Source organism: Nuphar pumila, chromosome 6, assembly GCF_984573655.1.
Source record: "Nuphar pumila chromosome 6, dmNupPumi1.hap1.1, whole genome shotgun sequence".
NCBI lineage: Eukaryota > Viridiplantae > Streptophyta > Magnoliopsida > Nymphaeales > Nymphaeaceae > Nuphar > Nuphar pumila.
The window spans coordinates 109,383,832-109,448,137 of NC_143254.1; the positions used below are offsets into that span (position 1 = coordinate 109,383,832).

General features: G+C 36.4%; 4 protein-coding genes across 9 annotated transcripts in view; 2 read left to right on the forward strand and 2 right to left on the reverse strand.

Annotated features, from left to right (window-relative positions):
• The first annotated feature begins 673 nt into the window (after positions 1 to 673).
• On the forward strand, positions 674 to 1,879 carry LOC149835648 (ethylene-responsive transcription factor 1-like). Its single transcript, XM_090009630.1, has 3 exons — positions 674 to 774; positions 1,225 to 1,380; positions 1,645 to 1,879. The coding sequence occupies exons 1-3, from the start codon at positions 674 to 676 to the stop codon at positions 1,877 to 1,879; spliced, it is 492 nt and encodes a 163-aa protein (XP_089865756.1).
• A 1,705-nt stretch (positions 1,880 to 3,584) lies between these two features.
• LOC149835649 (glutamine synthetase nodule isozyme) lies at positions 3,585 to 9,128 on the reverse strand. Its single transcript, XM_090008666.1, has 13 exons — positions 8,994 to 9,128; positions 8,777 to 8,816; positions 8,529 to 8,632; positions 8,365 to 8,413; positions 8,143 to 8,249; positions 7,702 to 7,789; positions 6,524 to 6,652; positions 6,313 to 6,387; positions 6,135 to 6,188; positions 5,737 to 5,774; positions 5,211 to 5,370; positions 4,519 to 4,579; positions 3,585 to 3,956 (listed from the first exon to the last, which is right to left on the reverse strand). Exons 1-13 carry the CDS (start codon positions 9,065 to 9,067, stop codon positions 3,865 to 3,867), a joined length of 1,071 nt encoding a protein of 356 aa, XP_089864792.1. The 5' UTR covers positions 9,068 to 9,128; the 3' UTR covers positions 3,585 to 3,864.
• Positions 9,129 to 20,874: 11,746 nt separating this feature from the next.
• On the reverse strand, positions 20,875 to 42,607 carry LOC149835650 (uncharacterized). 5 transcript variants are annotated; one of them, XM_090010603.1, is made up of 7 exons: positions 42,367 to 42,607; positions 37,012 to 37,137; positions 36,885 to 36,928; positions 33,035 to 36,151; positions 22,779 to 22,883; positions 22,090 to 22,267; positions 20,875 to 21,378 (listed from the first exon to the last, which is right to left on the reverse strand). In XM_090010603.1, the coding sequence occupies exons 2-7, from the start codon at positions 37,126 to 37,128 to the stop codon at positions 21,166 to 21,168; spliced, it is 3,774 nt and encodes a 1,257-aa protein (XP_089866729.1). In that variant the 5' UTR covers positions 37,129 to 37,137; positions 42,367 to 42,607; the 3' UTR covers positions 20,875 to 21,165. The 5 variants fall into 5 exon arrangements, with proteins under 5 accessions (XP_089866729.1, XP_089866730.1, XP_089866732.1 ...); XM_090010604.1 differs by having other exon boundaries at positions 37,012 to 37,119; positions 42,367 to 42,578; XM_090010607.1 differs by lacking the exons at positions 20,875 to 21,378; positions 22,090 to 22,267 and adding an exon at positions 22,385 to 22,641.
• A 10,632-nt stretch (positions 42,608 to 53,239) lies between these two features.
• Positions 53,240 to 64,306, forward strand: part of LOC149835651 (uncharacterized) — a 15,545-nt gene continuing 4,478 nt past the window's right edge. The window contains exons 1-5 of one of the 2 annotated variants that reach the window (XM_090008669.1): positions 53,240 to 53,580; positions 55,438 to 55,807; positions 55,970 to 56,033; positions 56,795 to 56,902; positions 57,076 to 57,174. In XM_090008669.1, coding sequence (XP_089864795.1) covers positions 55,772 to 55,807; positions 55,970 to 56,033; positions 56,795 to 56,902; positions 57,076 to 57,174 — 307 coding nt within the window. In that variant the 5' untranslated portion in view covers positions 53,240 to 53,580; positions 55,438 to 55,771. Of the gene's footprint in view, positions 53,581 to 55,437; positions 55,808 to 55,966; positions 56,034 to 56,794; positions 56,903 to 57,075; positions 57,175 to 64,306 lie in introns of both variants that reach the window. The other variant, XM_090008667.1, reaches the window with a different exon arrangement.

Here is a 64,306-nt window from a genome sequence, read left to right on the forward strand (position 1 = left end):
CCTTCCCTTCTCCTTTTCATTTCCTCATTCGAGCGCCGACCGGAGGCCAGCCAGCCTTGACCTCCGACGCCACTGCCACATCGTCGACAGTCTCTCTTATCATTCTTCTCTCCCTTCACTTTTTTCTTCTTCCTTCCCCTGTTCGAGCGCCGACCGGAGGTCGACTGCCATTGTCTTCCTTCAGCGCCAATCGTTGGAGGCCTACGGCGAGATGCTGACACCTGTAGACCCAGTCGAGCCCCATCTTTCACCATAATCCCTGCCGTATTCTGGATTTCCGTCAAGGCATCTTAAGAGGTAAACTCCTCACAGTTTCGATTAGATTTGGCCCATTGGCTGGCTTCCTACCCCGCTTCCTCGGTCGCTTCTAGAGATCCACCCGACAGCTTTCTGCCTCCCGCACTGATGCCTCAAGGTCAGAGTGGTCTGAGTCTCTCCCCGACTTCACCCTGGATGGAAGGACGATCGCAGAGGAGAAAGACAACATTTTGTCTTTAACATTGTCGTTCCTTGACAGCCCAGAGGTCGGCCGCTTCTTCTTCTCATCCACTGCATCTGCTGGCACCACCAACTTCGGCTCCAACGAGCCGCCAAAAGCTGAGGTTTCGGCCACCGCGCATCGAAGATGGAAGAGCAACATGATGCGTACGCTTTTGAAGCGAAGCGCGCCTCGATGCGAGGCGTGCGCTTCACCCATGTGAAGTGTGCGCTTCAAGACTCAAACGCCTCACTAAAGTGCCTCGGTACCTTAAGCTTGCGCTTCGCCTCTGAGGCGTACACTTCAGGTACTCTCACAACACTGGTTGTCGCAGCCTGTGCCTTCAAATTGTTTCTTCTTTATTTTGTTTATATAAAAATTATATATGTCAAATTATTACTTTATGTTTGTGTGATTATTTGCAAATATGCATATGGCTGTGTATTTACATGTAAATAACTATTAAATCATGAAAATTAAAAATAATGTTTTGACAAGAGAAAAATAAGTTTAAGCTCTTTTGTTTGTGAGATTAAGTGTAGATATGGATTTTTATGTGTGATTTTAGTAGTTTAATAAAGTTAATTTTTCAAGCAAGTTTGCGTGAAAAAGTAGCTTGATGTTTGTTTAGAACTTTAGATGAATTTTGTGTGTAGGATTGAGAAATTGTTATAGAATTTACTCTTTACCTGTCCTAGTAAAAGCTGCAATTTGTTGTCTGTATATTCTGGCACCCATCCGTCTAGCGGGGGCAGGGATGCCCTTCCGGTGGAGGCGGCTCCACCACCTCAGAGCGACAACGATCACCCGATGAAAACCAGACACCGGCGGCCTGTCCAACTTAGGGGTCTCCTCTACCCCTTTGGCAACCTCTATGTCCCGACCTCCTACGATCATCACAGGTGAGCCAAACTAAAAACTTTGCTTGAATCCTTGCATTAAGGAGGAGATTAAAGGCTGGTGGCCGACTTCCAAGGTGAGGTCACCGGTTGGTGCCCCTTTCCATCCGATGATGAAAAAGCACCAGCGGGGGCCCTTTTTAGTTGCCGACAGAGAGCACCACGGTGACTGTCACGACCGTCAAACGCGAACTAGTGGATGAATTCCCCTCCCTGATCGGCGTCGCTGAGAAATCACAGTGTTCACCACCTATGTTCACCGAGAAGAGGAGGAAAACCCACAGTTGAGATCCGTGATCCGAAGAAGAACGGCGCGCGCGTCTGGTTCAGCACCTACGACACGACGGAGGCTGCCGAGCTTGCCTATGACTGGGCTGCCTACCGGATGAGGCTTCGCGCACTGTTGAATTTCCCGTTGGAGGTTGGGTCACTGGCAGAGGAGTTGAAGCCAATTTCGCTGGTGAAGAGGTCGGTTTCTTCATGGCGGACATCCTCATCATAGTCTTCACCTTGTTGAAGAGGTGCCAGAAGCAAGACCAGGCTTCATCTGTGTCCAGCACGGTTCAGACCATCGCCGGAGGTTAGGAAGCGTTTGCCCCTCTTTACCTTTATTTTTTCTTACCCACGTGTTGGACCTTTCCTTATCCACCCGAGCGACCCCCTTCTCCTCTGAATCGAACGTAGATCTCTCTCTCTCTCTCTCTCTCTCTCTCTCTCTCTCTCTCTCGATTTTTTTTTTATTCTGCCGCTTCACATCAGCAGCAAGGTTCGACAGTGTGGTCGACCCACTGTGACTGCTTCACTCCGGCGGCTGCCCGTGGGAGAGGTTCTCTCTGATTTTCTCATGCAGCTCGATCTTGCCATCAACTGTAAGTACTGGTGCATGAGCCGAACCATCTGAGCATGAGATGTTCAAGCTCTTCTCAACCTGCTCCCTGCTCATTGCAACTCTGGACTGAAGGAGCAGTGTTCAAGCTGGCTCGTTGATATATTGTTTTTTATTTTGTTTTTATGATCCAAGGAACCCCCTTCCCATCACCAATCACACATTGGCTGGGCTCCGGTTGGTAAAACACTTGAGGCCCCCCACCTCTAGGTCCACCGGGGAGTACACCCAGCTTTGATCTTGCAGCAACGGACACCACCCATAGGTTTTCCAACTTCTGACATCCCGTCAACTTGGTGACATTCACAAGTTGGCCCTACTGGATGATGGGCGGAGACTGCTAGTACGAATTTCATCGAAGCTCAAGCTAACTCATTAAAAAAAAGAAATAAAATACAATGTTTCAACGCTAGAAGCAATGATCTTTGAACTCTAAAACCCATTGCTTGCAAGCCAAACATTTCGACTATTTATTTTGCATTACACTATATGATATAAATATATTTATTATTACTTAATGAGTCTGTTCAAGCCAAGCTGAAATCCTGTCCGGCTTGCTAAACTTAATTTACAAGTTTGAACGAGCTCTTTACATGTGAAACAACCAGTAGCTCATCTTGTTTCCCAGCCCCAAGTGTATAAGCGTGTACAGGGATCAAACCATAGTGACAAATATAGCGAGATTTATGAAAATCTAGCAATAATATCAGGAGAAATTGCCTGGAAGTTTAAAACGGCAATTTCTCGCAAGATTTTCAAAATATCGTGATTTATGAAAAAACATAAATACTATTATTTAAACATGATATTTATGTTTTAAACGGCTATTTATTAGGGAAAAAATGTGTACTTTTATTTTTAAATAATGTTTATTAATATTTTCTTATAAAAAATAAATTATATATTTTTTAATTTATTTTTTTATTGCCAAGATTTTGCCAAAAATAATGTGAGATTTATGAAAAAATTTCAATTTCTCACGAGTTTTTGAAAAACGAGAAATTGCCGTTTAAAACGTCTGTCACTATGGATCAAACCTATAATGGTGAACCATCCTTGTTTTCAGAAAATTACAGTAAAAACAATCACCTGTTCTGCACTGACGAAGCAAAGACAACACCAGTATACATCATGTGGGGCCCATGTCCAAGATAACGGCCAATTCAGGCCCACCACCAACTAGAAACAACTGGCTCCCAACCCTGCAGCCCATGGTGCATCTATACATTGCTTTCATCCGTAATTCCCCACCAGAAAACAAGTTTTGGAAAAATCCAGCAGTGCAGTGGGAACACTCTTCTTCAGAATCAAGAAGCAGAACTAGAGAACATAATCCATTGATTATTTGCCATGTCATACAATTTTCCTTAAATGCACAAGGAGTGCATCCAAACATCACTGCCCGCTAAATGCCAACTTACATCCTATGGAAGGAGAAACATGACACACCAAATGTGGGTACCAAATAAAGCCAATGTGGCACATGAACAGACTAATAGTAGATAGTTAAAATAAGCAGCAGAAGAAACTAGCAGACCAGAAACAAAACAAGAATGCCCTAAAAAATGCATCTTAATCAACCACCAATCTTCATTTTTTCTTCATGGCTTCCAGAGGATGGTTGTTTCAGCAATCATGGAGGTGACCACATAAGGGTCCATGTTCGAGGCCGGCCTCCTGTCCTCGAAATAGCCTGCCGAAGCACAAAAACTAGTCAGTGTCACTCGTTTTTGCATAGGGCATCCTTATTCAGCACAAAATGCACTTAGAAAGGCGACACATCCAAAACAAACACAAAAGCTTTAACTACCAACAAGTTAATTCTTCACCAAATGCCACAATGAAATCCAAAAGGAAAAGAAGTGGATAGGAGTTTATCAAAAGCTGTTGAAAAGAACAGTTAAAAGCTATATAAAACAAATGCCCAAGAAAAACTTTATTGTTATCCTCTCAGGAATGCCATCCATGGCAGTGCCTCTGTTCGTATGTCATGCACCTCAATTCTCAGTAGTAACAATAGACGCACTAGCATCCACAGAATTACCAACACACTGACACTCCATGAACTGCAAGTAGTAACAAAGACCTCCCCTCCCTTAGGTTCACATGCTCACAATAAGGTTTGTCAGCCAAAGACATCACAAACCAACTTTCCAAGATACCTAACCTTAGTGCAGAAGTAGAAATCAGAAAAAACTAAAGGCATCTGTAACTCCACATTGTAAACTCCGTGCATGTGTGTGAAAACACCTCACCTTTTCCTGCCTTTTCAGTATCACGACCAACACGAATAGAGGCACCACGATTTGCAACACCCTACAGTTTATTTAAAAAAAAAAAGAAACAAAATGGAGGAAGATGTTCAATTAATGGATGGATCAGCATCCACAAAATAGATGAAAAATAAAATGCACTTAGTTGTTAAATCAACAGCCACCACTGGAATATATATATATATATATATATATATATATATATATATATATATATATATATATATATATATATATATAGGGTTAATCTAACATCAAACTAGTTGTGTTTAACATTAGATGGATTCAACCTCATTCAAACGAGTAAAATACCTTTAAAAGAATGGTATTTTTGAAAATGCATGGTTACTTGTAAATATTATAGGTCTTTTGAACTTGGAGGAAATTGAAAATTCAAACACCTTTTTCGAAAAAGTAACTTTATGAATCTATCAAAGTTACCTTTTTTTACCTCAAAAAGTAACCATACATTTTTAAAAAAATTAAAAAATGTCAATCTTTTAAAGGTATTTTAGACATTTTAATAAGGTTGAATCCATCTAATGCTAAATACAATTAGTTTAATGTTAGACCCATATATATATATATATATATATATATATATATATATATATATATATATATATATATATATATATATATATATATATATATATATAAGCTTAATCGCTCACCCATGAGAAAGTGTTGATATCTGCAGTTTCATGACGCCCTGTCAACCTTCTTTCATTACCCTCACCATAAGCAGCAATATGCTCCTTGTGTTTCTTGCCCAGCTTCTCAATGGCCTTCTTGATAACATCAATTCCCCCATCACTTCTCATCGACTTTGTACTATGGGGGGGGGAAAAGACATTTTAGTAATGATATTACGAAGAAAGAGGGCAAGATGGTTATCAATGAAAGAAATAAACTTGTTCTATTCTCTGGGGGCCAATTCAAGAGTTTCATGCCTACTTTATGGTAAATTTCTTAAGAAAATAAGAGAAAAACAAAGAGATTTTTTTGCACATGTAGAAAATACACTTCTAACAATTTCCTAATAACCATAAAAATGCTAACAAAGGCTGGAAGACATAAGAATCCTATAGTTAGGGAATGCTACTATCAAGCAACAAACACAGCATTGATAGCATAGGAAATCTTGACTAGGCAAAACATAAAATTTAATCTTTTGTATGATTAGTGAGAAAAACTAACCTGTAGTTGGTATGAGCACCAGCACCATTCCAGTCACCCTGATTTTTTCACCAAAGAAAAAAGTTGGTATGTAACTGACGCATGAAAACCAAAACAGCAAAAATTTATCCACAACACTATTTCGCTTTCAAGAAGGTCGACAAGAATGAAAAAACCCAAACCTCTATTTTCATGCCATGGAGAAAATACAAAAATGTAAGATATAAAAAGTCTACCATCATTTTAGAAAAAAGCATAATGCAAATATTTGTAAATCAATATCAGGTTGTGTTTTACCACTTCATTTCAAGATCATCGTATATAAGTTTTGGGGAATGAACATCAAACCAAAGAAGAAACAAGCCAATCAATGTGAACGGAAAAACAGGGGAGTCATGGTTAAGGGCTATCAGCATTACCTGGATGGGTTTTGGGTCGAAAGAGAGAACAACTCCAGCAATTTCTGTGATCCTCTATTTCGTCGAAGAAAAAGAGGGTGCATTAGCACATTGCAGAAAAAGACATGAACAGAAAAAGAAGCAAAACGTAGAAAGAAAGAGAAGAGTATAATTTAATACCAAAAGCAATTTTAGATACCTCGAGGATGTAGCGAGCAACCCATAACTCATCCCCAGCAGAAATACCAACAGCAGGACCAACTTGGAACTCCCACTATTAGTACAAAAAGCAAATTCCAAATTGAAAAAACAGGACCAGGCAAGCAGGCACTGATTAAGCGGATATTTAAGATTAAACTATTGAGGAAACAAACTCAAAAAGAAAACAAGATAAGCATGAACAGATTTACCTGTCCAGGCATAACTTCACCATTGATCCCACTTATGTTGATTCCAGCATATAGGCATGCTTTGTAATGAGAGTTGACAATGTCACGACCAAAAGCTTTGTCAGCTCCAACACCACAGTAATAGGGACCCTGTTACACAGAGTATATAGATCAGTTATATTCAATTCATTATAACTGGATAGCTTCATTGCTCTTTGAATTATTTGTATCTGACCCATACACAGAACAGAGCCTGCTTCTGAGTCTGACCATAAATAGGATTTAACACTCATGAAAGTATCAATCAACCTTTTATAGATTGCATAAAGAATTTGAGCAATCGAACTACAAAGGCAATTTGATTCTTCAGACATTAATCATCATCAAATTCAATGCAAATCTTCAACAGAAAAAAGTTTTAACAGCATTTGGAATTGATCATGAAAGCACCAACATGCGCAGGGGGTGATGGTGAAGGGGATGATAATTATGTCAGCAGTGGTGGTAGTGATATCACGATGATTAGAGTTGTTGACGAGTCATGAAAATGAACATGATCAATATGAAGGCAGTGTGGTGGTGATGGAGCTAGCATGTAACAGTTGTCGATGAAGGCAGTGGAGGCGACTTAGGAATGGTTTTGTTAAACGGGCAATGGTCATGATCAATGTTGTCAGCATCATTGTGAATCGGCTTGAATAGGCCAATTCATTCTGTAACGGCCAAAAATTGGCACAAAACAGGGATGATGCGGCTTATTTTTCAAAAATGCTTTGAAATCATCAAAAATAGTTTTAATGTTTTTTATATTTTACTGACACATGTCATCCCCTGGTTGAAAACTGGCCCATTCATTCAGGTCAGAATCAGAATCGACCAATTCCGTTTTTGAAAATCGATTCAGGCTGATACCGATACTGACAACATTGGTCATGATGATGATGTTGGCAGTGAAGATGTATGGTAGGGGTCATGAGGATGATGATGGTAGCGATGGTGGTAGTGGTGGTGAAGGTGGAATTTAAACTTGTTATGATGATGGTAGTGGTGATGGAGGTGGAATATAAACTTGTTATGATGATGGAGGTGGAGGTGGAGGTGGAGGTGGAATTGGTGAAGGTAAGATTTGATAATGGTGGTGATGGAGAAGGTGGAATCGGTGAAGGTAAGAACTGGAACGAAGTTCGAGAGACATATACCTGAGGACCAGGGAAACCACCAACGGGCCATCCGAGGGGCCAGTGAACATCCTTCTGAAGGAGGGTGTACTCCTGTTCAATACCATACCTGAGCCCCAAAGATGTGGAAAATAAGTAGAAAACCAAAAAAGCAAGAAACCACAAACATAGCAAATGAATCAATAAATTGGAAAATAAATTCAATCAAATATATCCCAGCCCATTAAGCAGTAATAAAACAAAAGATTTCCTCCATTTTTTCTGATCACTAAAATGGAAAAAAAAATCAATCAAATACATCCAGCCCATTAAACAGTAGCAAGTCAAAACTTTACCTAAATTTATTTTCCTAACAAAAGTTACCAAATAAAACGCCCAATTTCAGGAATAAAAAGGGAAACGCACAAGAAACACACCGGAGAGAGAGAGAGAGAGAGAGTTTCTGGTGAAAATAGATATTACCATGGCTCTTCGACTACAACATCAGGATGGCTGAAGATCTCGGCAGCCTTAGACCTCTTGTTTGTGGGAATTGGCTCCCCTGTTGGCGTGTATGCATCACACATAACCTTCAACATAAAACGGGAAGCTCACCATGGTCATGATCACCGTCTTCATCAATACCACCATAATCAGAGTCAATCATGATGGATCAGAGAGGAAGAACAAGAAGAAAAAGAATACCAGGATGTTGTTTTCTCTCCTGAATGGATCCTTGAAGATGGCTTGAGGACTAAATAGTACAACCCCAAAAACAAAACAAAAAAAGCAAAAGATCAATATGAGGAATAGGAAAAGGAGAAAACAGGGTATGCAAAGATACAACTTATGGGTATACAAATACTCACAAGAGAATGACCTCACTGTCATTACCAGGTGCTTGACCTGTGCTGGAACCATCATAGTTCCACTTTGGGAGCTTGCTTGCATCACTCACTGGCCCAAACAGAGTCTGTCAACACACACACACACACACACACACACACACACACAGAGATGAGGGAAAACACCAAAACAAACCAAAAATACAGAAACCCATCTGACAAAAAACAACAGATCATATCCATATATAACACTAAGCATGCAAACCACTCACCCTGGCCTTGCTTCTCATATCCATCCCAGATCCACCAATCCTGTTTCCCAAAACCCAAATAGAAAAAAAATCAGAAAAAAAAAAGAACAAGAAAGCAAAAAACAATCCATCATGCAACAGATTCCCAAGTTCCACCCCCCCCCCCCCCCCCACCCACCCACACACGCACACACACACAAAAAAAAAAAAAAACAAACAAATCCATGAAAGCAAGTACCATATGTATTCAGCAATGATCTTCTCAGTGGAATCTGTGAGGTTGAGGTTTATGAGATCAGAGAGGAGAGACATCCTGACAGATTTGAACCAAACCAAGAGCCAAGAACAGAGGGAAAAGGTGTACAGGAAGAGGTTTGGTGGGAGGGAAGTGAGTGAGTGAAAGGAAACTCCCCACTTATTTCTTATAGTGGCAGTGAAGAATAAAAAGAAAATTATTAATTATTATTTGCTCATAATCTTTAATATAAAAAAATGAAATTAGTTGACAAAGTGACACTGTATATTGTAGAGAAAGGCAGGGTGGAGGGGTGGTCAGCAACCAGCTTTAAAATTAAAATGAAATGAAAATAAAATAAATTAAGAAAATCAAAATATAATAAATTATCACTGTTTTGGGGAATTTTAGGAGAGAGGTCAGGTTGGGTGGAGTAAAGAGATCCTGGTTTTAACTTTTAACCGTGGTTAAAGAAAACACGGTAGAATCAGATGAAGGCTGAAGGGGTCGTAGTTAACCGGTTCAGCCGGTAACCTCCGTACAAATTTCCGAAGAAACCTTTCTGGAAGGAAGGGGTCAGAGAACTCGCAAGCCCGTGGAGAGCACCCTGTGATCTACCGACACGTGGAGGATGCAGCATCACGAAAAAAATTCTGTTTGACTGACACGTAAGCCCTGTTGCGGGGCCCACTCCAGGTGTATTTAATGAGCGAGCATTAGATTCCTCGTACGGTCTCCACGATTCTCAGAATCAGGATGGCGCGGTTGGTGACTGATGACGGGGATTGACGGAACGGTGGCGGACATTTACGGCGTTATGGCGGTTTGCCGTCATCGTGCCGTGCACGTTACGTCGCTTTCGGATCGGTTTGGTTTTGGCGTGGACTGAGACGAAATCGACGGCCTTGACTCGGTATCAAGAATCAGAACATGGGAATGTGAAAGCTGGAATATGGATCGGGTGTGACACAGACCTGGACCGGAATCCATGGATCTTGGGACTCACTTGGATACAGTGGCTCTATAACTATTAGGATGCCCTCCACTTGTCTGGTAAGAGTAACCTGTGAGTTGCACCAAGTTGACAGACAGGACCCCACGAGCTGGTAAACTACATGGAGTGTCCCTTGCATCAAAGTCCAAGTTGGGTGTACTCTCTCATAAATTAGAGAGATTGTGAACAATTCAGCTTGGAGGAGAAGGATTCATGTGAAAGACCCAAAATGATTTTCTTTGTTGGTTCATATGGCCGACCTCAATTGTTTTGGGATGAAGGTGTAGGTGTAGTTGTAGTTGTTGTTGCTGCTGTTTCTGTTGTTGTGAACAATTCAGCTTAATAAATGTAAAAACTATCAAAAAATATTTTTAAATAATACTTTAAATGATTTTAATGGTTTTAACACACAATTTTTTATTATTTTTGGACAGATTGAGAACAATTCAGTTGAGTATCGGTATCGGCCAATGCAGCCGAATCAGCAGACCAATGATTCAGGGCCGATACCAATACTGACAACATTGAATAAAACCCTTGAGGTCTCACTCACAAATACACCCCCGTCTCGTTCTTGCAGCAAGGGATGCTGCATTTCAAACATCTCGCCAACTTGGTGACATTCATAAGTTACCCTTTACCACATGAGTGGAGCCCTTGTGGGTTGAAGAGGATAAGTTATAAGTAAAAGCAACACATCCTTTCCTAGTTGCTGTTTGCTTAGTACTTAATTGAGACAAGTCTCTGCGAACCAATTAAAACCGGTTTGGAATGCTCCGATTCATCAGGTGATTGAGACTTAAACCGGTTCACCACAAAACCGAGTCATCATCAAGAATACGGGTCCAGGTACCCAGCTAACTTATTTTGTTCCCTTTGCTCTGATCATTTCCATCGGCGGGGCCCACAAGTTTAAAGAGCCATTTGACTGGGACATCACAATTGGATGTGGATTTGGTGTCATTATCGTATGATCTGAGCCAGGATTAGGTGCCATCAGGGGTGTCAACGGGTCAGGTTTGGTTCGGACCCAGGTGAAACCAGACTTAGACCAGATTTTTGGGTATGCTATCGGGTCCAGACTTGGGTCTATTTGGGTTCACTATAAGAAAAATTATACCTAGACCCGATAAAAACTACATGAACCAAACCCAGACCATACCCCATAAAACCATATTTTTTATCAATTTTACATTAAAAATTTGTGGGTCTTAATTGAAACTCAAGTCAGGTCTGAGTCTGGTATAAAATTTCACAAACTATACTCGGGTTATCTTTGGGTCCGGATCTGGGTCTTAATCTGATCTTCTTATTTATCACCAAACCTGAATCCTATAGGGTTTGGCTCGGATCGGGTCTGGGTAAACCAGGCCTGTTGACACCCCTAATCACATGGCACACTTTTAGTGTGCCTGCACCTAGGGGTGGCAATTTCTTACACGACCCGCCAACCCGACCCGCCAACCCCCTCTTAGGCGGGTTTGGGTTGGGCTTAAGTCAACCCGTTTAATAAACAGGTCGACCCGCGTAACCCGTTTATTAAACAGGTCGGGTTCAGGTTGGGGGTATGCCAACCCGTCTGCCCGACCCGCCAACCCGACTCGTCAACCCGACCCTCCAACCTGCCTACCTGCCAACCCGATCCGTCAACCCGCCAACCTGAAAACCCGTTTACCCGACCCAACCCATTTATTAAATGGGTTGGCGGGTCGTGTCGGGTTACCCGTTTATTAAACGGGTCGGGTTCGTGTTTGCCACAGCCAACCCGTTTAATAAACGGGTTGGGTTCGGGTTGAGGTATGCTGACCCGCCAACCCGACCCGATTGCCACCCCTACCTGCACCTGGCCGCCCTCCATCTGCTTTTGGGCCCCACAACTGGCAGACTTTCAGCCAAAGATAGAGGTCAGCCAGGTGCAAAGGCAAGCTCAAAGTGTTTGGCACCTGATCCTGGCGTGTACTTACGACAAACAATGCCCTCCACGGGTTTTGAACTCATGACGTTCCATCAATCAACTTGATGATTTTCGCAACCCATTTGGCTATTTTGTTGTATAGTTTGTGCACACTTGATGTTCTAGCTTTCTGGTAAGAATACAAACGGGTCAAAGCATCAACCCAAGTCCAAACTGGATCCAACCCACATTGTCATGACAATTGTGTCACGGTGAAAATGGAGACAATCTCAAGGGTTTTCTAGTAATTTAGCATTTCCTCGATTACATGCTGAATCCTTGCTTTGACAACTAATACAAATTTAGGGTTCGAACTTGCAACGTCCCATTACAAGGTGACCTGCACTAACTGCTCCTGCCAGACATGCGGAGCCCCCCTTGCTACTAGAGGTGCAACTGGATCAGCTTTGGTCGGATGCCTGATTCAGATCTGATACTTTATTTTGGATATGATCTCAAGGCCAAAATCCGAATGAATATCGGGATCAGATTAAGATTTATATGATCAGATTTTCTTTATTCGTCTGTATAATTTGGATCGATATTTGTGTTGGATATGGATATGGATATGGATATGGATATGGATGTGATTTGGCTCGGCTTGTCTGGTAGGAGCAACTAGTGCAGGTCACATTGTGTTGGGACGTTGAAGGTTCAAAACCCAATGGTATAGTTGTATAACTGGTAGGGGTCTGCCTAACCCCAGCTTGCCTCTCAAAAGAAAAAGAAATAATTGTACCAAATACATATCATTCATGTATTGCCAACCAAGGATTGCTGTCAATGGTTTGGGTCAGTAACAGGTACCGGCCCAACCTAGCCCTACTCGTGCATTTTATATGTATTTTAAGTAAAAATATGCGTTCTAAATTATCCTGCCAGGTTTGGGCTCCCATTTTATTCAACAGACATAACCCTATAATATCTGAACCAACCTGGATTGGATCCAAATCGAGTGAGACCCAGTTAGGGATGTGAAACGTACGTGATTTGGGTTTGATATTGAATCAACACATCTGTTTAATCGTGTTTGGCATATTTGTATAAGACTGACTTTGATGTTTCTTAGACCTGGATCCGGTGTGGATTTCCCTTGTCCAAGTCAGGATTTTAGGATTAGCCTAGACCATCAGATGGGATTTATGTCCGAATCCTCCCCGTTTGCATTGCCAATCCCATAATCAAATAGATGTTTTGGACTAATTGATTCAAGAATCCGATCCAGGCATGTACATGGATCCGACCTGACAGGGTGAATCTAAAATGCTATTAATGTTAAATCATCTTCAAGTCATGAGGCTGGTTTCTTCATCCACAAACAACGAAAACATCTCATTCACAACCTTTGATCCATCAATCTGGTTACTTTGGTAACTTCAAACCCATCGATCGCCTCTGGTACGAGTGGATATCTAACTTGTTTTGCAACCTAATGGAAGAAACTTGTGTTGGGCATAACCATAGTGGTGATTTCTCCACTGCTAATCCAATTAAAACTTCTAAGTTCACTACATGTTTATTGCTAGTAATTGATACCGAAAATGATCTTGTATAGCGAAAATTATGCATTTTCTAAAATGCCCACAATTTATCAAATTCATTGAATGGACAATATCGCAGATTCTTAATATTTTCTTGTCGCTTTTTAGCCATTGCAGGTGCGAATTTTTTATTTTCGCATCATGACGCTAAAATAATACACCAACGAAACTCATCAACAAAATCACATCTGAGGTTGCAAAATTCTAAAAAGAAATGTAAAAATCCAAAAAATTTATGAAACTCATCACTCACAAGTTTCGCACAAAAATCATACAATTTGCAGAAGTCCGAAAATTGCAAAATTGTTGACGAGTATCGCATGAAGTATTGTGCAATTAAGAAATATTTGTGAAAGTCTGATATTGTGAAATCTCTTATTTGAATCACACTCGTATTGCGAAATTACTTTTTCTTGTGAAATTTTGTCTCATATAAATGACGCTTTATTTCGCAACCTCTTTTTTCATCTAGATACCCTATTTTCGCAACACCTAGTATTCTTGTGGTCCCCAATCCTTCTGACAATTTTTCGACGATATTTTGATGACATTTAGGCAAATTCAACGGATGACGACTTTGCAAAAATCCTTCATCGATGGTTTACCGGTGGTGGAAAACATTGAATTTTGGCTTTCCTCCGGTGAGTTTTCTGACGAATCTCCTTTGAATATTCTGGTAAAACCATCGGCATCGGCATCGGCATCGGCATCCCTCAATCGAGTTTTTTTTTTATAGTTACTAACGGATAGGTTTTCTGGTGAACAGTTTTTCACTTGTTTTTTCAATTAAAACATATTTTTTTAAATTGGTTGTATCTATCAACTATGTTTCTCGGTTTATTTTTGCATGTATATTATCCAGTTTAATCAGTTGTTTTTCAGTTTTTTTGTGTGCAAAACATTGCATGTTAGTTTTCTTGATTTTGTTCGTGATTTTTTGGTTTTTGCATGTATATTATCAATTTTACTACTGTTATCGCAGAAATTAATTTTTTTTATAATGAGATGGAATTAAAGAAGATAAAAAATACACAAATTACACCTGTCAGTATAAAGAAGAAAAATAGCAGGCAGAATCAACCTAACAGGAAGAATAAGCCTGAAGGACTTATAGCATTTGATGGTTAATGGTGTTTCAAAAGACATATCTTAACACATACAATAAGCTTGTAACTACGATAGAGAGGGATCCTGCTCTAACACCAAAAATTTGGTTGTCAAATCTTGTCCACAAAAAATACAGCCTCAACAATCTGCATCATATAAAATTGTGCTCATCTAATTCGTTATATGCAGTTCCAACAAATGAGCTGCTAAAATTTTTATATTGGCCTAAAAGTGCTGCTAAATCTAGAAAAAAATTTAATGATATTGTGGCCAAATATTTGTCTCTCATTCTGGAAGCTTCGAAGGAGGAGGAGGGGAAGGGAGACTCATTGGTAAAGCAGTTTAAGTCATTGGCTCAAGGTGAGGTTGTTGTCAACCTCGATACCCGACTTGAACAAGATGGAGATATGGCCACTTTTAGTGGTAGTGGAGAGATGGAGTTGGAGACAGTTCTTCAGGATATCTCTGAATTAAAGGAGAGTAGTCATCGAGATGTGGAGAAGAATGAGGCTGGGGTTGGGGCAATTATAGAGGGTTCTTAGGAAGAAGATATGATTATGGGCTCGGAGGTAGAGCTGAGTGAGGATTTTCAGGTAGAGAAGAGTCCTCAGGTAGAGGAGAGTAATGTGATATTACATAGTGCACATAAGGTTCCTTCTCCCCCTCTTTCGGTGAGGATGCATCCTACGAATAGGAGGTCACAGCAGCAAACAATGTCTGATGCCAAGGGATAGGTATTTTTTTATATTTATTTTGTATATAATTGTCACTTGATGTTTGTAAGTATTGATGAACCACTTGATGTTTTTTTATGTATGTGTGTAAGCTTAATTCATGAACATAAGGTTTAAAATAGAATCTTTAAGTCATAAACAAAAACAAAAAAGTATTTGTATACTTGAAAATGTTATAACTACTAAATGTGTGCATATATACTTGTAGCCACATCAGCGCCTCCACCAACCTACGTACATCGATTCTTATGGCACAAAGCACACTCATGGTTTCTAGCACTGATAGAATCCCATAAGAATTTCTTGGATCAGATGCATTTTTTGAAAATTCTTGAAGATCATCTCATGAAACATTGACCACAGTCTCATAGATTCTATTGTAAAGTTTTAGAGTTAGTCTTCAAAAACATTCATCTTCGAAGACATTAAGTTGATAATTACATTGGAGAACATGGCATGAATCATCAGATTGAAGTGGCATGGGAAGTCAATGCTTAGATGTCCCTGGGGTCATTCAAAGATTTGAGTTGTGTCCTCATAGATGCGGATAATGAAGCATGGGATGGTGCTAGGGTCAAGTTATCATGGTTGAGGAACCGATGGTGCCGACTTTTGGAGGAAAGGGTGAAAGAAATCTACAGAACGACATCAAAGCATTTTTGTTCTACTTTTTTGTGTATGCTTATTCATCAACTCGGGTGGGAAGATGAATCATGGATCGTACTTAGAATTATTACAACCATTGACTTCCATCGATGAATAAGCATGTGAAGTTGTCGTTCATGCACACATGTATGTAGGTTTGTTTAAGTGCAAGACTAGTAGAAAAAATATCATATGTGTTTTAGTTTTGTTAGAGGTGTATATTTATACTTTCATGTTTTTTATTTTATATTTTTTTGCATTCATTATTTATAAATTGTTGATGTGGTACTAATCTTTATATTGATCTTTACAAGTTTGGATATAGGAGCACATATCCATTGGAAGACCCTTGAGACGTAACTCTTTTTTTTAATTTTCGCATGCTGCAATATGGAGATAGGCACATGATAAAGATGATAGAAATGATCAAAGAATGTTGGGTCTTAATATCAATATGGTGTCTTGCATAACAAAATTACAGAACATCACTGAATCACATGTAAGTTTTCTTTAAATAATCTGTTGAAAGTGTTCATTCTTTTATTCGAGGTGTTCATTCTTTTGTTGGAGTCATTCATGATGTTTGTTATGTTTTAGATAATGTGGTGCCTTTACGTAGATGTGGTAGATGAAGACCGTGAGGATGTGGTTGTACACGTGAGAGACCTTGCAAGGAGTGACATTTAGTTGCACAACATGAACGAAATTGAGCGGCAACTAACCAGCCAAGTAACCTGGCAGTTTGGCTTTTTTCAGCAAACACCCTGTTGCCCTTGAATAGTTAGTAAAATAATCCATGGCACAATGAAGTGTAAGAAGAAGGATTACCCCACTCTGTTTGAATATGAACTGAAAGACTGGTATGACAATGGGGAAGATATTAACAGAGAATTTATAGCTGATGTACAAAGCGATAAAAAGAGAGATAAGGTATACATCCAGGAGGAAATTAACGCTATAACAAGTACTACCAAGGCGGATATAGAAAATGTTCGTTTAAGGGAGATGTTTATCTCTCAATGTGCTCTTATCGCTAATTTACAAAATTACATCAACGAGCTACTAAACCGATAAATTTTGTGTACATTAATTGAACTTTGTATATTATTAAAATTTGTTATGTACATTAATTGATTAATTAAATTTGTTTATGAATGAAGTTATTTGAATTTTGTTATATATATTAATTAATTGAAGTTGTTTATGAATAAAGTTGTTTGAGTCTTATTTTTAGAGGAGGATAAATTATGTATATAACAGGAAATAAAGTTGTTTCAATCTTATAAGTTGTTGGATATGCGTTGTTTTTATAACAGAGGATTGATTTGTTTATGAGAATATAAAAAAACATAGAACGAACATGTGTTTATAACTGATGAATTTTCGTACCATAAAGGAATTTTGCAAGCTATGTGTAAATTTGCAAGCTATGTGCAAATTTTTGTTCATTCTTGATTAAATAAAAATCATAAACTGAAGAATGAACAAAAATTTGCACGTACCTTATGAATTTACTCTCATTTAAAAAAAATGAACAAAAATTTACACATACCTTGCAAAATTATTTTCTGGTGTAAAAATTCACCAATTACAAACACATGTTCATTTCATATTTTTTACACATTATACAAAAACAACATGAATCTAACTTATAAGATTCAAAAAACTGCATTCTCTATTATATATACAATTCATCCTCCTCCAAAAATGAGACTTAAACAACTTCATTCCCTATTATATACACAACTCATTTTTCTCAAAAAACAATACTCAAACAAGTTCATTCTCTTTTATATACACAATCCATCCACCTTTAAAAACAAGACTCAAATAACTTCATCATAAACAACTTCAATTAATTAATTAATATAACACACATTTATTAATTAATATACATAACAAAATTCAAACTTCAATAATATATAGATTTTTAATTAATTAATGTACATAATAAAAACACAAAAGAGAGGGTCATTGACTCATTGATTTGTTATGTCACCCATGACTGCCCAAAGCTCCTGTAAACTCTCATCGCCATCTAACACCTCATTATCTTATGCCATCTCTATATCCTTAAAGGCAAGGGCATCCTCTATTTTTTATTCTTCATCAACTTTTATTGTCGCAAGCTCAACACATTTTTTCTTCGACTCCTCATGAATGATCTTCCTTTCACTTTATCAATCAACGTCTCAATGCAGTTACATTAGCCTAAAAAAAGATCACCCAGTAAACATGAGACAAATATCACAGAAAAAAGAAACAAAACATTAATACATAGCATCCTGTTTGAAATTTAATGGTTCGCCTAATTGTAAGTATCGCATATACAAAATGATATATATTCATCATTCATACATGTAACATTCATATACCAAGTGAACAAACATATACAAAATTAGTTATCAAACATGTACAAAAATAATTATCAGTTTGATTGCTTAGGAATGTCTTGCACAACAGCAGTCGACCATTCTGAATAAATATTGTAACTAATCAATCCATGAAAAAAATAAACCTATAACACAACATTAAATCGATTGAGTACTTGAACCAAAGAAGCATAATATAGAATAGATAATAACATTACGCACCATCTCTATGGTGTTACTATCAACAAGTTCGTTACTCTCCATCAAATTGTACAACATTAACTCATTCAGTTTTATATTCATCTCTCAACGAACCTAGTGATAATTGTCTCAGTTGATAGGAATCATGATCTGCAATATAAATTAATTTTAAGATAGTTGCACAGTTCAAATTTTATGTTATGTAAGCATATACCTTGTCACATTCATAGAATGGATATGGCAAATGGTCGGGCTCCAAGCATGCTCTATCTTGATGTAGGAGAGTTTTGAGTATTTTCTGTGAATTTCGATGTTTTCCAATTAGTTTCTATTAGAAGGAAGAAAAGAAAAAAAAACATTGCTTTATAGACTCACAAAGAAGTACATTCATGTAAATGGTCTTCGGCAGAACGTGTCCTATCATTTTTTTGTTGTTAAAACTATTAAGTTTTAAGTATGAATCTTTTAGGTGATACATTAAATAGGTAAATGAACTCATGTTATTTTAAAAAAAAAATCCATGTACGATCAAAACAAACAACCATACCTAAAAAAAACTTGTAACATACTTCATTGACCAAAAAGTTTATTTGAAAACAAGTAGCACTTCACTATATTTTGGTTAGTTCTCTAAAGTCTCAGCCATTATAATTATGTCGAGTGACTGGTTATTGACTATTTTGCTTGCACTAGGTTTAGACATCACGACCTACCAATGATTTAAAAATAAAAAAATAACATAATTGTTTTCAACCTTTTCATGTAGATTTGTAAATTGAAGACTTTCATGTTCTTTACAAATGATTCATCGGTTGAAGAAAATATCACAAAATCATTCAATATTTGGCACCAAGTGTTTTTAACTCATAATCATAACCTAAATTATGGGCAGGCAAATTTTCTTAGGAATAGCCGAGTTTGATGCATTTAAGAAACTATGAACTAGAAAGCAAAATAGACAAGTAGCAAGAATTATTAACAAAACTCCATGATGACGACATGCTACTTAAAGGCAAACTTCATGATGCATATTGATGCCGACTTTTGTAGGTAATTATATGTAAAAAATCCCTAAAGATCATAAACCCTAAACAGTGAAACATGCATACCAAAAAGAAAAAAAAACATGAACATTGCAAAGAAAACCAAAAAAAAAAAATAGATATTACATGCAAAAAAATCCCTAAAAATCATAAATCCTAAACGATAAATCCGATGACAAATATTACATAGGATAACATCCACAACAATGAAACATACATAATAAATTCATAGAAACAACCAAATAAAAAAAAACATGTAAAAAAAATAACAACAAAACAATAGATACATTGTATGAAATTCATCACCTTAATAACTAACCAAGTAGAGGAGGATACTGCTACCTTAGAGGAAGAGGAGCGAACTTTCACAAAAATGGCAAGGGTTGGGGGTTCTAGAGGGAGAAGGATTGGGGTTATCATACTTTTCATATACAAACGAGAAAAAAAAATTTAAACATGCATTTATATGAAACAAAATTTTGCAAACAAAAATAATTTCACAATATGGATGTGATTCGAATAAGAGATTTCGCAATATTGAACTTTCACAAATATTTTAAAATTTCGCAATACTTCATCTGATACTAGTCAACAATTTCACAATTATCGAACTTCCACAAATTCTATGACTTTAACAGAGTTTCGCAATTTGTTTGAATTTTTGCATTCTTTCCTAGAATTTTGCAACCTCAAATGTAATTTTGTTGACAAATTTCGTGAGTATATTATTTTAGCGTCATAACATGCGTGAGAGGTAAAAGCAACAAGAAAATATTGAGAACCTTTGATATTGTCCATTCGGCAGATTTGGTGAACAGTGAGGCATTTTAAGAAATGCATAATCTTCATCGACGGTCATTTTCCGTAATTAATACAAAGTCCATGTAAGCTTCAGCACAGTTGGTTAGGGAGAGCATCAGGTTGTGCTAAAGCCCTGGACATCATGAGTTTGATTCTTTCTAGATCAAACCAGCAACAAGTAAATGAGGCACGTAGATGTTACACAGATAACAGCCCAGATCCGGCTGGTTTTCTTTGAAATGTTGTGCCCAGGTAACTGAACATCTAGGGAACAACCACTGATCAGTGCATGCACCAAGAGCAGAATCAAATTAAGGCACACTCTGAGAAATAGATGACCCCGAAACAAATAGCGCTTAAAAACAGCCAATGAGACATGGATAGAAGTTACAAGACAGACAGACACTCATTACTCAAATACAATTAGCCGTTCAAATAGTTTGTCGGGGATAGAGATCAAAAAAGAAATAGAACTCAAACAAAAGTAGTTATTCAAGTACTGCTAAAGCTACATATATTTCAAAATTACAGAACAGCTTAAATTGATTCAGTACAAAAAAGCAAGATGAATCAAAGTTAACCGCTTCAGGAGGGTTGCGACTAATTACATATACCCTCCGATGCTTTAAAAAAAATCCAGAAATTAATCCATATACAGACAATATACAGGAGATGCAACAACAGAAATAACAGATCTTAACCCCGGCCTAATTGTTGACTTCTGTCAGAGATGATCTACAAATATTACCAAAAAGATGATGGTCCAAACCTAAAGACAATGTGTCACCACCTACGCGAGAGAAAAAATTCATAATCCGGGTGCCTGTTCATGGTTACATGTTCGCCTTTACGTACAGAGGCCCTCGACATCACAGAAGCAGTATTCTCCAAAGTCCTCAACCTCTTCTCCAAAACTATAGATGGGTCCGTGTCGGAAGGCTGGTTCCGTCCAGGAGAGATCACGACTGAATTCTTTAATGAGAACCAGCATTCACCCTAGACAAGCAACATCAGCAACGTTTTAGTAGAAAGTCGAATTTAGCAATAACAGGAAAGAGTTCAATTCAAAGAAAGTCCTCTTTATATGGCTAGTTTTTGTGAGGTATCAAAGCTGTAAAGAGTTCAAGGGAAGAAAAGTGGGAGATATAAATGCTTTATAGCCAAATCGTAAAAGAAAAAATTGCTGGTAAGCTATCAGTGCCATGAAAAATGACACGAAAAGGTACTTTTAAGGACAGCTCGATCATCTTTTTTTATAGGGCATCTAGATCATTTGAGTATGAACAAAATTGACTGGTCTACCCTATTCCTATCTGGGCCAGAAAAAATTTTAGCGTTCACAAAAGGAGCTTATGTAGGCTATCCTTGGAGAATGGAACTAAGCATGTGAAGATCGAAATGGAATATAAAGAATTCCAGAAACCATGAAAAAAGAAACCAAAACAGCTATGAACCTCAAATCGACAACTAAAAAAAATGTAAAGGTAAATTATAACTTGCAGGTAAAATCAGGCAAATGATACAAAAACTCTAATCTTTGCAACAAAGAGCACACAGTGGTGTTCTCATACTGCTTCCGATCAAGTCCTCCATAAAAGTCCCAGATCTCTAAACGCCAGCTAAAAGACCAACAAAATTTCAAAGGAAGAATTTCACAACTATCAAATTTCACCAAGAAAAGCAATATATATGTATATAAACAAATACCTGGTCATTGTAACGCTGTAATCCAACAACAGGGGAAACAACAAGAGACTTCATTTCAGTTGGAGAATTCAATGAGGAACTTCTATTGTTAAAATGGCCAAGTGAATGGTAAGTCAAAAATGTTGTACGGAAACTATCCTCTGGTATCCTGTAAATAGGATACCATGCTACAGAAAACCTGAAAATACAGTACATAAAGAATTTGTATGTCAGCGACTGCAAATCAGATCAGCAGATATGACTGAACATTCAAACAATTCTCTGATGCTTCAAAAGAGAGTTTTCATGTGATGCCTTAACAGGTCTAATATCTTAACCAATGGCATCTTTAGTTCAAGTCTCGTGCTGTGAGAGAGAGAGAGAGAGAGAGAGAGAGAGGCATGACGTAAGGTAGAGCAGAAACATTCAATAGACAACACCATATATACTCTTGAGATGAATCTGCTCAAATGGAGTTTGCATATCCACCATCATTAGCAAAATGTCCATACTTGTGGTGGATATTATTTGTAGAACAAAGAATCTCACATTACCAAGACATATCTTTTTTTCCTGAAAAGGAGTCCCCAATAAGAGGCAGCTTATCGATAAGAACATAACATAAAGAATATTGGAGAAGAGTGAACCTAGACGTATTCAGCTAATAATATCCGAAAAAAGGAAGTTTCAAAAAGATATCAGCAACTAACCAGGACGCAGGATGGAGATCACACAGAGACAAGTTCACCAGATGGGATGGGTCTCCATGAATTTGAGAACTTGATGATGCATCCCCGTTTACTAGTTCCTTTATTCTGAAATGTGTTAAAAAAAACCATGGTAAGCCAGTAAGAAGAATATGCAATACATTAATGATGAACCACATGCAAAATTTCACACATCATACCAACTAAATAGACCAGGGGCATTGTTAAAGCTGTTATGTGTGTCAAACACTCAAAGACTGATAAAAAATCATTTTTTTTAGAATGAACTTTTAATGTTTTCAGTGTGTTGATTGTAACCTGTTAATAACCACCCCAGCCATCATCAACATCTTAAAACACATTTGAAGAGCATGCACTCAATGAATTAAAACTCCATTACAATGAAAACCCAGAGAGAAAGTTTGCCTATACTTTTCTGTTTCATCCACCATTTTTCATGCCAATGGTGAATAAGAAAATAAACTAATTTTCAGGTATAAATTTCCAAACCACTAACGTGTTAATATATATATATAGGGAAATGAAAACCTCCCAAACCTCTCCAATGGACATTTTGTAATTGTAAAGGGGCTCTATGACCATTTAGACCATAGAGTAGTTGGGAGCTCCAATGGTCATAAATATGATCATCTATTGGGAGCTCGGGAGCTCCCTTCTCTCATGTGTAGCTTATTTAAGGGACTTCATGTCCCTATTCATGAATGCTTCTCTTAAGCATTACTCAATAAAGCTTAGATTTTTTATGATCTTGTGTTCTTCTTTTGACTCTTTTGAAGTCTTGTATATGCACTTTGTGCTTGTGTAGTGCCTTGGTGCTTTTGTATTGTCCGTTATCGGACTTGTAATAGTGCTTGTAAACTTTGTATTTATTTTTCTGCATACTTCATTACATGGTTTCAGAACCATAGTGCTCTTTCTCGCTCTCTTTCTACTCTCTTTCAAAATGAAGCATGATCACAAGATAGATCTCTCATTCAAACTTAATAGTACAAACTACATGATGTGGGCCTCCGCCTTAATTGTCAAAGGCGATGCCTAGGTGCTGCCTAGGCACATCCCCACCGCATGGCGACTAGGTCTGGGCGGTGGGGCCCTATATTGCTTCCTACATCGCCTAGGCGCCACCTAGGCTGTCACCGCCTAGGCTTTTCTTTTCTTTTTTAAGTTTTTTTTTTTTGAAATATCATTTGTTTTACTCTTCGAGGAGGAGGAGGAGGAGAAGAAGAAAGATAAGACAATATCCATGTTTCTTATTATATTTTTTATGTTTTTTTATTTGTTATTTTGGGTACTGCCTAGGCCTTTTAGAGGCTCCGCCTAGTGCCTATGACAACTAAGGCCACCATCATGGAAAACAGTCTTAAAGGCAAGAAGTTTTGAGGATACGTATGGGCACTATTCTCAAGCCTCAATTGGTACTCACCAAGAATGAAGGAGAACAAGTTAAAGCTCTTGAAGAAGATGATCGTGTCAAAGTTATTTGTAACTATCAATCCAAAGTAGAAGATTGGGAGAGTAATCATGCAAAAATTCTTGCATGGTTTATAAACAATGTTGACATTGAAGATGTTGTTGCCGAGGTTTGCCAATAAGAGACTCAACTTGGAATGACAAAAAGAGGAGTCGAAGTGTTGACAGTGTCTAAGTCTAGCAATAAAATGAAAACTTACAAGACTCCACACTTTGTGAGGCAAAATAACTATAATGATCATAATAACTATAGTGGTTACAATAACTAAAGTGGTAGTCGGAAAAATATGTTTGTCCAAAGCTCAAGAACAAGGTGGCTTCCATTGAAGAATCTACACCCAAGAGGGAAGAATAAAAAAAAAAGAGGAGACTCTAAAGATACTCTTTCTCAACTTTCGAAGGCACTTCAAATATTTAAAATCAGATGTCTTTTCTTTCTTTGAAGAATTTCACATGATGGTCAAAAATCAATTTCAAAGTTATATTTTGTATTCTTAGATCTGACTAGGGTGGAGAGTATATGCCAAAAGAATTTTAAAATTATTTAAAAAAAATGGTATTTGTCGTCAAAGATCTTGCCCTAAACTCCTCAACAAAATGGTTGGCGTAAAAAAAACATAGATATATCATAAAAACCACTAGAACCTTACTTTTTTTTAAAATACTCCTAAGAAATTTTGGGCCGGAGCCGTTTTGACTTCAATATATTTAATAAATAAAATATTTTCTTCCTCTTTGCAAAATATTTCTTCATTTGAAAAATTATTCAAAATATCACCCGATTTTAAAAGATTACAAATTTTTTGTTATAAAAGCTTTGTAATTTCTCACAAAAATGATAAACTATCTCCAAAAGCAATTGAGTGTGTCCTTCCAGGGTATCGTGATAAACAAAAAGGTTATCATTGTTTTTATTCTAAAAACAACAAACTTTATATGTCCAAGGATGTAACTTTCTTGGAAAAAGAAAGTGATTTTGATAAAGAAAAAAACAAAGAAGTAGATTATGCATTGTCGTTTGATCTCTTACCAAGGCAAGATGTTGATTCTCATGAATCAAGTGATTGTAACCTATGTCACAGGGATTCGGCCAACAGAGTGTCGCACCTGCGTCGACGCGACGCAACTCGAGTGCGGGTGCGTCACTCGGTGCGGTCAAGCCTACCCTAGGTGTGGTCAACGCACCTAGAATCATAAATGTCCAAACCTGAACCCAAAAAAAAAACGATGAAAGGGGTTGGGCGGGGGATTAGGGCAAAAAATTTAACTCCCCCTAATGCCTCCCATTTTCCTCTCCGACTCTAACGCTCCTTCAACCCAAGCTCTCCTCTCTTTCGACGACTGCACATGCAAGGTATGTTTCTCTCTCTCTCTCTCTAGGTTCTGCGCAAGTCAACAACCTAGCCCTCTGCAGGGTTCTGCATCGAGCAATCCAGCCCTACTACGATGTCGAACCCGGCCCTGTAGGGCTGGGTTGCTCGCTGTCAAATCCATCCCTGTAGGGCTAGGTTCTGCGTTGTCGAACCCAGTCTTGCTGGGCTGGGTTCGGCTCTCATCCCTGGGTTGTCGCACCCAGCCTTTCTGATATAAATTTTATTTTAATATAATATTTTTTTTGTTTTAAGAATGAAAATAACAGATAAAAGGAAAGAACTTGTGTCATCCTCATCACCATATATAAGTTTTGCTGCTAGTGTTGCTGGTAGTGGTAGTGTGAGGGAGTGTTGATTCGAGTTTGTCGGTTGCATCATGTGATGATGGGTCATTATTAGCACATGTAGATAAGCTTAAAAAAGCTGAAGGAGGTGGTAGAAATAAGAGATTTTGATAAAAGCTTTGTGAGAGAGATTATGTTCGGTCATATACAAGAGTTAAGGCTCATTTGTTGAAGATATCAGGACATTGAAGATGCAAATGAGTTGATGAGGCAATGCGAAGACAATACAAAAAAATACAAGAAAATTCAGAAAAAGAAGACAATTAGTTATTCTTATGCAATTAATGTACTTTTTTAAGCCATCAAGAAAATTCAAAAAAGAAAGAAAGGTGGATGTAAGAGGAACGATATAAGCATCATTCAATACATATGAAAGGGAGGAGATGGACAGAAAAGTAGGAAGGTATTTATATTTTAGTTCATTTTCATTTAATGCAGCTAAAAATCCTTATTAAAAGGATTTAATTACTTTTGGCAAATTGTAACTTGAGTGGTTATGTACCTCCAAGATCAGAAAAATTACGAACGACAATTCTTGCAGAAGAGAGGGCAAATGTTGAGAGATTGCTAAATATTAAAAAAAAATCATGAGAACAAAATGAAGTTTCTATTGTTTTTTATGGGTGGACAGATATTCAAAGGCATCCACTGATTAATTTCATTGCTTCTTACCTTAGTGACCTAGTATTATTGAAAGCAATTGATGCATCTGGGCAATATAAAAATGTTGAGTATTTGAAGAGGTTGTTTATAAAAGTAATAAAAGAAGTGGGTGATTAGAAAGTAGTGCAAATCATCACAGACAACGCTCCAGTTTGTAAAAGTACAACATTGAGTTTAGAAAGTGAGTATCCTCATATTTTTTTGATTCTCTGTGCAGCACAGGGCTTGAATCTAGCCCTCAAGAGCATCTGCAACCCCAAAGAAGAAGAAAATTCACTAGCATATGCTTTATGTTCATGGATTGAAGAATTAGAAAAAAAATGTCAAAAGCATTATACATTTTGTTGTCAACCACCATCATTCTAATACCATATTTAATAGGCATTATGATCTAAAATTGTTGAAGATTGCGAAAACACGTTTTGCATCCATCATTGTGATGGTGAAAAGAATTAAGAAAGTCAAGAATGCTTTGGTTAATATAGTAACTGATGAGAATCGGACATTCTATAATGTTGATGATGTTTTCAAGGCTCAAGAAATTAAAAAATTCATTATTGATGATGAGTTTTAGGATAAAGTCGTATACTACATTGAGTTTACGCAACCTATTTGGGAAATATTGTGAGAAGTTGACAAGGATGAGCCCCATGCTTCACAAAGTTTATGAAATATAGGATAATATGATTGAAAAAATACAAGTTATAGTTTTCAAGCATGACGAAAAAAATCTTACATTAGATGATTTTAAAATTTTTAATCATATACAATCAATTTTAGTCAGAAGATAAGATAAGAGCAACACTCATTTGCATTGCATGGCATATTCTATCAATCCCAAATATTATGCAAAGAAGTGGCAGGAAGGTGGTATTGGTCGTGTACCTCTAAATTTAGACTCAGAGCTATCAAGGCATAAAAATATGTCTATGACAAGACTTTACCGAGAATCACGTATTCTAAATCAAGTCTCACAAGAGCTTGAAAAAATTCATCTTCGAGGTTATATGAACAGGCATTAATAGTGAGAGAGGAGGAGGATATAGATCCTATCACATTACGGTCAACATATGGATCAAAAACATCTTCTCTTCAACGTTTTGCATTGAGATTGCTATCTCAGTCTGCTAGTTCATCTTGTTGTGAAAGAAATTGGAGCACATATGCTCAAATCCACAACATGAAGAGAAACAAACTCACCAGCAAGCGTGCAAAGGATTTAGTCTATGTTTATTCTAATCTTCGATTACTTTCCCAAACCAACGAGGAATACATGTACTAATTGCTCTCTTAGTTATTTGACTATTTCTTAGTTTCTTCATTTAAATATGCAAGTATTTAACATTTTTAAATTGAGTATATAATGCAGATAAAAATCATCCAAACTTTGGAATGTAAACCCAAAAGAGTGACTCAGAGGGAGAGCATAATGTTGAGCATAATTTCAACATTATAAACATGAACTTATTTGAGTCTACTCTTCCTTCTCATGATAAATTTGATGATGAATCAGAAAATTATTAGGATCATTATTTCATCGTTATATATATTGTGTAGGATATACTTTTGGTATGTAATTATGCATTGTTTGCTTCTTTTATTAATATATATGATGAAGAATAGAATTGTAGATTGTTAATTTGATTCATTACATGCATGATGAATTTATGATATGATAATTGTTTTTTTATTTCATTAGCGTAATTGTTAACTGTTAAAAATTATATATATATATACCCTCCCGCACCCAAGTTTTTTTAGACTGCCGCATCGCCGCACCTGCACCTATGTGACAGATTTTTGGAAAATAATCATGATAGTGATGTTTTGGAATTATTTCACAATATGACAATTTAGTTGAAAACTCCTCTCAAAATATTCAAGTTTATACTCCGGCGTAGTCAAGAAAACCAAACAAGTGCTTATAAAAAATATTCTCAAGATATTCCTATAGAAGAAACACCTAGTCATAATTTGTCTCTAGAAAATACCACACTTCAGAAATCAAATAAAGCCTCCATTACATCAAATAGGTTTGTGTCCTAGAAATTTTTCTCACCAAACTATAGGACATGTCTTCTAACTATTTACTCCTATCATTAACCCTTTTATTATAATAAAGTCAAAGATTGTTCATATTGGATTGACGCTATGAACTTCGTAAGGCTCATACTTGGGAGATAGTGAATTTACCTTTAGGAAAGAAATCTATAAGATGCAGTTAGGTGTTTAAGGTTAAAACCAAAAGTAATGGAACCCTAGAGAGATACAAAGCTAGGCTAGTTTCCAAAGGTTACTCCTAAGAGTACGGAATCCATTATGAAAATACCTTTGCACCTGTAGTTAGGATGACTAGTGTTAGAACCTAAGTACATGGGTACAAGTACGGGTATGGGTGTGGCTATGAAGGGTATGACACGGCAATTCCAAAAAATGTGGATACAGAGACACAACGATATATAATATATATATATATACATATATATATATATATATATATATTATGAAATAAATTCCAAAAATCAAAATTTATTATTCCAACAAGACAACATAAATTAAGTTAACATTTACAAACAATTAACATTTAACAACCAACTAAACTGGTAACAGAACAGGCTAACAACTTGTATTCAAAGAATCAAAATTTAATAACAAGTAAAGATACAACTACAACAGATGATTATCGTCTAAAACATTATCAACAATAACCCCTCTCTATATGAGGGGCAATCCGTTGATAGGAATATGGTCTTTGTCGAGAGGGAGACAGGGATGAGAGGAGTAACTAAGTTGTGCAGAGAGGCAACACTACGAGGGCGGAGGCGACGAAGGGCTAAGAGAGGTTGAGCGACATTGCGAGGGGTTGAGAAAGGCAGTGTTATGAGGGGTGGAGAAAGAGAGAGAGTCGTGGGGGTTAGGGTAGAGAGAGAAAGAGGGAGTCGGGGGTGGAGTCAGGTTTTTTTGGACCCAACCAAACACAGTGCTGGACCCAATCCGCAGCATACCCACACTGTGACCCGTGGCGGTACCCGTGTCAACACGAGTAAGGCAACCCAAATGAAGTGTTCGTGTTACATAGGTTAGAACCCTAGTAGTTGTTATATCCACCCAAGAATGGCCTATTTACCCACTAGATGTGAAAAATGTTTTTTTCAATGGTCATCTTAGTGAGGAAGTATACATGGATCCTTCGTCGGGACTTAATATTGGAAAAAGAAAAACTCTAAAAGTAAGAAAGGTTTTATATAGTCTTAAACAAACTCCTAAGGCTAGGTATAACAGATTTAGTGTTATGATAAGTTTGGCTTTCAATCTTGTTATACTGACATTGCTCTCTTTGTTAAGAATACAGGTACAGATATTATGATATTGTTGTTGTATGTAGATGATATGATAATTATAGAGAGATAAAACAGCAGTTAGTGAAATTAAAATTGTTTTAAAAGAAAATTTTGATATGTCTGATCTAGGTTTCTTGATATATTTTTTAGGTATTGAGGTAGCTTATATATCACTGATGAAGCCGATAGTTGACATTTGTGCTAAGTCCAAAATTTCTGACGATAAGAAAGTAGAGACTCTTGAGGTTGTCAATGCAAAATTGAGACTTAAAGATAGGATACTACTTGAAGATCCTACACATTATAGACAGTTTGTTTGATCCCTCACCTACCTATCTATTACCAGATCCGACATAGCCCATGTGGTTCATGCAGTCAGCCAATTTTAACATGCCCCAACAACTGTGCACATGCGTGCAGTGTTAAGGATTATTAGATACATTAAGAACTCCATAAGCAAAAAGGTTTTTCTTATCTTCATTCTCTTCTTTAGATTTGCTTGCTTATATTGATGTTGACCGAAGGAGAAACTCTAATGATATAATCTCAACTATGAATTTTTGTGTTTTCTTAGGAGATTCTCTAATTTCAGAAGTAGCAAAAACTTGTCCTCCACTAAAACTGAATATCGGGCGATGGCTACGACAACAATAGAACTTATGTGGCTAAGAAGTCTTCTCAGAGACATGGGAGTAATCGTCTCAAAACCTTCGAAAAGTGTTACGATAATAAGAGTGTGAACTATATTGCGAGCAATCACACCTACGTGCGAACCAAACACATGAAGATGGATTGTCATGAAGATATGAGAGGAACTATTGAGTTGTCCTATGTTACATTAGAGTACCAGCTTACAGATTTCTTCACTAAAGCTCTTCATGCACCTCAGTTTATTTTTCTCCTTAACAAACTTTTGATGATCTCACTATAAGTTTGAAGATAAGTTTGAAGGAGTGTTTATATATATATATATATATATATATATATATATATATATATATATATATATATATATATATATAATCACTAGAATATGAGAACCAAAATATGAGAACTGAAAATATGGGCATTTCCAACACTTTTTTTTGCAAATCCAACCATGTGGAGATGTGCTTGGCATGATGAATTTGCTAGGAATCAACCATTGGATCGCGTATTTTTTATGAAAAAATATGATTTTTGAATGCTTGAATATTTATGAAGAATAAGAGCTAATTTTAAATCCTTAAAAACATCTCATTTATGCATCAAAATCAAGAGTGTGTTCTTATAAAACCAAGCATGTAGATCACATCCATATGGTTTGATTCAAGAGAAAAGAATAAAAATTTCATGAAAATTGGGGTTCACACATTAGTTCTCATATTCTAGTGACTATATATATATATATATATATATATATATATATATATATATATATATATATATATATATATATTGTCATGTATTGTAATAGGTAATATACTTCAGGGGTATTTTTCATCTTTTTCCTGTTATTGTAATAGGTGTGCTCCACTAGAGACAGTTTTGTAACTTTTTTTCTTATTTTTGCCCTTTTTGTAATTGTGGAGGGGCTCTATGGTCATTTGGACCATAGAGTCATTGGGAGCTCCAAGAGTCATAAATATGACCGTTGGGAACTCCCAACAACTCTATTGGGAGCTCCCTTCTCTCATGAGAAGCTTATTTAAAGGGACCTCATGTCACTATTGATTAATGCTTCCCTTAAGCATTTTATACTCAATAAAGCTTATATTTTTTATGCTCTTGTGTTTTTCTTTTGACTCTTTGAAGTCTTGTATATGCACTTTGTGCATGTGTAGTGCCTTAGTGCTTTTGTATTGTCCAATGTTGTGAAAAGCATTGAGGAGTAGCGAAGTGCTCCACCAAAAACTGAGGCAAGGCGTAAGCCTCGAGGCGTAAAGCGTAAGCCTCAAATTTTTTTTATGAAAACTTAAAAAGTACTTTAAAAAATATCTAGAAATACAAATAAATAAATAAAATGCTTTATTGATAAAGCAACAACCAATAAGATAAAAAATCTCAAATACATACCGAAAAACTTATTATACATAATTACTTTTTCCTAACACATAATTATACAAAAAATTATTGGTTTTTATTTTCTAAATGAGTTCCACAAGAAAAACTACACAGGATATTCATTACCCTAACTATCTTCTCGACCATCAATGCTCAATTTCGTTTTAGACTTACCAACCTAACATCCTATGGACTAGGGGGTGCAAATGGATCTGATATCGTCAAATATCCAATCCAAGTCTGGCATATTATTTTCATATTTGAATCAATCAAGTAAGATCCAAACATGCATTCAGATTGGACTCCGATTCGCTTAGCATACAGCTCCGCTGCTGATGACCATCAATCTCAACGTATGTCAGAAAGAAACGTCATCAACACGAGGACGCATGAGCAGGTTCGACTCGTAAGTTTGAAAATGTTTTGAAAAATAAGATATGAGGACACAATTTTTTGAAGTTTTTAATTAATAAAAAACTAATTTTTTTTTTTAATGTTAAAAAATGCATTTTATTAAAATAAACCTTTAAAATAATAAATAATAATGCATTTAATGTTTTGAAAATGCATTTTTTATTACTTTTTGTCGTTTACACCTCAGACATGCGCCTCAAGGCGAGGCGTGCTTTTTGCGCCTTGATGCACAATTTTAACAACACTGGTATTGTGCTTTATTGGACTTGTAATAGTGCTTGTGTACTTTGTATTTTTTTTCCGCATACTTCGTTACATAATGCCCATTGAAAGACATCAACCACTATGACCAAATGTTTAAGTCTCATGTTTGGATAGAATCATCAATGTATCCAATCATCCCTCAAACAAAGAAAATAGCAATCATGATCATAATGTCATAAATGCTGAATAATTTAATGCTTGTTACCAAATCTCCTGTAGTATTTCTCACGGTCCCAAAAAAGCCTCTTCTTTCACATTTTCAAAGGAAACCTGAAATTCCATTGCAAGCAATAAATTGCAAAGAGCAGAAAACACTAAAAACTTACTTTTCAAACAATGGCTTCCGCTGTTGAGGTCTCTCAGATTCAAAATACTCAAACAGAAGCTCTGAACCATCAGAACAGGTTGTACAGGATGACATATTTCCAGATGAAATGATATGCCCTTCATAACAGTTAGATGCAGATGATTCAGTTGTGCATGGAAATCTTGTAGGCACCAATGCATCATCATCAGTGGCAGCCTTGAGCGGCTTAGGTAGAAGTATTGACAGGATAGGCAAGTGCCAAAATTGAGTTAAACTAGTTGATGTCTCAGCCTTGTGCATATCTGATACTTCAGTACTGAAAGTGTGGCTGCTAGAAGACAAGGAACCCCTAGAATGTCCAAATAACTGAACTGCTGAAAGAAGAGGAAGAAAATATGCAGAGGACTCATGAAGATTAGCTCCCAATCTCCTGGAGCTCTGGAAATCCTCTACCTTCACTTTCAACCCATAGCACCCAGGTTCCTCATACCACTGCCAAATTGTTTTCAAAGAATGACCAGGAATCTGGTGTTTACACAGGACATCCCCAACCAGCTCATTGCATAGGCAACCCCCATGATCACAGGGACTAGAAGTTGATGAAAATGAGGGAGAGGCAGAATGAAAAACTCTCTCAAACGCAGCAAGATGGCTGCCTGTTGCCAATTGAATGTCTTCAGACTCAACTTGGATCCTATGAGCATCACGTACAGCTTCCACTATCTCATCAAGAGCATCTTCTGATAGAGATCTCTCTTGATCATTTGGACGATTGACTATGCATGTATTAGTGGTAGCCATAGTGATTGCATCATCTATTCTATACATGCTTGTCACACAGTTACTTTGCTTCTGAGGCTGCTCCAAATCATTGTGACATTGAAGGCCTGACTTGCCAGCGGCAAAGCTTTCCAAGCCAACATGTGCTGAAGAAACATGATCAGATGAACAGGAGAATGCTTCCCGTTCTTTACAAATATTTGCATCTTCCAGTTCAAGATTTGAACCATCATCACGATGAATCTGCAAACTGTTGTTTCCAGCCGATGATTGCCTGTGGACAGCACTGACAGAAGTCGGTTGAACAGATTCTATAAGTCGCTTAGAGATTATTGTCCCACTGTCTGATTGTACTTCATAGGCTTGTTCCATCAAATGGGAAGTCTCTACTGGAGGGCATGCTACACCCAAGTGTGTTTGAGAGTCCTGTATGCTGAATGAATTGTAGGAATCAATTATGTCAGCTTTGGTAGCATCTACCCTTGAACAAGGAACATAATGAGAATATCCAGAAGCAGAAGTAAAGCTTTTGTGGTGAATTGCTTGCCTTGAAACTTCTGTTGCTCCATTATGAAAAGTTTTTTTATTAGAAGACCTAACTAAGCCATTTCTATTAGGAAGATTTTTCCTCAGATGGCAGTTGTGTTCTAGTTTTGATCCTAAATTTGATTTTGTGTTCAGTTTTTCAGAATTCTTATTCTTTGATACCTCATCTTCCTTCAAAAACAATGCATTTGAACCAACATCAGAAACAGCCTTGTGAGAATCTTCTTGGACAGACATCTCATATAGAGATGTACATCTGCCGGATCTTTCTTGTTTACTTTTCCTGTGGCCCAAATCATGTCTAATGCATGATGACAAACTTTTGCAAGCAGCAGCTTGTGGAAGTCGACCATAATTTTTATTTTTTGGATCACTAACGCCTTCATTATTAGCGCCTTTTAAGACCTTCTGCCAGACAGAGTGATTGTTCTCCTTCCAAGCTCGAACATGTGTATTCACAGAACCGCTAAACCTGTGAGTTATTCCACTTGAACTCTCGGCTGATTTATTAGCTCGCCTAACCTTCCTGCTTGGAATAAACTCATGCTGATTGGTGCTGCTACAGGTGCCACTGCTGCACTTGATTCTGTCAGCATTGTCCATGGAAGACTTTGAGCAATCTCCAGGGGCAGTATGCAAATTCTCAGGCACACCTTGACTCAAGTAACACGTGCCAAAAGGTATAATATGAGAAGTGGTGCTACAGTTACTGCCATCTGAAACCATTCCACTGTCTGAGGGACTTATCCCATGTTCCTCCTTACAGGCTAGCCTTGTGTTGATTTCACCACTACAATTAAGGCTCTCTTCACTGTTCCATCCATCCAAAAAAGGGTCTACAGCAAAAGCATCATGCCCTTCAGAGATATTTCCAACAGATACATCACCAGAACTGATTCTCCTATCAGCAGCTTTTGAACTGAAGGCAGCTTCATGAGTGGATTGAACTGATCTTGAAGTACTTGTAGAATCATCATGAAAACTCCCTTTCAATCTTATCATGTTCCTACTTAAAGCTTCAACAGAAAAATCTTGAGCTACAGAGGTACAAGATTCTTCAGCTATACTACATTCATTTGGCGAACATACTTTTGATGTTGTGGAACAAACTTCAGAATACAAAAGTTCAACATTCTCTGCATCATCTTTATCCACTACAGTATCCTTTAGTGTACACTCTTTTCTGTTTGGTGGGTTAACTACCAAACCATCTGCACTAGCACAAATCACATTGACCTCATCACCAGCATCACAAAAGGAAGTTGTTTTCTGAACACCTTCCGCTTCAATGGATGCGGATAAAATATTCTCCGAAGTTTTTTTGTTATGTTTCCCTTTTTTCTTTGGCTTCTTTCTAGAACTCCTTCCATGTTTATCGACCTTATTAATACCCTTAACCTGATTGCTTGAATCAGATGTACTAGAGCTGTATGGATCAGACGAGCCAGAAGAAACATTTGATGAAACAGAAATCGTCTGCCAAGAATCAGAAGAACGCTTGGTAACCCTGCTTTGAATTTTTGCTGCGATCCGGTTTCGTGTATGTCCCATACCATTTGACCTAGAGAAACGGTTGGGCGTACAGGACTTTGCAGAGAATGGATGATGAAGAAGATGACCTCTCTGGACCCTTTGCAGGTCAACCTGGAATAAGATAGTTGATGGTGCTTGCTCCAAACCATCCATCTTCCCATGCACTTCAGAAGCCAAATGGTTTATCCGATCAGACCCTTGCAGTGGAAGAAGAAACGGTGCTACGATTTTGCAATGCTCATCAAGTGGGAGGGTAACCAATGTGAGAATAATGTACCTGAACATCCAAAATAAATCTGTTGTGAGAATAATGCACCTGAACACCTAAAAGAAATTTGTAATAATGACTTGTCTGAAGAAATGAGAATGACAAAAATTTCTTCTAGGAAAAACTAAGCAAGGGCTTCCAGAGTTACATATTATGTGATGGCTAAGTTCTAAATCCTCACTACATTAAAAAAGAAATCACGAAACAAAGTACAACATCATAATGTGTATTTGCATTGTTAATTCATTTCTCACAAATACACAACATAAAACTCAACATTAACAACCAACGGAAAATGACTGGAATCACACAACCATCTTCCTCAGTTTAAAAGTCAAAGATGATGAGTCAAAAGTACTTAAACATGTTTTACAGTGGGTAATAAGCGCAGCATTATGAAATCAAAAGTTGGAAAGAGAAAATCTTATGCCAAAAATAGATATGTCTCAATTCTGAAATTGATATGCCACAAAAATAAACAATACACACAAAGAAGGAAAGTGATGTTTACAAACCTAGTGTAATACCCTGCAGATCAAGGACATATAAGTATACTCCTTTACAGAGAGGATAATCAGAAAAGGAACAACAAGCAAATAAACAGCTAAAATAACTTTTCATGTCACTCAAAACTCAAAAAACAGAACATAAGCTCATCAGCTAGATACAGGAAATCCAAGTAATGAAGAATGGATGTAGAATACTAAGCTTTATCTATAAGAAACGAATTTAGCAGCCTCACCCTTGATCAGGACCGTTCAAGGTGATGGCTTCCACCTCGTGATCCTGGAAGAAATTGTTAACACCACAAAGACTGAATTTACAGGCTGTGTTAGTTCAGAAAAAAAATTAATGAATAAGTGTATGACCTTTGAACTGATATTGCAACTATTCTGTGCTACAGATTTGCTAGATGTCATACAGACTCCTCCATCAGCAATTTTCATACTATTTCTGTTTGTTCTTGCAAGGGCCCACTGCATCATTAAGTGTTACTGTCCAAATTATCAATGCAAATAAGTAGCTGACTTTATAAACTGTAACTATATTGAAAAATAATGCACATGGAAAGATGACAAAATAGTTACAGGAACTAAGTGAACAGAACAAAAAAACTAAACATGAAAAGATTGAAAATAGCTCAACAATGCCAAAGGCATCCCTATAAAACATCAAACAGGAAGGCCAACACAATTTAGGATTCCTTCATAGTTCATGGTCATAAGACTATGCAAATTAGCTATACGCTTATTCAGAACAAAATCAAACTCCACAATCTCCGAAATGGTAAACATGTTGGCAATACAAAAATGTGTCCAGTGTCCACTAATAAGCTACTATATCATAAAACATGTAACTATGTCAGTTGCCAAAGAAGATATGAAATTGCAGTAAGCAAACAATAGCAAGATCAAACACCTCCAAAGAAGTCAAGAAACATGGCACAGAGTGGTACCAAGATAGGATACGACAAATTGGCTAATGCAACTTGGCCAATTTCCCTCAATGAACAGATGAAGCAACTGGGTCAAGTTCAAAGCCTCAAAGTGTATCAGAGGCTCTCGATATCTTCTAAAGACGAGCCAATTATGAATGCTTGCCCATCATCTCTCTAATGAATTACACAATTCAGCACACCACCATCCACTCTGTTCAATTTAACAAAAGGATCTGAGCCTCTGTCTTCACAGAGATCAGCAACAACTCCATTAAGAGTACCTCACTCTCATTCTCAACATCAAGTCAATCACATTGAAAGTTTGTTTAAGTGTCTGTGATAGTTAAAAACGTGCACCAGATGTCTGGATGCATTGTTTTGGTTTGTGGATACGAGTTTGGTCAACTTCTGGAACAAAGAGGTTTTCTTGGCAATTACAATTGGATTTCTAACTCCGCCTGTGTATAACTGTTTAGTTATACATTGCCGGTCTCAAGCCCGGATAAAGGAGGAGGGTTGCGGTAGGCCTGTGACAGCCAGCATAAAAACTTAGTCATACCCTATGAAAATGAACCAATATGAGAATTTCGTTGGGGCGTTCCCTACTGAGCGACGCGCTGTACTCTCTAGGCCCGGAGGCAGTGATAAATGGGCAAGGGTTGCTAGGTCGTCGCCCAGAAGCGACGCGTCACACCGGCGCCCGGGTGTGGTGTCAAATAGGCAAGGGTTCCCTCACTTTGTTGGACGGGTGGGGGTAAAGAAGTTAGTCCAAGACCATAAAATTAGGTTAGCCACTTGGAACATAGGGTCTTTAACTGGTAAGTTGGTAGAGTTAGTAGATGTTATGTGTAGGAGAAAGATTGATATTTTATGTCTACAAGAGACCAAATGGGTAGGTGAGAAAGCAAAAGTGATAGAACATTGGGGATATAAGATTTGGTATACAGGAATAAATAGGAATAGGAATGGAGTAGGGATTGTTATGAGTCGTCAGTTTATAGATAATGTAGTTGAGGTCCGTAGGAAGAGTGATAGAATTTTACTTATTAAATTAGTATTAGGTACGGATATTATTAATATTATTAGTGTTTATGCACCTCAAGTAGGTTTAGATGATTCCATTAAGCATCAATTTTGGGAAGATTTAGATGGAGTAGTACAAGGGATATCTTATGGAGAAAAGTTTTTTATCGGCGGTGACCTTAATGGACATGTAGGCATTAGTAGGGATGGATTTGAGAGTATCCATGGAGGCTATGGTATAGGAGAAAGAAATGAAAGTGGCGAAAGGATTTTAGATTTTTGTTTGTCCTATGATATGATCTTAGCAAACACTTGGTTTAGGAAGAGGGAGTCTCACCTAGTAACATTTAAAAGTGGGGTTAATACGAGTCAGATAGATTTTTTCCTACTTAGAAAGAGAGATAGGGGTTGTTGCATCGATTGTAAGGTTATACCGGGAGAAAGTGTAGCTACACAACATAGAGTCTTAATTTTAGATCTTAGAATTAGACAATGTCGCACAAGGGATAGACATAGGATAGATCCTAGAATTAAATGGTGGGCACTGAAATGAGCTAAACAAGGAATGTTTGTAGAGCAGGTAGTTAAGGAAGTTGATTGGTGTCTCGAGGAGGATTCAGAATCAATGTGGAATAAGATAGCGGGTGGCATGAGAAAAGTGGCTAAGGAGGTATTGGGTGAGTCTAAAGGCGGTGCACCACTAGGTAAGGATACATCATGGTGGAACGAGGATGTCAAATTAGCTATTAAGGTTAAAAGAGAGTGTTATAGAAATCTAAGTAAGAGTCGTGATAATGAGAATTTGGAGAAGTATATGATAGCAAAGAAGGAAGCTAAAAAAGTAGTTCGAAACGCGAGGGCTAAGGTATATAAAGAGGTTTATGACAAGTTGGATATCAAAGAAGGCGAGAAGGATATTTATAGGCTTGCAAAGATGAGAGATAGGAAATCGAGGGATTTGGGTACGGTTAGATGTATCAAAGATGAAACGCAAAGGGTTTTAGTCAAAGATGAGGAGATTAAGGAGAGATGGAAAGATTATTTTGATAAGCTATTTAATGATAGTCATGCTCAAGATCGTGGAGACTTCTCTATTCCTTTTCATGAGATAAATCGTGACTTCATGCGCAAGATTTAAAAGAAAGAAATTGCAGAGGCTTTGAAGAAAATGAAATCAAGAAGGGCAGTTGGCCCAGATAGTATACCTATCGAGGCTTGGAAATGCTTGGGAGAGAAAGGTTTAGAATGGTTGACAAATCTTTTTAACTTGATTTGGCGAACAAATAAGATGCCTAATGAGTGGAGGAAGAGTACTTTGGTGCCTTTATATAAGAATAAGGGTGATATACAAGATTGCACAAACTATCGTGGTATAAAACTCATGAGTCATACTATGAAACTTTGGGAGAGGGTGATTGAGTCTAGGTTGAGGAAGGTTGTCATGATATCGGAGAATCAATTTGGTTTTATGCCTGGAAGATCAACTATGGAAGCTATACATCTTCTTAGACAACTTATTGAAAGATATAGAGAGAGGAACAAAGATTTGCATATGGTTTTTATTGATTTAGAGAAGGCATACGATAGAGTACCTAGGGACGTTCTCTGGTGGACAATGATGAAGAAAGGTGTTTCTCTCAAGTACATTAGTATAATTAAAGATATGTATGAAGGAGTAGTAACCAATGTCCGCACTTGTGGAGGGGTGACAACCAATTTTCCGATAACGGTTGGGTTACATCAAGGATCTGCTTTAAGACCTTTTCTATTTGCGATAGTGATGGATGAGCTTACGAGATCAATTCAAGAAAAGGTACCGTGGTGTATGTTGTTTGATGATGATATTGTTTTGATTGATCAGTCTAGAGCTGGGGTTAATGCTAAGTTAGAATTATGGAGACAGACATTGGAAGCTAGAGGTTTTAAGTTGAGTAAGAGTAAGACTGAATATATGGAATGTCGGTTTAGTAAGCAACGAAGTAGTGATGGGAGTGTAGTGAAGCTTGGTGAGCAAGAAATACCGGTGAATGATTATTTCAAATATTTGGGATCCATCATTCAAAAGTATGGAGAAATTGATGGAGATGTAAATCATAGGATAAAGGTTGGGTGGATGAAATGGAAAAGTGCAACTGGAGTGTTGTGCGATCGTAGAATGCCATTGCGGTTGAAGGGAAAATTTTATAGGACGACTATTAGACCCGCTTTACTATATGGTACGGAATGTTGGGCTGCCAAGAGACATCATATTCAAAAAATGAGTGTAGCTGAGATGCGGATGCTTAGATGGATGTGTGGAAATACAATAAAAGATAAGATTCGGAACGAGGAGATACGTAAGAAGGTAGGTGTTGCACCCATTGAAAATAAGATGCGAGAGAATCGTTTACGGTGGTTTGGACATATTCGGCGAAGGCCTAATGGTGCTCCAGTTAGAAGGTTGGAGAAATGGGAAAATATATTAGTTAAAAGAGGTCGGGGTAGGCCTAGGAAGACTTGGATGGAGATGATAAGAAAGGATATGAATGATTTGAACCTCACCGAGGACATGGCATTGGATAGAAATGATTGGAGGAAAAGGATTCATGTGGAAGACCCAAAATGAATTTCTTTTTTGGTTCATATCGCTGACCCCAATTGTTTTGGGATGAAGGCGTAGTTGTTGTTGTTGTTGTTGTTGTTGTTGTTGTATCGCTGACCCCAATTGTTTTGGGATGAAGGCGTAGTTGTTGTTGTTGTTGTTGTACAATTGGATTTCAAGTGTCAATAAGCCAGCGTTCATGAAAATAGCCATGAGAGCGACTAACGCGCATTACATGATAAACTTGCCGTAAGGACAATATAGCATGTTACAAGTTACAACCATTGTTACCAAATGGTTAAGAGGTAAAATAGTCCACCAAAATCATTTAAACAATAAACAGGTGCATTGGTGATGGTCAAAAAGATAACGAAGGCAATTGCATGAAAATGAAGGTGGCGCCCTCATTATCTAAAATGATGGACCCTCCATCCAAGATTCTAGAGACCCTTTACAATGCCAGAAACTAGCTCGTCAGAACATATGCATCAGCCAAATTTTAAATCGATTTTCGTCATGGTTTCAGAGAGATCATCCAATCACCAAATTCCACTGCTCGCGTGAAATAAATCAAATAAATAAACAAGGATTCATTTGTTTCTTTTTGGATATGCCACCAACCATAAGCAAGTCGCCCTCTTAACCCTTAAACCTAATGGATAGTTCTAAACCTATTCCCCAAGAAGAAAACCCCAAAAATCAAGCATTTAGGATTCAAGATTCACATGCATTGACATGCTAGCATGAAGCGTTAAACAATGAAAGAAACAAAGATTATTTCCTCGTCAACAATCCCCAACCACACCAACAAACAAAATCCCAAAAATGCATCATCCAAAGAACCAAACAAGGTTCGATTACAGGAATTCTGACACTAATTCTCAATAGCTAATATAAAACTCACATAGACAAAAAAAATGCAGAAAGAACCCGAATTTCAATCCGAAAAAACACCAAAACCACACAGAAAAGCAAGACCCCAACTTCCGATTCCAACTCAAAAACACAAAGAAACGCCTAACGGAGACAAAAAAAAACAAATATCGAAACCATGCACCCCGATCATTGACCAAAACCCTAAATTCCCAAACGAAGCCCCATCATTTCTGCTCCAAAAGCAAAAAAGAAAGAAAAGCACAGACTAGTAAGAGAAAAAAGAGACCCAGAAAGAGGGAAGCCTACCGATACAAAGATGCAGACCCAACTCGAACGATCTCACCGATGACGAAGACCACCAAGGAAAGCCGATCCGATGAGAGACCCCTCCGTTTGGGCTAAATTCAGAGGGGGGTGGGTCTAAAGATAGCGACGACAGCCAATCGAAAAATGAGAGAGAGAGAGATTGTGGCTCTCCGCTAAATCTAGGGGACTTTGCCAAAATGAGAAATTCCCCTCTGCTAAATGAAATCCCTCAGTCAATTTTAGTAAAGGAAAATGTTGGACTCCTTTTTCTCTCGTAAGAGAGAGAGAGAGAGAGGGGAAAGATTGAATGCTGGTATGTATGTGGTTCAGAGCTCTCCTGCACTTTTGTTTTGACTCGGAAGGACTTAGGTCGAGCCTAGTAGGTGTGTGCTCGGGTGGTTGGGTCTGGCAAAAAATGGGTTTGGTGGGCTTATAAGGGACTCCGTACAGCTGACAAGGTGAGCCACCTTAAAAATTTCATGCCAAAGGGCATCAAGCGCTTGATATTTGTACAGTCATTCAAGTTGAAAAATATGAAGGGCATGTTTGGAAGCAAGAAAAAATCTCATAATAAAAGAAAATTTTAATTCTTATAAGTTTTGATATGCTGAAAAATTTTCACTTTGTTTGTATAACATGAAAAAACTGAAAAAAAATGTGAAAAGAAATGAGAGAGTGAGTGATTGAGTCGATCTGCCTCTTCTCATAGAGAAAGAGAGAGTGTGTGTGATCAGACCAGAGCGAGTGGTTCGATCAGACCAAAAAGAGAGACGTGGGTCGACCACACTAGATAGAGAGAGAGAGAGAGGCAATTCAACCATATGAGAGAGAAAGAGGTGTGTCGAGATGGATGGTGAGATGGTGGTGGTGGTAGAGAATTTAAAAATAAATTTGTTTGGTAGAAAATATTCTTTCACCTCATTAGGAATGTTTTCTATCAAAAAAGTATACTTTTTAGAAAAATTCTCTCGGTGAAAGTCTTTCATTTAAAAGAGTAGAAAAATCCTAAAGGATTTTCTATTGTGCATCACTTTTCCTACATCCTTCTCGTTTTTAAATATGCTCCAAAATAGGACGATAGGGCTTAGTTATGGCTGATCATTGTAATTCATGAACTTGGTCATATTTTAGTTGTTGAACATATTCCAAGCTTAGTCATAATGGTTTATATATAGGGTTTATCTAACATTAAACCTTTTTTATATTTTTTATATATAGGGTTTACCTAATATTGAACATTTTATATTAATATTAACCCGCTCAATTAAGGCAATCAATCACAAATAGAAAAAACCATGTGTCTCCTAGATAAACCCTCGCAACAGCATACAACTAACCTCTTCTTATTATATACTAATGTCATATTAACACGTCACTTATGGTCAGCGTCTAAGGGGGACATGAATTGGATACTCAGACACAACCTTGACATGTAAAACATTATTTTAATATGTATTTTTATAATTTCAATTATATTTCAATCAAAAATAAATTTTTCATTTTTATATATTAAAATTATAAAAATGTAATTTTTATTGAATAAAAAAATTGTACCCATGTGTCCTGTTTTGTAAAAAAAAATTAAAAACCCACATCACAAAATTGTATCACACATCAAGTAATAGCTATGTTTTTCTGAACCTCTTTTAAGTAAATACTTATGTCCGCAAATATCTACGAACCTCTTTTAAGTAAATACTTATGTCCCCAAATATGGTATGACCTTGGCAAATAATTTGTGTGCATGTCTCCAAAATTTGCAAAATTTCTTTAACTAAATACTTGTGTTCACAAATATAGTACGTCCTTCACAAAATAATTTGTGTGAATGTCCCCAAAATGTGTAAACCTCCTTTAACTAAAAAGATGAAGAAAAATCCTTGTTTGTTGGTCAACCAAAAAGATGAAGAAAAAACCTTGATATAATCGGCAAAGGAAAAATTCAATGATGTTGAAAAGCCATAAGTGAATTGATATTGATCATAACTATGGCACATTCTTAAAGACTATTCTTCTGGTAATAAGGCAGTGAAAATACCCTGAGTGTTATAAATGAATTCACTCAATCTCGATTTCAATATTTCTTCAATCAATCAAGCTACAATCAACTATCTGCAAAAGGGATCTCTCAGCCATTGTCAAGTTGAAGATTAATGGGTGAGCTGGACCCCCGGGGCCAAAGAAGACTCGTATCATCTCCAAGTTGAAGGAGCATGTGACGTGTCCTTTCAGGGAAAGTTTAAATCATCGCCAAGTTGAAGGCTGATGTGATGAACCTCCCGCCAATCCCTAAAAGATATTTAATCATTGTTATCATAAAGAGATTTTCAACCAAAGAGACCATTTTATTAATTCACTTCTCGGGAATAAAAAGATGTGAAACATCTCCAAGATAAAGGAGCTTGTGATGTGTCCTTTCAGAGAAAATCAAAACATCACCAAGTTGAAAGTTGATGCAATGAAATTCTCGCTCAATCCCAAGAAACCTTACTTTCCATGTCTCAAATGAGTTTAAAAGATTACCAAGAGATTTCAATTAAAGGGACAACATCCTTAGTATAATTCATGAAACCAAAGAAGACTCGAAACATATCCAAGTTAAAGGAGTTTGTGATGTGTCATTCTAGGGAAAATCAAAACATAGCTGAGTTGAAGGCTGACGTGATGAAATTCTTGCCAAATTTCAAGAAAGTTATTTCATTGTCTCAAATAGTGTAAAAAGATCATCATGGGTAAACCCCATATATCAAACTACCAAGAATTATCTTTACTCATGTGAAATTCTTTTATCAATATCCTTTCATTAATTGCTTTTATGAAACTGAGAGCAAATTTCTTTTTTTTTCATATCAAGGAAATGGATAGCTTCCTTGTAGAAACTCAACAACAATAAATTTGATTTTTATTATGGATTTTACTGAGTTAGCCGAGTTGGAGGTAATACTCTAGGTAGAAGAGGGAATATGTTTTTATATAAATGTGCTTACATTTCAATCATTTTTGTATCAACTATAATTTTTTTCTCGTTGACAATATTTTAAGTTATCTCGACATGAAGTGAGAGTTTGATGTCTATTTTGATGTATCTTGGAGTTGTTTTTATCCCTCTTTAGGACTTGATAACGGGAGTTTTCAAGATCCTTCCCTTCTTATTTTAATCTGAGCGCCTGGGCTCTTAGATTCGCACACTTCCCTATGTTCCTCATTGTCTCACCATAGACAGTTCCTGTTCAGGGTAAGGGTTAAACCTGCATTGTTTCTGCAAAAGGTCATCTGTTTTAAAAGTCATTTAGTCTCAGCAATGAGACGCCTATGATCAATCTCTTTTCAAGCTTTAGTGGCCCCCATTTTCTTTCTTTTGTAAACCCCTCTCGGATTTATTGTGCAAAATTCGAAGGTTCCATCATGGTTTCAAACTTGAACATTGTTCTTTCATGAGGTATCTTTTTCCTATCAGGTTAAGGGTCAAGCCTGAGTCTCGTTCTTCCATGAGATATTTTTCATCCCCTTCAGGTTAAGGGTCAAGCCTGAGCCTCGTTCTTCCACGAGGTATTTTTCATCCCCTTCAGGATAAGGGCTAAGCCTGAGCCTCATTCCAATGAGGTAAATTTTATTCTCCATTCTTTTTTCCCCCGTTTAGGTCAAGGGTCAAGCCTGAGCCTCGTTCTTCTACAAGGTACTTTTCATCCTATCCAGGTTAAGGGCTAAGCCTGAGCCTCATCTCGATGAGGTGAATTTCCATTTTCATTCTCCATTTCATATCTACCATTATTATCAGGGCAAATTCTTTCATACCTAGTCATATCTTCTAACTGAGGTATTTTTATAGCCTAAATTTGGTGTATTTTTCTTTATCACTAAGCTCGGCTTTCAACCGGCTTAGTAGCAAAGAGGGGCATCTATAAATACCCTAAATTTTTCACCTTCATTCACAAACCCTTTCCTCCTGCCACTGGGACCCACTCTCTGCAGCCTTCAGGGAACCACTCGGTCGACATCTAAGCGAGGGTTGTTCATAGCCCAAAATTTATGATAAATTTTAATATTTCATCCTACAATCAAGATTCAATCCTCATTTTGGCTTAATCTCAATTATTAGTTCTCATCCTCAAATAAAAATTTTCTATCATTTGTATCTGGCAGGGGTTCAGGATTCCAAGTCCCTCATCCATGGTTTACATTTCATGTGTCATTGCATATCACTGCATGCATTTGGCATATCATCTTATATCATTTCATGGTGTTGCATGTCATTGTATATCATTTTCGAGATCAAGCACTCTTGTTTTTCAAAATCTTCAATCCAGATTCGATTTCAAAATATTTTCTTTACAAAATGATCTGGATTTATTTTAAAATCAATTTATAACTAATTTCAGTTCTTAGATGAGACCCATCTAGGTAGTGTCGCTTTTAGATTCCTTCATTCTTTAAATTTCTCAAATTTTTAGAGTCCTAGTCGGATCAGGACTCTCTCTTTTTACCTTTTAAACCTTTTTCGAAATTTCATTTTAGTTTTAAACCAGAGGTAGTCTTATTCCTTGTCCATTCTTGTCATTTTAGCCAAAATCTCAGAGTTTCAATCGGATTAGGACTCTTTTCTAGAGTTTCAGTCAGATCAGGACTCTACTTTTCACTTCTATTTTTATCCTTTTTCTAGAAAATCTTTCATTCTGACCAAATTTCTAGAGTTCCAATCGAATTAAGACTCTACCCCCATTGTCCTAATCGAATCAGAACTCTATCCTGATATCATTTTTATTTCATTTCTAAATGTTTTTAAAAAGTCCTTTTTTAAAATCTCATCATTTGCTTCTCAAAAAACCAAAAATTCTCAGAGTTCTAGTCGAATTAGGACTCTTCCTCAGAGTCCTAGTCGAATCAGGACTCTGAACCTGACTTCAATTTCTATCATATTTTTACCTGTTTTCTAAAATCCTCTCATTTATTTTCTAGAAAACCCTAAATTTTAAGAGTTTTAGTCGAATTGGGACTCTGTCCCAAAGTCTCAGTTGGATCAGGACTCTAATTATGATTTCATTTTTTATCTTGTTTTCACCTGTTTTCGCGAAAAGCTCTCAAAATCTTCTTCTCTATTTTCAGAAAAAACAAAATTTCAAGAGTTTCAGTTAAACTAGGACTCTGACTCTAACCTCGTTTTTCAGTTCATTTTATCAAATTCTGATAAAACCTTTTAAAATTTCTTTAATTATCTTTTAAAAATGCCAAAAATCTAGAGTTTTAGTTTGATAAGGACTCTATCCCAGAGTCCTAATCCAGTTAGGGGTCTATTCTGAATTTTTGTTTCTACTTCCATTTTCATTCTCTCCACTTGTTTTTTAAAAATTAGTCTATTTTACTAAGTTCCAGTTGATTTAAAACCCTATTTCAGAGTTTCGGTTGAGTTAGGACTCTATTTTCAAAACTTTTGATTTTCATCTGGTGATTTTAACTCTATTTTAAAAACCATTTCCAATCTTTATTTCACTCAAAACGATTATATTGAATTCAAGAGAAAATAATAAGACATAATTAAAATACTTTCATTTTAAAGAAAATATATTATTTAAAATATTACAAAATAAATACAATATCATGTGTCTGAATTCATTGCCTAGAAAAGGGTAATGATTGACTTATCGGCAGTGCCACGACATCCCGCATCCACTCCGCAACTTATATCGTATCTCTTCACCTACAATTTTACAATAACAAGGTTAGACTTGTGACAGTTTGGTAGTTATCTTATCAATTTCAAGTAAAAGGCATAACATCTAATATTTTCAATTTCATGTTCATAAATCTAGAGAGTTTGACATGTTATAACAGGTGTGCGGTAGTGTGATTCTGTTAATCTTAAGTTTTGATATTTAACTCCCATTGTGGGTACTCACATAGAAAACTTTGAGTCAACTAAGTCTATACGGGGGTTTGTTATGCTATGTGTTTTAATACCCCATACGACTAACTGGCTTTGTGACTCCGCAGGGGGAGGTTCAATAATCGGTAGAGAAGTCTACCTTGAGCCAGAAATATTAATGCACCCTACCTGGTAGATTCTATCTTGTATCTTCGATGGCCAAGGACGATGAGTCATTACCACTCGAGGGGCATATTAACAACAATATCCATCGGAGTTTGTACCTTTTACTTTCTTCAAGGCAAGCCTAGATCTGAAATGAAAAAAAAAGTTTCTCTTTCTTAGTAAGTATTTTATTACTGTGTTCGCCTCTTTTGGGCATTCTAGGGCCGATGGCCCGTATACCCCATTTGGGTAGCCAATGTTTTATGACAGAGTTATATGTTCTCTCCCATTCAGTGAAAGCTCTATATACATTCGAGCATACACATGTAAAGGTAGATGCCACTTTAGATGTGTGCATATAGATTATCTTATTTTTCAAGTGTTGCTCTGACACTCTTGGCCTTTCTGAGCACTCTGCCGATCTTGACGGATTCATACAAGTCTGTGCCTGTGAAGGCAGATGTCACTTTAGGTGATTATCTTATCTTTCAGTGTTGATCTGGTACTCTTGACCCTTTTGAGCACTTTGCCTATTTAGGCAAATATTGACTATCATATTTTTCTTACTCTTTAAGTATTTTAGGCTGAATCTCAGAGGTTCCGCTAAACATTGGCTCTATTCTTGGAGCCGACTGTATGTGTCACTATGACTCTTACTTTTTTCACAGATCTTAACTTAGTATTCTTGGCTATCAAGAAAGTCTTTTTACAAATCAGGGTTAGTTTGATAGATATTCATCAAATATTCGCTTTTTGAGAAGTAGCCACTATAAAATATTTTCTTTTGAAAAGTCATTTATTCTTCGTAGGGTGAATACGTTGGAAAGTATTTATCTTTTTTAAAATGCTTTACTCTTTTCTGAGAATATCTATTTTCTTTAGGAGCATTCTTTACTTGCAAAGTATTTGTAAAGTACCTATATTTTTTTGGGAAGAAATGTCCATAATCGATCAATATTTTCGAGAAATCATAAGCGAGCAAATAATCAAAATTACATAAGTCTAATCTAATTGTATATATTAAACATTATATCATTTATAAGAATTTGACAAGAGAAGATCCTACCTTTTGAATGCTTGTCGAGAGAAGTGAAATTTTTTCAAAATAACCGCAAAGAATTTTCCTCTAAAAAAATATGAATATCTGATGATGTGTGCAAATCGACGAAGGTGGCAAAGTCAACCTAAACTGGGCTGAGTCGTGGGGGAGTCAACTTACGTTGAACCGAGATAAGGAGGTGGAGGTCATCGCTTAGCTCGAATTAGGCTTAATGAAGGATTGAATTGGGTTAGAGCTCAAGTGAGGTAGCTCGAGGTTTGGCAAGGTGGCTCGGTAGGGCTGAGGTGCAGGCCAAGTTTAGTGGTGGTCTAGCTCAAACTGAGCTTGGCTCATTATTGAGCTAGGCTGGGGGGGGGGAGGGTAAGCCAACTTTAAGACGTGGCTAAAAAAAAGGGTAGCACTACCAATAGTGGTGGTCGAATAGGGCTAAAGGGGATAGAGGTGGTGGTTTCACCCCACCATGAAACAAGGGGAGAGGGTGTTAGAGATAAGAGGTAGGAACAGAGAGAGAGAGAGTGATGGAATGAGGGGGGAGATGAGTTGGTATTTATAGTGAGAGAGGGAGGTTGTGAGGATGACAAGTGACAAGGAGGGGAAGCCACTTGGTTTAGAAGAGGGAAGCAAGTGTAAAGGGGGAAGAACACATTTTTTGAAATTCCATGGGCAAAAACAGTGGGCTGGGTTTTGGGGTATTAAAAATGTGGGTCTAGATTGGATCCTAGCTGAATCCAATCTTGATTCAGTCTGAATTTAGTTAGGTTTAGCAACTGGTTTCACTAAGTCTTAACTTAGTTTGTGAAACTAAGTCCTTACATTTTAGGTATTTCCTAAAAGAGTCCTTACAAAAGTATAGTATTTTATAAAATAAAATTTTGTTATTTATGTTTAACAGAATTTGTTGACTTTTGGTCAACCTAATGCATGGACGACTATGACTCTTATGTCACATTTGCCCCGAAATTTGGTAAAGTTACCACTATGCCCACAGGACTTGCCAAGAGCGCTTCAGATGCGTTTTAACTCCAATTTTTATGAAATCAAGACAATTCTTCTTAGAATTTCTCTACGAATGCAACTCAATATTGAAAACTATAAAAACAAATTGATAAAATTATAGTTTTTCCCTTGGAGTTGTCGGGCATCCTCAGGGTTCGTACGATCTTGGGTTTCAATGAAATCGCATTTGTTCTCTTTGATTTTCCAATGTGAATGCTATAGTATTATTGAATAACATAAATTAGATCTTTAACTATATTCATAAATTATTATTTTGCTATTACTTTAATTTGAGTTCGATCCAAACTTAATTTTTTATTTAGAATGGGTTCACTCAATGGATCTAATTAAGAATACGATATTTAGTAGTTTCTTCGATAATTAGATTTTTCCTTAAAAATTCTCAAATAAAATTAACTACCATATTTATGAGATTCAATGATCGAATAAATACTGAAATATTATCTATAAATAATTTGATTGTAACAACCAATGATAATTAATGTCAAAGTAGTTTATTTATAAATTAAAAAAATTTATAGGTATTACATCATATCTAATTGCATAAGTCTAATATAATTGCATATATTAAATAGTATACAATTTATGAGCATTTGATAAGAGAAGATCCTACATTTGAAAGCTCGTTGATAGAAGCAAAAAAGAAATCAAAATTACATGAGAAATTTTCCTCTGATGACTTTGGTGATTCTTTCGAGGGCGTACTTCGTCAAGGCCGAATCAAACCTTGCTTGTCTAAGGGAGGGGAGAGGAGGTAGAGCCTAGTCAAGTTACACCTTATAAGGTTTTAGTCAAACTAGGTATACTTAGGAGATGTGGGGAAACTAAAATGTGAAAATTATATGGGGGTGAGAACAACATTTCCAAGTATAGAAAGGTCACACAAACAATGTACAAACTAAAATATCATTAAATAATTGTAGATATTCAATAACTTAACTATGACATGCATTAATCAAAACTAGATATAATTGTAACAATAACATTTATATAATAATCAACAATTCACACATTTATATCACATTTTATGCACAAAAAGTTAATCAATGCATGAATAGTTAATCAATACATGAACTTACAAAAACAATTTTACATCTCTTCTATGCATGAGTAACTTCTCGTCTCTATTATCTTTTCTTACTTAATGATGCATGCAATGCTCTAATTACATGTATACTACAAAATTGTTCATCTGTCACAATTACCTGTAGGTACTACACATTCATAGTATATATTATATATATAATAAAGCATAAAAATACTTAAAAATAATTTTTTAAAGAAAATAAACCAGCTCATGATCGGCTCGTGTGTACCCTTAACATGCTTGTAAAACTTTGAGGCTGCTCCTTTAGGGTGTGTTTGATGGCATATCCAAGATTTGATGAAATAATACAACATAATAGACAAAACACATGTTTTGTAACAACTGTACTACTTCTTGCATTTGTCTCGAATGAACAAGAAGTTGTGTTCCATGTATCCACCATTTGATTTTTATGTAGCATAAACAACTTGAACACATAGATAATGAGTCACATAACATCATTTTGGATCGTATGACTAGATCCACTCAACCATATTACTGTTCTAACATGTTTATTATGGATTTTAGTTTTGGATATGTATCTAAAAACTAAAAATTATTTAAAATTTAAGTAATTTGAGAAAAATAAGATTTGATATTTTTATATATATAAATGCTTTAATCAATGTTATATAAGATCTAATTATGAAAATTTATCGAAAAATTATGAATTATAGCCTCAAATATGGATCTCAAACTGGATCCAAGTACAAAAAAAGTTTAAATTTTGGGTAACTTGAGAAAAAATATGAATTTATATTTTTTACATACAAATGCAAAATATAAATAAATCATAAAACCCTAAAAAATATTTAAAATTTAAGTAATTTGAGAAAAATAAGAATTGATATTTCTATATATATAAATCCTTTACTCAGTGTTATATAAGATTTAATTATAAAAATTTATCAAAAAATTATGAATTATAGCCTCAAATATGGATCTCAAACTGGATCCAAGTACAAAAAAAGTTTAAATTTTGGGTAATTTGAGAAAAAAGTATGAATTTATATTTTTTATATACAAATACAAAACATAAATAAATCATAAAACCCTAAAATACAAGAAAATAAATCATAAATAAACCATAAATAAACCATAAGAAGACCAAAAAACCCTAAATGGTATGACAAATAAACCATAAAATAAAAAAATATAAATAAACTATAAAATTAAATATAAAAAACCCCTAATTCAAACCATAATGAAAGAAAATTAAAGAAAAACCATAATCAAATTAAGAAACCCAAATAAAAAAATTTGATTCAAAACCCTAATAAAAAAAGTTCTAACCAGATTAAATATCTCAAAACTTAATTGAAGAGATTTGATTCAAAATCTTAATAAAAAAATAAAAAAAGCCCTAATCAAGTCAAAGAAAAGTCCTAATAAAATTAAATTACAAAAACTCTAATTAAAGATATTTGATTCAAATCCCTAATCAATGAAAATTAAAGAAAAAATTATAATTAATGAAATTCAAAGGAAAATCTGTAATCAAATCCTAGAGAAAAATAAGTAGTTTGAAAATAAAATAAAAAACCAATAAAAAAAACAAAGCCCAATTCAAAGAAGAAGAAAAAAAATGAACGAAGAAAGGAGAGAGAAAGGTATGAAGAAAGGGAAGAGAGAGGGCCCAATTTTTATGTTTTTTTTAAAGTCGTGTTCTCCAATTTTGTTCTAAGTGGGGGGTGGGGTTCCATAGACACGGCGGACGCATGCTGCGCAAGTCCGGCATTTGATAGCCGCGGCTTCCCGCGCATCGTGTAAGTTCACCAAACCCATTTGCCAGACCCAACTCCCGAGCCCACACCTACTAGGCTCGACCTACCACTCTCCGAGTCAAAACGAAAACGAAATGCAGGTGAGCTCTGAACCACGTACATACCAGAATGCTCTCTCCCTTGTTTTGCTCTCCTGTTTGTTTCCCTTTCAAGGAAACCTCTCTCTCTAATAGGATCGGCTTTGCATGGTGGTCTTCGTCATCGGTGAGATCGTTCTAGTTGCGTCTGCATCTTTGTATCGGTAGGCTTCCCTCTTTCTGGTTCTCTTTTTTCTCTTACTAGTATGTGTTTTTCCTTTTTTTTGCTTTTGGGGCAGAAATAGTGGGGTTTCTTTTGGGGAATTAGGGTTTGGGGCAATGATCTGGGTGCATGGTTTTGATATTTTGGGGTTTTTCTGTCTCCGTTCGGCGTTTCTTCGTGTTTTTGAGTTGGAATGGGAAGTTGGGGTCTTGCTTTGCGGTGTGGTTTTGGTGTTTTATCGGATTGAAATTCGGTTTCTTTCTGCATTTTGTGGTCTATGTGAGTCTTATATTAACTAGTGAGCACGCGTGTCAGAATTCCTGGAATCGAAGCTTGTTTGGTTCTTCGGATAATTCATTTTGGGGTTTTGTTTGTTGGTGTGGTTGGGGATTGTTGACAAAGAAATGATCTTTGTTTCTTTCATTGTTAATCGCTTTATGCTAGCATGTCAATGCGTGTGAATCTTGAATCCTAAATGCTTGAATTTTGGGGTTTTCTTCATGGAGAATAGATTTAAAACTATCGATTAGGTTTAGGAGTTAAGAGGGCGACATGCTTATGGTTGGTAGCATATCCAAAAAAAAAAAGCAAATGAATCTTTGTTTATTTATTTCATTTATTGCACGCAAGCCGTGAAATTTGGTGATTGGATGATCTCTCGAAAACCATGACGAAAATCGATTTAAAATTTGGGTGATGCATATGTTCTGACGAGCTAGTTGCTGGCATTGTAAAGGGTCTCTAGAATTTGGCTTCCTTGGGATGGAGGGTCCATCTTTTTAGATAATGAGGGCACCACCTTTATTTTCATGCAATTGCCTTCGTTGCCTTTTTGACCTTCACCAATGCACCGGTTTATCGTTTAAATGATTTTGATAGACTACGGTACCTCTTAACCATTTGGCAACAGTGGCTTGTAACATGCTCTATTGTCCTTCTTGTGGCAAGTTTAGCATGTAATTAGTGTTAGTCCCTCTCATGGCTTATTGACACTTCAGAATCCAATTGTAATTGCCAAGACACCAAAGTAGTATCCACAAACCAAAACAATGCATCCAGTCAGCTGGTAAAAGTTTTTAATTATCACAGGCACTTAACAAACTTTTAATGTGATCGATTTGATGCTGAGAATGAGATTGAGGAACTCTTAATGGAGTTGTTGGTGATCTCTGTAAAGATAGAGGATCAGGTCCTTTGTTAAATTGAGCAGAGTGGATGGTGGTGTGCTAAATTGTGTAATTCGTTAGAGAGGTGATGGACGAGCTTTTGTAATTGGCTCTTCTTCAGAACATATTGAGAACCTCTGATACAGTTTGAGGCTTTGCACATGACCTAGTTGCTTCATCTGTTCATTGAGGGAAACTGGCTGAGTTGCGTTAGCCAATTTATCGTATCCTATTTTGGGACCGCTATGTGCTGTGCTTCATGACTTCTTTGGAGGTGTTTGATCTTGCTATTGTTTGCCTACTACAGTATCATATCTTCTTAGGAAACTGACGTAGTTACATGTCTTTTGATGTTGTAGCTTATTAGCGGACACAATTTTTTATTGCCAACACGTTTACCATTTCGGAAATTGCGGAGTTTGATTTTATTCTGAGTAAGCCTAAAGCTAATTTGCATAGTCTTATGGCCTTGCACTATGAAGGGATCCTAAATTGTGTTGGCCTTTCTGTTTAATGTTTTTATAGGGATGCCTTTGGCATCGGTGAGATATTTTCAATCTTTTAGTGTTTAGTTTTTTTGTTCTGTTCACTTGGTTCCTGTAAATATTTTGTCATCTTTCCATGTGCATTATTTTTCAACATAGTTACAGTTTATAAAGCCAGCTACTTATTTGCATTGATAATTTGGACAGTAACACTTAATGATGCATTGGCCCTTGCAAGAACAAGCAGAAATAGTATGAAAGTTGCTGATGGAGGAGTCTGTATGGTATCTAGCAAATCTGTAGCACATCGGTTGTTTTTTTTGGTTTGTTGAGTCTATTTCATGAGTTCGAACAAGCTCTTTACGAGCGGCTCATCTCGTTTCTGAGCCCTACCTCCATCTGAACCAATCCTGACATGACCTAACTCATCGTTGGCTTCACCGAGTGGTGCTTGCACTCATAGCCAAGGCCAGTTTAGGTGTTTTTGAAAGAGTCGGCCCAATGCCGAAGAGAGGATAACAACACACACTAGTTTGGAAGAATGACCATGATTCGTCAACTTCTGAGGCTTCCGACGGTAAGCTTGGCTTCCCCATATTCATCGTTTTACACTTTTACTCTCTCTCTCTCTCTATTTGTGAGTTTTGATATCGCAAAGTTGTTATTCTATTGACTCTTTCCTTTCTTTTATAGAAATTTGTTTTGAGAGATTGTAAAACTTTGAATGGTGCTGTAGCAGTATGCGTGCAGACGAGATGCCACACCTTTTGGCAGGCAAAATCGCTCATCGTATAGAGGACGAGGTGTGCTGTTTTTCAGTTTGTGGGGTGTTGGTTATCTGATTGATCTCCTAAAGTTTTCATTAATGACTGCTATTTTGAAAGATATGCTTTTTGGTTTAGTAGTGCATTTCTTTTTGCCTCTCTCTCTCTCAATTGCTTATCTCGTCTAGAGGAAGGGGTGCACCATTTTTTATTTTTGGGGTGTTGGTATCTGATTAATCTTCTTATGTTTTCTATTCTTGCCCATTGCTGCTAAATTCCCTTTTGGTTTAGTGGTGCATTCCTGGTTGCCTCTCTCACTCTCTCTCAAATGTCAGTCATCTCAGAATTCATTATAATTTCTGAGATTTCTTTGGAACACTATTCTGCTGACACCTATGAATTAACTGGAAACTTCAAATTGAAGACCAATTTTTCGACAACTTCAACAAGTTTTTGAGTTTTTATGTTCTCATATTCTCACTTCGACCACTTTCTGCCCAAGCTCTACTCACAGCCATGAATCTTTTGTTTTAGAATGGGATTATTGAGAATCATATATCTGTCCCTTACACATGGTAATTGTGGCTGTATACCCCTGTGTAGAAGTGGTAAAGAACCACTCTTTACCGAAACAACCAATAAAATGGCCACATCAACCTTCATAGTTCCATCTTTTACACATAGTAATTGTTTTATAAATTGTGTTGGATTTTTATGCATTTTTCTACAATAGAGCTTCATTAATCAGATGCAAGTGGAACATTTCCATCATTGTTTACTTAAAATCATTTGATTTTTAGAGGATACCTCCATTGAGGAGGATGCTGAGAGAAAGATTGGATGGCTGCTGAAACTAATTTTTGCTGGAACTGCAGTATATGTTGGCTATCAGTTTTTCCCCTACATGGGTATGTGACATTCTAGTCTATAATGGTTCATGTTTTTGTCTCCATGCTTCAAAAATATTATAAAATGACAAATTTTGCTTTTTCATTATTCAATGTGCTTCATTTGTCTTTGTGAGGCGGCGCAGCCATGGTTGGTTGTGGTGTATTTCAAGATTTCCCTGTGATATTTTCAGGTGATAATTTGTTGCAACAATCTCTTTCACTGCTACATGTGAGGGATCCTTTGTTCAAAAGAATGGGGGCATCAAGAATTTCCCGTTTTGCGATTGATGGTAGTTGACAAATCCTTCTTCATACCTATATGGAATTTATATTGCATAGTTTGCACTACTTTTTTTTAGGCTTTACTGCCTAAGATAGATTTTGATTTCTATATGTATATCCTGCAAGTCTTAGTTATCTATGGAAAAGAATTGAAATTGCCATTTTTTCTCTGCCTCTCATCATCACTATTGTACTCACATGAAGTGTCAGATGGAACAACATATCTGTCACCCAATGTGCCAATTTGAAACAGAATTCCCCTAAAGAATGCCGGAGTTGGAGTACCATGCTTTCCGATATGATGGTTGTGTTAGTTTTCATGCTGCCAATGACTTTGGTTGTTTATACTTTATACTTTTGTTAATAAAAGCAAAGTTGAAAATATTTCATCACCTGTTATTATGACCATTACATCAGAAATTTGGGATATAAGCCAAGCAGGAATCATGCAAGCTGAGTCAATTTTGATTAGACATGACATTGAAGCTGCTACTGTTTGTAAGATGTAATGTTTTTAGGCCAATATGTATAGGTATTATTTACCCTATCAAGGTTATTTCTATTTTACTTTTTTATTATATAAGGTAATATTATTAGCTTTCTCTCTCTCTCTCTCACACACACACCTCTCTTTACCAAATCTGATGTCAAAATAGATTAAATACTTCCAATAAAAAAGGTTCTGATTCGCTCTATCCTCAGATCTTGCTTTTATCTTTGTAATCCATCATGCTAGCATCATTTTTTAATCTGGAAATTTGCTCAGATGATGTTTATTTTTAGGTAATTTAATGTTATTTCAGATTTCATGCCTCCTGTATCTACTACTGTCTCCTTAACCTCCCATCTGAACCAGGAAAAAAAAGGAAAACAAAAGCCAAACGAAAGAAAGAAATGAAAAAGTAAACAAAAAGCCAAATGAAAGAAATGCTATCCTCCTACATCTATCTTGGTTGCCAGTATATTATATATATATATATATATATATATATATATATATATATATATATATATATATATATATAGAGAGAGAGAGAGAGAGAGAGAGAGAGAGAGAGAGAGAGAGAGAGAGAGAGAGAGAGAGAGAGAGAGAGAGAGATTGTGCTGCCCCTTTTTTTATTAGGTCATGTTAGAACCCTCCAAAAATCACAGTTTTAGGTGTTTTATGCTAGATAAGAGAGAGAGAGAGAGAGAGAGAGAGAGAGAGAGAGAGAGAGAGAGAGAGAGAGAGAGAGAGAGAGGATTGTGCTGCCCCCTTTTTTTGTTAAGTCACATTAGAACCCTCCAAAAATCATAGTTTAGTTGTTTTATGCTAGATATGAACCTTTAGATGTGTTTATCTTTGTTTATTCAATAAAAAACATGTTTTTGATTAAGCATCTTTATGCTCATATGTGTATTTTAAAGAGGTAAAAAAATCAATTGTTGTTATTATACTAAAATTTGAGGATAAAATATTCACATTTTTACATCAAATCAATTTGAAACAAAGCTTGTATATGCTGAAAACATGTACGAGGTTAGATTGAGTAAAAACAACTTGCATCGTAATATTCCAACTAGATTTTACCTACAATCGACTGTATTAAATGTAAATCCTATATATATGGCACTTTGACGCTTCTACCAAGGTTGTAAGTATCATATCATTACCCGTATCGGTCGGGCCCAAAGTAACACCATATCATATCATAAGAAAAATGTAAATTGGCAAAAATTCTAAAGAGAAATCAAGAAAAATCAGAAAAATTAGCAAAAATTCTAAAAAATCATATCACATGAAACAATGATGAGTTGCACAAAATACAACCATAAAATCACATATAAAGCATTTATGTCTCCATGAGCTGCTATGAATGACATGCATATCTCATAAGAAAAATGTAAATTATGAAATAATAAACAACAACACTAAGCTAACAAGTCATATAATACATAACAGTGCATGTTTGTATAAACAAAAACAAAATCCCCAAGTGATTCTCAATACTTAAAAATTTTACATAACCAATTTTTTTTTTAAGTTCAAACAAAAATGAAGACTTCTTTTTCTTCTTGCGAGAAATCAAGCCCTAAATCACTCTCAAGTTTTTTAGGAGTGAACACAAACTCACCTTAAGGAGTCTTCTTATATATTTCAAAAAAACAAAATGAATTGAGTGCATCATAAAATGCACTAATTCTAAAAATCAGAAAAAATTAGCAAAAAATCTAAAAAATTATATCACATGAAACAATGATGAATTGCACAAAATACAGCCATCAAATCACATATGAAGCATTTATGTCTCCATGAGCTGCTATGAATGGCATGCATACCTTATAAGAAAAATGTAAATTGTGAAAAAATAAACAATACTAAGCTAACAAGTCATAAGATCCATAACAGTGCATGTTTACATAAACAAAAAAAAAATCCCCAAGTGTTTCTCAATACTTAAAAATTTTACTTAACCAAATTTTTTTAAGTTCAAACAAAAATGAAGACTTCTTCTTCTTGCAAGAAATCAAGCCTTAAATCACTCTCAAGTTCTTTAGGAGTGAACACAAACTCACCTTAAGGAGTCTTCTTATATATTTCAAAAACAAAAAAAACAAATTGAGTGCAACATAAAATGCACTAATTGTGTATCGTAAGATACACCCTGTATCGGGGTGTATCGTACGATACACCCGATACAGGTATGATACACACCCGTTGTGTATCGTATTGATTAGGCCCAAAGTAACGATATGTATTGTACCATACAGTATCGTACAATAAGATATGATTCTTACAACAGTGGCTTCTACCTTCAAAGTTGGATTGCACTAACCACTTGTTTGGAATAGTCAACATCCTTAAATTGCTTGAACCTGAAGTATGCTCAGCTCAGCAATTTTGATGAAAATAACTACTCAATGTGAATGGTTGAAATGAGAAAATTCTGCATTCATTCAATGCCTCTTCTGTGAAGTGTAAACTCTTAGTGGCTTCTTGATTATTTTCTTCCATTTCATACAATTCTTGGATTATAGCAAGTCAATCTTCTTAACAACAGATATGCAAAGATATATGATGAAAGTCCAATCTCTATAATCTCAAAGAGTCCTCTTCCATCCTTGAATACATATCCAAATTGATCTTTCTGCCATTTAGAAAGCTTTCAGTTAAGGTGGTAAGATCTTGCATGGTTTGAATAACCTTGTGGAAGTGTATGTTAAAATGTAAACTGCAATATATATATATATATATTATTTAATATTATTATATTTTCTTTTATTATTTTATTTTTCTATTTTTTATTTTCTTTTTTAGCATCTAGTTCAATAGAAACTAGATATTTTGATCCAGTCAAGTTCCTGTTGGAACTTGACTGTGCAAGTAGCTGTTGGACTGTAGTCCAACAGCTATAATAAATGCTGTTGGACTATAGTCCAACAGCTATAATAATAAATGCTGTTGGACTGTAGTCCAACAACTATATTAAGAGACGTTGGAATCCAACGTCTCTTTTTGGAGAGCTCAAAATGAGCTCTCCTCTCTTTCCCATTTTTTTGTATATATAGGGGTGAACCCCTTCAATGTAAAGAACGATGCTTCTTAAGCATTTTGTTCATGAATAAAGTATTATTTATTTTTCAAGTGTTCTTCCCTTTATACCTTTTCAAGGGTCATGCTTGTAGTGTCTCCAATAGACACTTGTTTGTGAGTTATTTGTGCATTTGTTGAAGACCACCATTTTATTACATGGTATCAAAGCTACGAAATCCTTAGATCTTGAAGTGCTTCCGCCTCGATTTCCGTGCCACATTTACAAAAGGTGTTTCATCACCTTGTTCTTGGCTCAAGAAGATTTGTTTGAAGAAAGGCGAACTTGTGCTACAAAAAAAATTGGTTTTGTATCCTCTCTTATTCCTTTGTCTACTCTTTTTCTTTTCTTTTTATTTTTCTCTCTCTCTCCTCCTATTTATTCCTCTCTTACCCTTGTAAAAGATGGATGACAATGATAAGATCACCATCATTCCTATGAAGCTAAATGATACTAACTATGTAATGTGGGCTTCGATTATGAAGCACCACATTTGGGGAAAAGGTTTATGGGGTATAGTGGATGGTTCCGATTTGGAACCTAAACTATCTCTTACCAAGAAAGAGGGTGATAAAGAGGTTCCTCTAACGGAAGAAGAGAAGAGTAAGGCGTTAGCCACTTATGAAAAGAAATGGAAAGAATGGAGGATAGGGCATGCAAAAATTATGTCATGGCTCATCAATAGCATTGACATTAAAAAATGCTCTAGTCTAGCTAAGTTTGAGCATGCCGATAAGGCTTGGGAATACCTCAAAAACATGTATTCCCTTAAAGATATTGCACATGTATGCAATTTACAAGATAAAGTTCGGACAATGACTCAAAAAGATAAAACTATTCGAGAATATTATAATGAGTTGTCCGAACTTTGGGAAGAGTTGACTCTTCTTGAGCCCAAATGGCATTGTGCCGAAGACATCGAGCTTCGCCAAAAGCAACTCGATATGGAACATTTCTATCAATTTGTGAATGGTCTAAGGCCGGAGTTTGAATCCACCAAATCAGCCCTTTTACATCGTGGAAAAATTCCTTCTATTGTTGATACTATAGAAGAGCTCACTATGGAGGAAAATAGACTTAGAAAAAGTACTCCAAAAGTTGATGATGACTCCGTTTTAGCTGTATCTAGACCGGGGAATCATACTTGTACTTACAAGACACCTCATTTTGGAAGGCAAAACGGCGACTTTGATAAAAGAAAAGTTATTTGTCATCATTGTCATGAACCGGGGCACTATAGGCCTCAATGTCCAAAGTTAACAAGAAGAGAAGAAAAAAGAGTTGCATCTGTTGAATCTGAGTCAAAAGATCAAGATGCACCTGTGTCTATGGCTCAACTGATGGAAATCCTTCAACCTCTTCTCAAAGGGGTATCCTCCTCAACCGAAGCCTCAACTGGAGCGTCTGTTGCATCTTTCTCCGGTCCAGGTAACTTTCCTTGGCTTTTAGATTCTGGTGCTTCTTTTCATATGACCCCAAATGTTAATAGTCTATCCGAATGTCTTAAAAATAACTCAAGTGTGTCAAAGGTTTTTACAGCCGATGGCACATCTCTCGAAGTAAAAGGAATAGGATGTTTTGAAAATCTTCAAAAATCCAAAAGATTTTTTATCCCAGAAGTTAGATATATCCCTAAACTTAATTTGAATCTCTTATCTGTTTCGCAAATATCTGATTATGGATGTAATATCTCCTTCTCTTCTCATGGTTGTTGGGTACAGGATCGCCAGTCAGGGAAGCTGATTGGGGAAGGCCATAGAGAAGGAGGACTTTATTACATGGACTTTTTGGAATTACCCAAGAATGCATTTTGTTATAATATTTAGAAATTAGAATTGGATTTATGGCACAAAAGGCTTGGCCATCCTCATATGTCTAAAATTCAATATTTTCCAAGTTTGGAAAAATTTTGTAATTCTGAAAATTTTTCTTGTAAAGACTGCATTCTTGGCAAAATGAAAAGGTTACCATTTCTTAGTAGAACTTTTGTTTCCTCACGACCACTTGAGTTAATACATTCGGATGTTTGGGGCCCCGCACCAGTTATTTCCAACGGTGGTTATACATATTATGTCATTTTTGTTGATGACTTTTCTAGACATACTTGGATTTATTTTCTTAAACATAAATCTGATGTCTTTGCTAACTTCCAAATATTTCATAAAATGGTTAAAAATAAGTTTCAAAATGATATTTCTGTTTTTCGCACTGATTCAGGGGGAGAATTTATGTCCAACGAATTCAAAGACTATCTCAATTTACATGGTATTACACATCAAAGATCATGTCCACACACTCCACAACAGAATGACCTAGCCGAACGCAAACATCGGCACATTATGGAAACTACTAGGACATTGCTAATTGCAAATCAAGTTCCAAAAAGTTTTTGGGCTGAAGCGGTCCTAACTGCCACCTACCTCATTAATAGGATGCCATCTTCCTCATTAAAGAATACAACTCTAATAGAAAAGCTTGTTAATTTAACTCCAAATTATTCTAGATTAAGAGTCTTTGGATGCAAATGTTTTGTTTTCACCAACAGAAATGATAAACTCTCTCCTCGTGCAATCCCATGTGCCTTTTTAGGATATGCTGATAATAAAAAAGGCTACAGGTGTTTCGATTTTCAAAATGACAAATTATATGTGTCAAGAAATGTATCTTTTTTGGAAAAAGAAAGCTTCTTTGAATTTGAAAAATCCAAGGATGTCACTGAATACTCGTTTTTAATTGATCCAACTTCAAAATCCAATGAATGTGATGTTGGATGTGACCTTGACAATGATCAAAGTCCTATTGTTGTTGAAAATAATGATAATGAAGAGCAAATCCATAGGGATGTTAGTCTACAATATTCAAGACGTAGAGAGCAAAATCTTCCATGTGCATTACAAAAATACTCTGAAGTCTCACCTAGAAGAACGTCTAGAATCTCTAAACCTCCAGAAAAATTTGTGTCTTATGAATCTTTTTCACCCACGTATAGGGCCGCCATTACATTAATACAATCATATGTTGAACCATCATCCTATTCTCAAGCAAAAAATCATATAGAATGGATAGAAGCCATGAAAATAGAATTGGATGCACTAGAAAAGGCCAATACTTGGACGATACAAGATATTCCTCCGGGTAAGAAACCTATAGGTTGTAGGTGGGTATACAAAGTCAAAACCAAAAGTGATGGGACCCTGGAAAGATATAAGGCCCGTTTAGTAGCAAAAGGATATGCCCAAGAGTATGGCATCGATTATGAAGAAACATTTGCTCCTGTGGCCCGTATGACCACTGTTAGAACTTTAATAGCCTTGGCCTCCATTAGAACATGACCTATCTTTCAATTAGATGTCAAAAATGCTTTCCTGAATGAGAATCTCGTTGAAGAAGTATACATGGAAGCCCCACCTGGTATTAGTATCCCTAAGGGTAAAGCTCTTCGTCTAGAAAAAGCTCTTTATGGTCTTAAACAGGCTCCAAAAGCCTGGTATGACCGATTTAGTCATGTTATGCTTGATATTGGTTTTCAACCTTGTTTAACTGACACTGCTTTGTTTGTTAAGAAATC

Excerpts from the sequence above, each read along its gene's own strand:
- LOC149835649 (XM_090008666.1), bottom strand. The coding sequence starts at position 9,067 with ATGTCTCTCCTCTCTGATCTCATAAACCTCAACCTCACAGATTCCACT. Across the intron at positions 6,653-7,701 it reads GTGGTTTCCCTGGTCCTCAG|GGTCCCTATTACTGTGGTGT; the intron begins GTATATGTCTCT and ends TCTGTGTAACAG. Across the intron at positions 5,775-6,134 it reads TCGACCCAAAACCCATCCAG|GGTGACTGGAATGGTGCTGG; the intron begins GTAATGCTGATA and ends TGAAAAAATCAG.
- LOC149835648 (XM_090009630.1), top strand. The coding sequence starts at position 674 with ATGCGAGGCGTGCGCTTCACCCATGTGAAGTGTGCGCTTCAAGACTCA. Across the intron at positions 775-1,224 it reads TTGCGCTTCGCCTCTGAGGC|CGGGGGCAGGGATGCCCTTC; the intron begins GTACACTTCAGG and ends CCATCCGTCTAG. Across the intron at positions 1,381-1,644 it reads ACCTCCTACGATCATCACAG|AGGAGGAAAACCCACAGTTG; the intron begins GTGAGCCAAACT and ends TTCACCGAGAAG.
- LOC149835650 (XM_090010603.1), bottom strand. The coding sequence starts at position 37,128 with ATGATGCAGTGGGCCCTTGCAAGAACAAACAGAAATAGTATGAAAATT. Across the intron at positions 36,929-37,011 it reads GTTGCAATATCAGTTCAAAG|GATCACGAGGTGGAAGCCAT; the intron begins GTCATACACTTA and ends AATTTCTTCCAG. Across the intron at positions 36,152-36,884 it reads TTGAACGGTCCTGATCAAGG|GTACATTATTCTCACATTGG; the intron begins GTGAGGCTGCTA and ends TTGGATGTTCAG.